Source organism: Arachis hypogaea, chromosome 17 (assembly GCF_003086295.3).
Source record: "Arachis hypogaea cultivar Tifrunner chromosome 17, arahy.Tifrunner.gnm2.J5K5, whole genome shotgun sequence".
In the NCBI taxonomy this organism is placed as follows: domain Eukaryota; kingdom Viridiplantae; phylum Streptophyta; class Magnoliopsida; order Fabales; family Fabaceae; genus Arachis; species Arachis hypogaea.
In genome coordinates, this window is record NC_092052.1 from 15,805,430 (window position 1) to 15,877,518 (window position 72,089).

The 72,089-nt window shown below is 39.3% G+C and overlaps 2 non-coding genes across 2 annotated transcripts; both read left to right on the top strand.

The window, feature by feature from the left end:
* Positions 1-21,229: 21,229 nt before the first annotated feature.
* On the top strand, positions 21,230-21,336 carry LOC112767596 (small nucleolar RNA R71). The gene has a single exon (XR_003185038.1). It is a non-coding gene; the product is annotated as a small nucleolar RNA R71 (small nucleolar RNA).
* An 8,770-nt stretch (positions 21,337-30,106) lies between these two features.
* On the top strand, positions 30,107-30,214 carry LOC112768577 (small nucleolar RNA R71). The gene has a single exon (XR_003185987.1). It is a non-coding gene; the product is annotated as a small nucleolar RNA R71 (small nucleolar RNA).
* The last annotated feature ends 41,875 nt before the right edge of the window (positions 30,215-72,089 follow it).

Genomic DNA, 72,089 nt, shown 5'->3' on the forward strand with positions numbered 1-72,089 from the left:
ATGAACTAAAGTTATATAGAGTATATGTATGTTAGGTGAAAGCTTAGGTTAATTAAAGATTCAATTTATGAAGCTCACTTAGCCATATATATACCTTTACCCTTACCTTAGCCCATTACAACCTTGAAAAAGACCTCATGATGTTTGCATTGGTATATTAAATATTGTTGATTGGTTAGGTGAAGAACAAATTTTAGAAAACATGACTAGAGAAGAATAGAGTGATTGACCCTAGAGAGATTAGAGTGATATACACTACAAGTGAGGGTTCAATGCTTGATTCTATGTTCCCTACTTTCATGAGCTATCTTCTTACAACTTTACATGCTTTTTATTGTATGATTTAAATTAGTGGAATTTGAATTACTTTTGTCTTGAAGAATTTATTTACTCTTGACCAAGTAGGTAGAAACATTTTGCATGTAGTTGCATTCATATAGATAGGTTGCATTCATACATTCTATCATTCCTCTTCATCTCTTTATAGTTTCTCTTGAGCTTAGCATGAGGACATGCTAATGTTTAAGTGTGGGGAGGTTGATAAACCACTATTTTATGGTTTATCTTGTGCTCAATTGAGTGGATTTTATCAACTCTTTACCCACTTGTTCATAATATTTGCATGGTTTTATATTTCCTTCCTGATTTTGTGCTATGATTGAAAACATACTTCTTTGATCTTATATTTGCTTATTATTAATCCTCTCTTATTACCATTAGATGCCTTGATATGTGTGTTAAGTGATTTCAGAGATTACAGGGTAGGAATGGCTTAGAGGATGGAAAGAAAGCATGCAAAAGTGGAAGGAATACAAGAAGTTGGAGAAATTATTAAGCTGTCCAGCCTGACCTCTTTGCACTCAAACGGCTATAACTTTAGCTACAGAGGTCCAAATGACGCAGTTCCAGTTGCTTTGGAAAGCTAATGTCCGGGGCTTCGATTTGATATATAATATGCCATAGTCGCCCTGACGCTAAATGACGCGAACGCGTCATCCACGCGGACGCATCGCAGTGACGGAAATCAGCGTGTTTGAAATCTTCTCCAGCGATTTCTGGGCTGTTTTCGACCCAGTTTGCAGCCCAGAAAACACAGATTAGAGGCTATAAAGTGGGAAAATACATCCATTCATAGGAGGCAATCATAATTCACTTTTCATGTTTTAAATGTAGTTTTAGAGAGAGAGGTTCTCTCCTCTCTCTTTAGGATTAGGATTTAGATTTAGGATTTTTATTCGCTTTCAGGATTATCTCTTTTGATCAGGTTCAATATTCTTTTTTTTTTTACTTTTGCAAGCTACTCTATGAATTCGTCTATATTCCTTTTATTCAAATTAATGTTATTTGAGGTATTTCAGTTTAATATTGATTTCTTTTATTTACATGATTATTGCTTCCCATCTGAAGACATTTTTATTCCAGCAGCTTTAATTTCCTTTCCTTTTGGTCTTGGTTAAGAAATCAGTAACTCAGGAGTTATCCAATTCAACAGCATAATTGTTAATTGTTATCTTGCCAATTGAATTAAACTTCAATATTCCCAATCTTTTCTTAGGAAATAAATAGGATTCAAAGAGCAAACCAATTTGTCCCTTGACCTTCCTTTGCTTAGTAAAGGTTAACAAAGTGGAATTAAGACTCAATTATCATCATCATTGATAAGGATAGCGAGGATAGGATCTCTTATTTCTCACACCTTGCCAAAAGTCATTTACAGTCATTTATTTATTTTATTTGCTATTTAAATTACTTGTTCTTCATTTACTTTAATTGTCATTTAAATCACTTGTTCCTCACTCTCAACCCCGATTCACAATCTTTATAGCCAATAATAAGAACATACTTCCCTGCAATTTTTTGAGAAGACGACCCGAGGTTTAAATACTCGGTTATCAATTTTAAAGGGGTTTGTTACTTGTGACACCCAAAATGTTTGTACGAAGGAATTTTTGTTGGTTTAGATACTATATCTACAACGCGACTGTTTTTATGAAATTCTTTACTAGCAAAAATCCTAACATCATCTATTCCATTGACATGAAAATTACTTGCATAGAATTAAAAAGGGAATAAAAAGAAGACATGATAAACAAAACTGAAAACTAATTAAAGTAAAAATAGTTCTTTGCATTAATAAATCCCAAAATCATAAACATACTTATCCAAACAAGGCTAATGGGAAATAAAAGAGTAAAGGAATAGGAAAACAAACTAGAATAATGAAACTTCAACGGAGGTAGTGACTCTTCTCAATATCCAAAGCAAAAGCATAAAACTAGAAACCTAGAGGAAGTAGCAATTTCTCTCTAAGATTCCAAACTAAAAACTATGCGAATGAAAATGTGTGTTGAGTCTCTGCTTGTCCCCTGGCTCTAGTCTGTGTTTCTGGGCTGAAAATTGGGTCCAAACTCGGCCCAAAATCGCCCCCAGGGTTTTCTGCAATTTCTGCAGGTCGCGCATGTCACATGTACGCGTCAGCCACGCGTGGGCATCATTTGGCGAACTTCCTTGTCACACGTATGCGTCAAGCACGCGTACGCGTCGCCGTGCAAAACTCCAACTCACACGCACGCGTCAGCCATGCGTGCGCGTCGATGCTTGCTAGTTGTCTCCTTTATTTCTTGTATTCCTTCCATTTATTCAAGCTTCCTCTCCATCCTCTAAGCCATTCCTGCCCTATAAAGCCTGAAAACACTGAACACACAGATCACGACATCGAATGGTATAAAGAGGAATTAAAAATATACAATTTAAGGGTTTAGGAAGCAAGTTTTCCATTATAGAACAAAATGAGGAAGGAATTGTAAAATCATGAAAATCATATGAATAAGTGTGCAAAGACTGGATAAAAACCACTCAATTTAGCACAAGATAAACCATCAAATAGTGGTTTATCAAACACCCCACACTTAAACATTAGCATGTCCTCATGCTAAGCTCAAGGAGACAAAGGGAATGAATAGGGGGAAGTAAGACTCATGAAATGCAACCTATATATGAATGCAACTATATGCTAAGATGGTTCTGCATACTTGGTTGAAAATAAACAAGTTCTCCAAGACAAATATAAATTAGATTCCACTAATTCAAATCATACAGTAAAGACAAGAAAACTTGTAAGAAGATAGCTCATGAAAGCAAGGAACATAGAATCAAGCACTAAACCCTCACTGGTAGTGTATATCACTCTAACTCTCAAATGTCTAGGGTTAATCGCTCTACTCTTCTCTAGTCATGCTTTCTAAACTTTGTTCTTTATCTAACCAATCAACAAATATTTAGTATACCAATGCAAACATCATGAGGTCTTTTCAAGGTTGTAATGGGGCTAAGGTAAGGGTGAGGATATATATATGGCCAAGTGAGCTGTAATATGAATATTTAACTAACCTAAACTCTCACCTAACACACACACACTCTATGTAATTCTAAAATCATGCTTAGCTACCCAAAATTCCCACTTTTGTATAATTCCCACTTTTTCTATTTAAGTCTAGTGATGTGGTAAAATATAGAACAAACGGGGATTAAAAGGTTCAAGGTGGCAAACAAAGGTGATTGAAAGGGTAAGCTATTTGGGGTAAGTGAGCTAACAACAAATGATGGCCTCAATCATATGCAATCATGTAAATACACTAAACAATGGACATATAGAATGGAACAAAGTAAAGTCTACAATCATAGTGAAGAAACACACAAGAATAAAATATTATGGTTAAATAATGTAACCATGTAATTAAGCTCGAATCTCACGGGTTGTGTGTTCTTAGCTATAATTCATCTTCCAAATTACAATCTTCAAACAAGTTTAAACACAAATTTAAATTTGAATTAGTGAAATATTATAAAATAGGGTCTTGAAAAGAATTTATCACTCCAACCAAGTAGTGGTAGAAGAACATGCACAAAATCAAACAAACATGCAATCAAACATGCAAATGCAACAACTAATTTAACAAGAAAAATTGAACATTGGTGTTGAAATAGGAAATAACTAACCCACGGAAGTCGGTATCGACCTCCCCACACTTAAAGATTGCACCGTCCTCGGTGTATGCTAAGATGTGCAAGTGGACGGGTTGCTCCAACTGATACTTGTCTCCAAAGGATATGCGTAGGAACTTGTTTGTCGCCCCATGTAAAGGTTTTCTATTTTCCTTCCTCGGTGGCCATCTTGAAAGAAGAGGAAAAAGAAGAAAAGTAACCCAGAAATAAAGATAAGAAAGCAAATAAAGTATGGGTGGGTGAATGCCAAATAATGTGGGTCTCAACTACATGGTAGCTATAACATGCAAGTGAGAAAATAGTAGAAGCAAGTGGCATATCAATAGTGCAAAAATTTCAACCATGGGGGAGAGATAGTAGGTAATGAAAGACAATATAAATTCATGTCAATGCAAAAAGGAATACAGGTATCATAAAAGATTAGCATTGACTTAAATAATATTACCCAACAGTGTAAAACAAGTCACTAAGCACCAAAATAATACCAGAAAAGATACAATAGTTGAATAAGAACATTTAACACCAATGGTAAAATAAGAAACTTAGAAAAGAAAATAAAAAATGCACAAGATGAAAATGCAATGAATGAAAGTATACAAATGTAATAAAGGAAATAGAATGAGAGAGAATAAGGACGAGAAGTTAAAGAGATGAAGAAGAAGAAGGTGAGAAAGGAGGAAGAAAGAAGGAGAAAAGAGAGAAGAAAGGAGAAAGGAATGAAAAACGGGACGTGACGCACGCGCGCAGGGCATGCATACGCATGAAAACTGTATTCGCCGTGCGACGCGTACGCGTCGCCCACGTGTACGCGTGGGTGCTATGAAAGCGAAAGGACGCGCACGCGTCAGGGATAAAAGCAAATAAGCTCTTCAAGGCAAAAATAAATCAGATTCCACTAATTCAAATCATATAATAAAGACAATTAAACTTGTAAGAAGATAGCTCATGAAAGTAGAGAACACAGAATCAAGCATTGAACCCTCACTGGTAGTGTATATGCACTCTAATTCTCTCAAGTGTCTAGGGTTAATTCACTCTACTTTTCCCTAGTCATGCTTTCTAAAACTTTGTTCTTCATCTAACCAATCAATAAAAATTTAGTATAACAACGCAAACATCATGAGGTCTTTTCAGGGTTGTAATGGGGCTAAGGTAAGGGTAAGGATATATGTATGGGCAAGTGAGCTAATATATGAATCTTTGACTAGCCTAAGCTCTCACCTAACACACACACGCACTCTATGTAACTCTAGAATCATGCCTAGCTACCCAAAATTCCCACTTTTGTATTACATACTCATGTACCAACTTTTCTTTACTTTTATCACATATGCATTGATCTTTTATTAAACTTAACATTGGGGTAATTTTGTCCCCTTATTCATTTATTTACTTAATTATTTGAATATTTTTGGTTTTTTTTTATTAAAAATATAAAAGTAAACAAACATATCAATGCACATGAGTTTTCAATTTTTCTGGTCTCACATGAGCATGCACCCAAATTCCCAATACTTTTGTCAAAAAAATACTGTACACTTTCATAAAAAATTGACGTGACGGAAATTGGCCGATTAAGAAATTAATATAAGAAATACGTTGCAAGTACAGTTCTAAACCAGCAAGAATCCGCTTATCAATTTAGAAAGGTTGTCACAAATTTAGAATAAAAATACTGGGAGTAGGAATCCGAGGTCGTCTCCCAACGAGTTGACAAAAACGTGCTATCTTATTAATCAGGAGTTTTCCGAAAGGTTTTAAGAGTTGGAGAACAGAAAAGTAAATGATTATGAATTAAAGCAATGTAAATTAAAAGAGTTTTATGTATTTAGAATAAAAAACCTTGATCGGGGGTATGATTAATTGGAAGTTCTATCCTTGTTGGATTTTCTCAAGTATAGTATCAAGAGGTTGTTATTTTCACTTAGTCAACCCTTACTGAATAAAGGAAAGTCAAGTGATTGAGCTAACTCTTATTTGCAACTCCTAATCCTCTCCCTTGGGAAGGATTAGCGTTAGTAAATAGAGAATTAGCCAACAACTTCCAATTTAACTAATCACTTGAGCATTCCAACTCAAGGGTCTCCTCTTAATCAACCCCCAAGTCAAGTTGGGAGTCTACTCCATTGACATGAAAATTACTTGCATAGAATTAAAAAGAGAATAAAAGGAAGACATGATAAACAATAACTAAAAATTAATTAAAAGTAAAAATAGTTCTTTGCATTAATAAATCCCAAAATCATAAATATACTTATCCAAACAGGGCTAATGGGCAATAAAAGAGTAAAGGAATAGGAAAACAAACTAGAATAATGAAACTTCAACGGAGGTAGTGACTCTTCTCGATATCCAAAGCAAAAGCATAAAACTAGAAATCTATGAATGTAAAGGAAACCTAGAGGAAGTAGCAATTTCTCTCTAAGATTCCAAACTAAAAACTAAAAACTATGAGAATGAGAATGTGTGTTGAGTTTCTGCTTGTCCCCTGGCTCTAGTTTGTGTTTTTGGGCCAAAAATTGGGTCCAAACTCGGCCCAAAATCGCCCCCAGCATTTTCTGCAATTTCTGCAGGTTGCGCATGTCACGCGTACGCCTCAGTCACGCATGCGCGTCGTTTGGCGAACTTCCTTGTCACGCGTACGCGTGCCTGACGCGTACGCGTCGCCGTGCAAAACTCCAATTCACGCGCACGTGTCAGCCATGCGTGCGCGTCGATGCTCGCTGGTTGTCTCCTTTATTTCTTGTGTTCCTTCCATTTATGCAAGCTTCCTCTCCATCTTCTAAGCCATTCCTGCCCTATAAAGCCTGAAAACACTGAACACACAGATCACGACATCGAATGGTATAAAGGAGAATTAAAAATATACAATTTAAGGGTTTAGGAAACTTCCCACACTTAAACATTAGCATGTCCTCATGCTAAGCTCAAGGAGACAAAGGGAATGAATAGGGGGAAGTAAGACTCATGAAATGCAACCTATATATGAATGCAACTATATGCTAAGATGGTTCTGTATACTTGGTTGAAAATAAACAAGTTCTCCAAGACAAATATAAATCAGATTTCACTAATTCAAATCATACAGTAAAGACACGGAAACTTGTAAGAAGATAGCTCATGAAAGCAGGGAACATAGAATCAAGCACTAAATCCTCACTGGTAGTGTATATCACTCTAACTCTCAAGTGTCTAGGGTTAATCGTTCTACTCTTCTCTAGTCATGCTTTCTAAACTTTGTTCTTCATCTAACCAATCAACAAATATTTAGTATACCAATGCAAATATCATGAGGTCTTTTCAAGGTTGTAATGGGGCTAAGGTAAGGGTGAGGATATATGTATGACCAAGTGAGTTATAAATTGAATCTTTGAGTAACCTAAGCTATCACCTAACATACACACACTCTATAAAATTCTAAAATCATGCCTAGCTACCCTTGATCTCACTTTTGTATATATCACATACTCATGTATCGAGTTTTTCTTTAATTTTACCACATATGCATTGATCTTTTATTAAACTTAATATTGGGGTAATTTTTCCCCTATTTATTTATTTATTTATGCTGTAAAATATAATATATAATATTTTTTTTGAACGTTAAAGCAAACATAACATTTCAATGCATATGAGTAGAAACATAACATTTTTGGTTTCACATGAGTATGTACCCAAATTTCTACTATTTAAATAAAGTAAAAATATAACACATTCCTATTAACCTAGGTTTCCCATAATTCCCCATATTTAGTTAATACACAACCTCTATCTTAAGCTAACCAAAGATTCATTTGGCGTAATTAATTATTTTTCCGCTTAGGGCTAGTGATGTGATAAAATATAGAACAAATGGGATTAAAAGGCTCAAAGTAGCAAACAGGGGTAATTGTAAAGGTAGGCTATTTGGGATAAGTGAGCTAATAGCAAATAATGGCCTCAATCATATGCATGCATATAAATACACCAAACAATAGACATATAGAGTGGAACAAAGTAAAGATTGCAATTATAGAGAAGAAAACACACAAGAATAAATATCATGGTTAAATAATGTAACCATATAATTAAGCTCAAAACTCACGGGTTGTGTGTTCTTAGCTATAATTCATGTTCCAAATACAAGCTTCAAACAAGTTTAACATAGAATTTAAATTTGAATTAGTTAAATTTTTTTTAAAAATAGGGTCTTGAAAAGAAACTTATTATTTTTCAACCAAGTAGAACATACATGCAAACACTTATTACTATACAATCTATCCTATTTAACAAAAGAAAAACTAAAAAAAAATAACCTATTGGTGTTAAGAAAAAGCAATTACCTCCAGAAGTCAGGTACTGACCGACCTCCCCACACCTAAAGCTTGGCACCGTCCTCGGTGCCATCAGTCAAATTTAAATAAGTTTGGTGATAAGAATTTCTAGTTTTATTTTGACGAACGGATTTTTGCTAGTAAAGAATTCACGAATAAATTCTCGTTGCAAGTATAGTTTCTAAACTAACAATAATCCTTTCTTATAAAAACTTGTTTGTCACTTAAGCAAACCCAATAAAAATAAACCGAAGTATTTAAACCTCGTGTCGTCTCTCAAGAAATTGCAGGGAGGTGTATTTATTATTGGTTATGGAAAAAGTATCTTTTTGGGGTTTTGAATAAGGAATAAGAAAATAAAAAGGCAAGAAAGTAAATTAATGACTAGAAAAGCTCTTGGCAAGGTATGAGAACTAGACGTCATATCCTAGTTATCCTTATCAATTGTGATCAGAATTGCTCGTTGCTCCCACTTAGTTAACCTCTAACTATGAAGGAAAGTCAAGTGGACCAATCAATTTGATTCCTCAAGTCCTAGTCAACTCTTAAGGAAAGACTAGCTTTAGAGGGATCCAAATCAACCAGCAAATTCCAATTATCAATCAACAAAGGAGTTTGATAACTCAACCAAAGCCAAAAGGAGAGAAATCCAAATTAAATTGAAAGCATCAATAACATAAATTGAAGAAAGCAATCATAAATCTAAATTACCTTAAATTGCATTAAATAGAAAATCAAATCTAACATGAAAAGTTCATAGACCAAATTGGGAACATAAATCAACAAGAGAAGATAAACTAAAGTAGAAGAATAATTAAAAGTAGAAGAGAAGCTAAATTAAAAAAAAAGTAGAAATCTGAAATTGAAAATAACTAAACCTAAGAATCCTAAAACCTAAGAGAGAGGAGAGAGCCTCTCTCTCTAGAAACTACATCTAAAACCTAACTAATGTGAATGAATGTTGTCTGACTGAATCCTTGGATTCCCCCACTCTGTAGCCTCTAATCTGTGTTTTTTAGGCCAAAAACTTGGTCAAAATAGCCCAGAAATTGCACCCAGCGATTTCTGATACGTCCAGCATGTGGCTCTATCACGCGTACGCGTGGATTGAACTTTTGTCAGGTCATGCGTATGCGTGATCCACGCGTGTACGTCGCCTAACAGCATGGCAACTATGGCAAATTGTATATCGTTGCGAAGCCCCAGATAGTAGCTTTCCAACGCAACTAAAACCACCTCATTTGAATCTCTGTAGCTCAAGTTATGGTTGATTTAGTACGAAGAGGTCAGACTAGACAGCTTAGCAATTCCTTCAGTTTCTTGTATTCCTTCCACTTTTGCATGCTTCCTTTCCATTCTCTAAGCCATTCCTGCCCTGTAATCTTTGAAAACACTTAACACACATATCACGACATCGAATGGTATAAAGGGGAATTAAAATATACAATTTAATGGCTTAGGAAGCAAGTTTTCAATCAAAGCACAAAATTAGGAAGGAAAATGTAAAACATGCGAATTCTATGAATAAGTGTGAGTTTAGTAGATAAAATCCACTCAATGAAGTACAAAATATACCACGAAATAGTGGTGCATCAAATCTCCCGACACTTAAATATTAGCATGTCCTCATGCTAAGCCTAAGAGAAGCTATAAAGGAGTGAAGAGGAATGGTAAAACTTATGAAATGCAACCTATCTATATGAATGCAACTAAATGCAAAATGCTTTTACCCACTTGGTTAAAGGTAAATAAATCTTTTAAGAACAAATATGAGCTGGATTTCACTAATTCAAATCATAAAAATGAAGTACAAATAGACTTGCAAGAAGAAGATAGCTCATGAAAGCCGGGAACAAAGAATCGAGCATCGAACCCTCACCGGAAGTGTATATGCACTCTAATCGCTCAGGTGTTTAAGGTTCAATTCTCTCAATTCTCTACTAAGCTTGCTTTCTAAGACTTGCTCTTCATCTAACAATCAACAGAAATTTAATGCACCAATACACATATCAAGAGGTCTTTTAAGGGTTGTAATGGGGTTAGGGTCAAGGTAGGATTGTATTTGGTCAAGTAGACTAAAATATGAATCCTTAATTAACCTAAACTCTCCACCTAACTTAGGACAATCCATGTAATTAAAATGCAAAATCTAACTACCCATTAACTATGTTTTCCACATATTCATGCATCCGAAATTTTGAGTACAACACATATGCATTACTATCACCATTTACCTTGGGGCATTTTGTCCCCTTTTTATTGTTTGCTCTTTTTCTTTTCTTTTTCTCTCCTTTTTTTTCTATTATTTTTTTCTATTTTTTTTCTTTTCTTTTCTTTTGTTTTTCTCAATGCATATGATTAAAGTATTGAATGCATAAACATGTCCTCAATATTCTTTTTCACATTTCCTCAAGAATATACAACACCCAATTCTCAAACCAAATATTTTTAAACCCAACTTCCCCACACTTAAATCATGAGCACTTTCACTAGTTTAAGCTAACCAAGGATTCAAATTAAGGACATTATTGTTTTCCACTTAGAGTTAGTGATGAGCTAAAGTAAAGAACAAAGGGGTAAAATAGGCTCAAAATTGGTTTGCAAAGGATAATGAAAGGTTAAGGCCATATGGGTATGTAAGCTAAGTGAAACAAAGTCCTCAATCATATAAGTGCATGCATACGTCAAATAATGGAAATATAGAATCAAGTAAGACAAAGATCACAATTATAGAGAGAAAAATACAACCAAAACAAAATATTGGTTGATAAAATGCAACCAATCAAATAGGCTCAAAATCTCAGTGGTTTTGTGTGTTCGAGCTCAAAAACTATGTTCCAAAATAAATTTCTTCAAACAAGTCCAATAAAAATTTTAATTCAAATTAGTGAAATACTCTAAAAAGTTTCTTGAAAAAGAGAATATTACTTCAACCAAGCAGTGGTAAAATATGCATAAAATCAAATAGACAGGCAATCAAACATGCAAATGCAACAACTAACAAATTAAACATTGGTGTTGAGAAGAAAATAACTAACCCACGGAAGTCGGTATCGACCTCCCCACACTTAAAGATTGCACCGTCTTCGGTGCATGCTAAGATGTGCAAGTGGACGGGTGGTTCCAACTGATGCTTTTTCTGCTTCATCAACTTTGATGATCCTCTTCACCCGCTTTGTTGGCGGCTGGATGCTTGTAGATGGAGGCGCCTTAGCTGGAGGTCTCTTGGTTCCTCTCCGCGCTAGTGTCTTGTCAGTGGCCTTCTCTTTTCCTTTCGTGGTACCCATGCCTAAGGAGGAAGGAAAGAGGAAGAATGTTAAATATAGAGAACTAAAAACCAGAGGGAGAAAATTTCAAGTGATAATGGATGCCAAAGAAAAGGTAATAGCTTAAATACATGGTAACTACAACATGTAGGTAAGACATCAATTAAGAGCGAGAAAGGCAATTCATAGTAATTAGATGCAAGAGGTTAAAAGCATGCAAGTAATAGGCATGAGAAGCATAGCTCAAACATCAATGATTAAATGTGCCAAATTAAGGAGCACCAGTATACTGACAACTGTGAGTGATAATCTCAAATACATGTGGAGTCCAAGTGTCGTGAAAAAGAGGCGTTAAAGTATAAGAGTAAAATGAAATATGATGCAGAATGCCATAAGAGTTTTTTCACAAACACTTGGTGTGCAAGTTAAAATAGGAGTGAAAATAATGAATCCAAATGTATGAGAGCTAAATTTAAATGTCAATTGTCAAATCACTCTTCATAATTTTCACAAGCTTAATGGTAATAAGGTATTATCCAAATAAAGTTCCAACACCAACATAAGAATGTATAAAAAAGAAACCATAAATAACTAAGATAACATAAAATTGGAAAGAAAGAAAAATAAATAAATGCAATAATTAAAAGAAGGAGGAAAGAGTAGATAGGGGGAAGAAAAGAAACCTGAGGTAGAAAGTAGTAGATAGTAAGAAGAAATAAGGAAGAAAGAGGGAAGAAGAAAGAAGAAAGAATTAGGAATGAAAAAGAATTAGGATTAGGGGATGGGAGAATTGAAATCAAGCGGTGTAGTGATTCAATTGTGCGTCGCACGTAACGCGTACGCGTACATCACGCGTACGCGTGGGTCGCATATTGTTCAAGCGATGCGTAAGCGTCTGGGATGCGTGCGCGTGCCTTTGGTTGTGCGAATCATGCGAGTCCAGGCCCGCGCATGCACAACTCTCTGTTCATTTCGCACAGAGGCCAAAATTGCTTGCGACCCGTGCGCGTCAGGTACGCGCATTGGTGCGCAGAAATCGTGACGATCCATCTTCTTTGGTAACGGCGCTGAAAACTCAATACGCACGTTTATAATCTTAATTCTTTGTCAAAATTTCGCACAACTAACCAGCAAGTGCACTGGGTCATCCAAGTAATAAACCTTACGTGAATAAAGGTCGATCCCACGGAGATTGTCGGTATGAAGCCAAGCTATGGTCATCTTGTAAATCTCAGTCAGGCGGATTCAAATGGTTATGGAGATTTAATAATTAAAATATAAATAAAATGTAAAATAAAGATAGAGATACTTATGTAATTCATTGGTGAGAATTTCAGATAAGCGTATGGAGATGCTTTGTCCCTTCTGTCTCTCTGCTTTCCTACTGTCTTCATCCAATCCTTCTTACTCCTTTCCATGGCAAGCTGTATGTCGGGCATCACCGCTGTCAATGGCTACATCCCGTCCTCTCAGTGAAAATGGTCCAAATGCTCTATCACAGCACGGCTAATCATCTGTCGGTTCTCGATCATACCGGAATAGGATTTACTATCCTTTTGCGTCTGTCACTACGCTCAGTACTCGCGAGTTTGAAGCTCGTCACAGCCATCCCTTCCCAGATCCTACTCGGAATACCACAGACAAGGTTTAGACTTTCCGGATCTCAGGAATGGCCATCCATGGGTTCTAACTTATACCACGAAGACTCTGATCTCACGATCAGGAGGCTAAGAGATACTCATTCAAGCCTTGTTTGCATGTAGAACGGAAGTGGTTGTCAGGCACGCGTTCATAGGTGAGAATGGTGATGAGCGTCACATAATCATCACATTCATCATGTTCTTTGGTGCGAATGAGTATCTTAGAATAGGAATAAGCTGAATTAAATAGAAAATAGTAGTAATTGTATTAATACTTGAGATACAGCAGAGCTCCACACCTTAATCTATGGAGTGTAGAAACTCTACCGTTGAAAATACATAAGAACAAGGTCCAGGCATGGCCGAGAAGCCAGCCCCTAGACGTGATCAATATGATCCAAAGATAAACTCAGAATGCATAAGATGTAAATACAATAGTAAAAAGTTCTATTTATACTAAACTAGTTACTAGGGTTTACAGAAATGAGTAAATGATGTAGAAATCTACTTCCGGGACCCACTTGGTGTGTGCTTGGGCTGAGCATGAGCTTTAAACATGTAGAGACTTTTCTTGGAGTTAAACGCCAGCTTTGGTGCCAGTTTGGGCGTTTAACTCCACTTTGCAACGTGTTTCTGGCGTTTGACTCCAGAATTGGGCAGAGAGCTAGCGTTCAACGCCAGTTTGCATCATCTATACTCGGTCAAAGTATAAACTATTATATATTTCTGGAAAGCCCTGGATGTTTAATTTCCAACGCAATTAAGAGCACGCCATTTGGAGTTCTGTAGCTCTAGAAAATCCATTTCGAGTGCAGGGAGGTCAGAATCCAACAGCATCAGCAGTCCTTTGTCAGCCTCTGAATCAAATTTTTGCTCAGGTCCCTCAATTTCAGCCAGAAAATACCTGAAATCACAGAAAAACACACAAACTCATAGTAAAGTCCAGAAATGTGATTTTTAATTAAAAACTAATAAAAATATAATAAAAACTAACTAAAACATACTAAAAACAATGCCAAAAAGCGCATAAATTATCCGCTCATCACAACACCAAACTTAAATTGTTGCTTGTCCCCAAGCAACTGAAAATCAAATAGGATAAAAAGAAGAGAATATACTATAAACTCCAAACTATCAATGAAACTTAGCTCCAATCAGATGAGCGGGACTAGTAGCTTTTTGCCTCTTGAATAGTTTTGGCATCCCACTTTATCCTTTGAAGTTCAGAATGATTGGCATCTATAGGAACTTAGAATTCAGATAGTGTTATTGATTCTCCTAGTTCAGTATGTTGATTCTTGAACACAGCTACTTTAAGAGTCTTGGCCGTGGCCCAAAGCACTCTGTTTTCCAGTATTACCACCGGATACATACATGCCTGGTAACGCGGAATTGTGATTACACTTTAATTATGTAAAATTCATTGCTCTTTCTTTCCCTGGCAATGGCACCAAAAACATGATTTCAATACCATGGTTCACAACTCCGTGTAACTGACCAGCAAGTGCACTGGGTCGTCCAAGTAATACCTTACGTGAGTAAAGGTCGATCCCACGGAGATTGTTGGTATGAAGCAAGCTATGGTCACCTTGTAAATCTCAGTCAGGCAGATATAAATTGATAATGGAGTTTTTGAATAATAATTAAATAAACATAAAATAAAGGATAGAAACACTTATGTAAATCGTTGGTGAGAGTTTCAGATAAGTGTATAGAGATGCTTTTGTCCCTCTGAATCTCTGCTTTCCTGTTGTCTTCATCCAATCAGTCTTACTCCTTCCTATGGCAAGCTTTATGTAATGCATCACCATTGTCAATGGCTACTTTCGGTCTTCTCTTAGGAAAATGATCCAAATGCCCTGTCACGGCACGGCTAATCGTCTGTCGATTCTCGATCATGCTGGAATAGGATTTACTATCCTTTTGCGTCTGTCACTACGCCCAGTAATCGCAAGTTTGAAGCTCGTCACAGTCATTCAATCATTGAATCCTACTCGGAATACCACAGACAAGGTTTAGACTTTCCGGATTCTCTTGAATGGCCATCCATGGGTTCTAACTTATACCACGAAGATCCTGATTAAGGGATCCAAGAGACACCCATTCAATCGAAGGTAGAACGGAAGTGGTTGTCAGGCACGCGTTCATGGGGAATGATGATGATTGTCACGTTCATCACATTCAGGTTGAAGTGTGAATGAATATCTTAGAAGTGGAATAAGTTGAATTGAATAGAAAAATAGTAGTACTTTACATTAATCTTTGAGGAACAGCAGAGCTCCACACCTTAATCTATGGAGTGTAGAAACTCTACCGTTGAAAATACATAAGTAAAAGGTCCAGGCATGGCCGAGATGGCCAGCCCCCAAAAAGTGATCTAGGATAGCATAAAATTGATCAAAGATGTCTAATACAATAGTAAAAGGTCCTATTTATACTAGACTAGCTACTAGGGTTTACATGAGTAAGTAATTGATGCATAAATCCACTTCCGGGGCCCACTTGGTGTGTGCTTGGGCTGAGCTTGAATGTTACACGTGCAGAGGCCAATTGTGGAGTTGAACGCCAGGTTTTGATCCATTTCTGGCGCTGAACTCTGGTTCTTGATCCATTTCTGGCGCTGGACGCCAGATTTGGGCAGAGAGCTGGCGTTGAACGCCAGTTTACGTCATCTATCCTCGAGCAAAGTATGGAATATTATATATTGCTGGAAAGCCCTGGATGTCTACTTTCCAACGCAATTGGAAGCGCGCCAATTTGAGTTCTGTAGCTCCAGAAAATCCACTTTAAGTGCAGGGAGGTTAGAATCTAACAGCATCTGCAGTCCTTCTTCAACCTCTGAATCTGATTTCTGCTCAAGTCCCTCAATTTCAGCCAGAAAATACCTGAAATCACAGAAAAACACACAAACTCATAGTAAAGTCCAGAAATGTGAATTTAACATAAAAATTAATGAAAACATCCCTAAAAGTAACTAGATTCTACTAAAAACATACTAAAAACAATGCCAAAAAGCGTATAAATTATCCGCTCATCACAACACCAAACTTAAATTGTTGCTTGTCCCCAAGCAACTGAAAATCAAATAGGATAAAAAGAAGAGAATATACTATAAATTCTAAACTATCAAGGAAACATAGCCCAAATTAGATGAGCGGGACTTATAGCTTTTTGCCTCTTGAATAGTTTTGGCATCTCACTCTATCCATTGAAGTTCAGAATGATTGGCATCTATAGGAACTCAGAGTTCAGATAGTGTTATTGATTCTCCTAGTTCAGTATGATGATTTTTGAACACAGCTTCTTTATGAGTCTTGGCCGTGGCCCTAAGCACTTTGTTTTCCAGTATTACCACCGGATACATAAATGCCACAGACACATAATTGGGTGAACCTTTTTAGATTGTGACTCAGCTTTTCTAAAGTCCCCAATTAGAGGTGTCCAGGGTTCTTAAGCACACTCTTTTTTTGCTTTGGACCTTGACTTTAACCGCTCAGTCTCAAGTTTTCACTTGACACCTACACGCCACAAGCACATGGTTAGGGACAGCTTGGTTTAGCCGCTTAGACCGGGATTTGATTCCTTTAGGCCCTCCTAACCACTGATTCTCAAAGCCTTGGGATCCTTTTTATTACCCTTGCCTTTTGGTTTTAAGGGTTATTGGCTTTTTGCTCTTGCCTTTTGGTTTTAAGAGCTTTGGCTTTTTTTGCTTGCTTTTTCTTTTTCTTTCTATTTTTTTTTCGCTATTTTTTTTTTCTGCAAGCTTTGTTCTTTGCTGCTTTTTCTTGCTTTAAGAATCATTTTTATGATTTTTCATATTATCAAATAACATGTCTCCTTGTCATCATTCTTTCAAGAGCCAACATATTTAACATTCTTAAACAACAACTTCAAAAGACATATGCACTGTTTCAAGCATTCATTCAGAAAACAAAAAGTATTGTCACCACATCAATATAATTAAACTAAGTTCAAGGATAAATTCGAAACTCATGTACTTCTTGTTCTTTTGAATTAAAACATTTTTCATTTAAGAGAGGTGATGGATTCATAGGACATTTATAACTTTAAGACAAAGTTTACTAACTACTAATGATCATGTAATAAAGACACAAACATAGATAGGCACATAACATATAAAAACGAAAAACAGAAGAAATAAGAACAAGGAATGAATCCACCTTAGTGATGGTGGCGTTTCCTCCTTGAGGAACCAATGATGTCCTTGAGCTCTTCTATGTCTCTTCTTTGTCTTTGTTGCTCCTCCCTCATTGCTTTTTGATCTTCTCTTATTTCATGAAGCATGATGGAGTGCTCTTGATGTTCCACCCTTAGTTGTCCCATGTTGGAACTTATTTCTTCTAGGGAGGTGTTGATGTTCTCCCCAAAAGTTATTTGGAGGAAAGTGCATTTGAGGCATCTCCGGGATCTCATGGTGATGAGCTCCATACGCCTCTTGAGCTCCATTAATGGGCTCTCTTGCTTGCTCCATCCTTTTCTTGGTGATGGGATTTCCTTCCTCAATGGAAGTGTCACCTTCTATGAAAGCTCCAGCTGAGTAACATAGATGGCAAATTAGATGAGGAAAAGCTAGCCTTGACCCAGGAGAGGGCTTGTCGGCTATTTTTTTAGAGTTCACTGGAGATGACTTCATGAACTTCTACTTCCTCTCCAATCATGATGCTATGAATCATGATGGCCCGATCCACAGTAACTTCAGATCGGTTGCTAGTGGGGATGATGGAGCATTGGATGAATTCCAACTATCCTCTAGCTATAGGCTTGAGGTCCAGTCTTCTTAGTTGAACTGGCTTGCCTTTGGAGTCAATCTTCCATTGAGCTTCTTCCACACATATGTCCACAAGGACTTGGTCCAACCTTTGATCAAAGTTGACCCTTCTAGTGTAGGGGCATGCGTTTTCTTCCATGTTTGGCAAGTTGAACGCCAACCTCACATTCTCCGGACTAAAATCTAAGTAATTCCCCCGAACCATTGTAACATAGTTCTTTGGATCCGGGTTCTTACTTTGATCATGGTTCTTGGTGATCCATGCATTGGCATAGAACTCTTGAACCATTAGGATGCCGACTTGTTGGATGGGGTTTGTTAGAACTTCCCAATCTCTTCTTTGAATCTCATGTCGGATCTCCGGATACTCATTTCTTTTGAGTTTGAAAGGGACCTCGGGGATCACCTTCTTCTTGGCCACAACATCATAGAAGTGGTCTTGATGGGCTTTGGAGATGAACCTTTCCATCTCCCATGACTCGGATGTGGAAGCTTTTGTCTTCCCTTTCCCTCTTCTAGAGGATTCTCCGGTCTTAGGTGCCATCAATGGTAATGGAAAAACAAAAAAGCTATGCTTTTACCACACCAAACTTAGAATATTGCTCGTCCTCGAGCAATAAACGAAAGAATAGAAGAAGAAGAAGAAGAAATGGAGGAGGTGGAGAAGGAGATGTGTGTTTCGGCCAAGAAGGGTATAGAGGGGTGTGTTGTGTGAAAATGAAGAGGAATGGAGAGCTTTATATAGGGAAGGGAGGGGGGGTAAGGTTTCGGCCATATGGGTGGGTTTGGGTGGGAAATTGGTTTTGAATTTCGAAGGTGGGTGGAGTTTATGAGGTAGGTTTATGGGGAAGAGTGGGTAGATGTGAGTGGTGAAGGGTTAATAGGGAAGAGGGATGGAGATGATAGGTGAAGGGTTTTGGGGAAGAGTGATTATAGGATTGTGTGAAAGAGGGGTGAGAAGAGAGTGAGTGGAGGTAGGTGGGGATCCTGTGGGGTCCACAGATCCTGAGATGATCCTGTGGGGTCCACAGATCCTGAGATGATCCTATGGGATCCACAGATCTTGAGATGATCCTGTGGAGTCCACAGATCTTGAGGTGTTCAAGGATTTACAACCTTGCACCAAATTGGGCATGTAAAATGCCTTTGCATCCAACTCTGGGCGTTCAGCGCCAAGTTGGTGCCTATTTTGGGCGTTCAACGCCCATTTGTAGTCCATTTCTGGCGTTGAACGCCAGAACCATGCTTGTTCTGGGCGTTCAGCGCCAGCTCTTCTCCAGGGTGCAATTCTGGCGTTCAGCGCCAGATTGGTGTCCATTTTGGGCGTTCAGCGCCCAGACACTACCCATTTTGGGCGTTCAGCGCCAGAACTATACTCTGTTCTGGCGTTGAACGCCAGACAGGTGCTTCCTCCTGGGTGTGATTTTTCTTCTGCTGTTTTTATTTTTTCTGTTTATTTTGTGACTCCACATGATCATGAACCTATAAAGACATATAACCAATAAAAATATAATTAGATAAACATTGGTTTGCCTCCCAACAAGCACTTCTTTAATGTCAATAGCTTGACAGTGGGCTCTCATGGAGCCTCACAGATGTTCAGAGCTTTGTTGAGACTCCCCAACACCAAACTTAGAGTTTGACTGTGGGGGCTCTAGCTGACTCTGTAGTGAGAGAAGCTTTTCATGCTTCCTCTCCATGGTTGCAGAGAGAGATCCTTGAGTTTTAAACACAAGGTTGTCCTTATTTAATTGAAGGACTAATTCACCTCTGTCAACATCAATCACAGCTCTTGCTGTGGCTAGGAAGGGTCTTCCAAGGATGATGGATTCATCCTCATCCTTCCCAGTGTCTAGGATTATAAAATCAGCAGGGATGTAAAGGCCTTCAACCTTTACTAACATGTCCTCTACTTGTCCATAAGCCTCTTTTCTTGAGCTGTCTGCCATCTCTAATGAGATTCTAGCAGCTTGCACCTCAAATATTCCCAGCTTCTCCATTACAGAGAGTGGCATGAGGTTTATCCCTGACCCAAGGTCACATAGAGCCTTCTCAAAGGTCATGGTGCCTATGGTACAAGGTATGGGGAACTTTCCTGGATCCTCTTTCTTCTGAGGTAGTCTCAGTAATTCCAATGCATTTAGTTCATCAGTGAACAGGGGAGGTTCATCTCCCCAAGTCATTTTACCAAATAAGTTGGCATTCAGCTTCATGATTGCACCAAGGAACTTGGCAACTTGCTCTTCAGTGACATCCTCATTCTCTTCAGAAGAGGAATACTCATCAGAGCTCATGAAGGGTGTAAGGAGATTCAAAGGAATCTCTATGGTCTCTAGATGAGCCTCAGAGTCCGTTGGTTCCTCAAAGGGAAACTCCTTATTGATCACTGGACGTCCCAGGAGGTCTTCCTCACTGGGATTCACGTCCTCTCCTTCCTCTCTAGGTTCGGCCGTGTTGACTATATCAATGGCCTTGCACTCTCCTTTTGGATTTTCTTCTGTATTGCTTGGGAGAGTACTAGGAGGGATTTCAGTGATCCTTTTACTCAGCTGGCCCACTTGTGCCTCCAAATTTCTGATGGAGGACCTTGTTTCATTCATGAAACTTAAAGTGGCCTTAGATAGATCAGAGACTAGATTTGATAAATTAAAAGTATTTTGTTCAGAGTTCTCTGTCTGTTGCTGAGTAGATGATGGAAAAGGTTTACTATTGTTAAACCTATTTCTTCCACCATTATTAAAGCCTTGTTGTGGCTTTTGTTGATCCTTCCATGAGAAATTTGGATGATTTCTCCATGATGAGTTATAGGTGTTTCCATAAGGTTCACCTAAATAATTTACCTCTGCTATTGCAGGGTTCTCAGGATCATAGGCCTCTTATTCAGAAGGCGCCTCTTGAGTACTGTTGGATGCAGCTTGCAATCCATTCAGACTCTGAGAAATCATATTGACCTGTTGGGTCAATAATTTGTTCTGAGCCAATATGGCATTCAGAGTATCAATCTCAAGAACTCCCTTCTTTTGAGGCGTCCCATTGCTTATAGGATTTCTCTCAGAAGTGTACATGAACTGGTTGTTAGCAACCATGTCAATAAGTTCTTGAGCTTCTGCAGGCGTTTTCTTTAGGTGTATGGATCCACCTGCAGAAGTATCTAATGACATTTTAGCTAAGTCAGACAAACCATCATAGAAGATATCCAGGATGGTCCATTCTGAAAGCATGTCAGTAGGACACTTTTTGGTCAGTCCTTTGTATCTCTCCCAAGCTTCATAGAGGGATTCACCTTCTTTCTGTCTGAAGGTCTGAACGTCCACTCTAATCTTACTAAGCTTTTGAGGAGGAAAGAACTTGGCTAGGAAAGCCTTGACCAGCTTATCCCATGAGTTCAGGCTATCCTTAGGTTGAGAATCCAACCAGAGTCTAGCTCTGTCTCTTACAGTAAAGGAAAAAGCATGAGCCTGTAGACTTCAGGATCTACTCCATTATTCTTTACAGTATCACATATCTGCAAGAATTCAGTTAAGAACTGAAAGGGATCTTCAGATGTAAGTCCATGAAACTTGCAATTTTGTTGCATTAGAGAAACTAGCTGAGGTTTCAGCTCAAAATTGTTTGCTCCAATGGTTGGGATGGAGATGCTTCTTCCATGTAAATTGGAATTTGGTGCAGTAAAGTCACCAAGCATTCTCCTTGCATTGTTGTTGGGTTCGGCTGCCATCTCCTTTACTTGTTCGAAATTTTCAATCAAGTTGTCTCTGGATTGTTGTAATTTAGCTTCTCTTAGTTTCCTCTTCAGAGTCCTTTCAGGTTCTGGATCAGCTTCAACAAGAATGCTTTTTTTCTTGTTCCTGCTCATAAGAAAGAGAAGAGAACAAGAAAAGAAGAGGAATCCTCTATGTCACAGTAAAGAGGTTCCTTATTGTTAGTAGAAGAAAAGAAGAAGAGAAAAATCTGAACTCAGAGAAAGAGAGAGGGTTCGGATTTTTGGTGGGTGAAGGAGAGATGTTAGTAGATGAATAAATAAACAGAAGGAGATGAGAGAGAAGAAGAATTTTTCGAAAATAATTTTTAAAAAAGAGTTAGTGATTTTCGAAAATAAAAATTAAAAAGTAAAATGATTTAGTTAATTAAAAAGAAATTTTTGAAAAAGGGGGAGATATTTTCGAAAATTAGAGAGAGAGAGTTAGTTAGGTAGTTTTGAAAAAGATAAGAAACAAACAAAAAGTTAGTTAGTTAGTTGAAACAAATTTTGAAAATCAATTTTGAAGAGATAAGAAGATAAGAGGTTAGAAAAGATATTTTGAAATCAAATTTTTGAGAGAGGTAAGATAAGAAGATATTTTTGAAAAGATATGATTGAAATTAGTTTTGAAAAAGATTTGATTTTTAAAATCACAATTAATGACTTGATTCACAAGAAATCATAAAATATGATTCTAGAACTTAAAGTTTGAATCTTTCTTAACAAGTAACAAACTTCAAAATTTTTTTGAATCAAAACATTAATTGTTAATATTATTTTCGAAAATTATGTGATAAAGATAAGAAAAAGATTTTTGAAAAATATTTTGAAAAAGATTTTTGAAATTTTCGAAAATAATGAAAAAGATATGATTTTTGAAAAAGATTTTGAAAAAGATAAGATTTTCAAATTGAAAATTTGATTTGACTCATAAGAAACAACTTGATTTTTAAAAAATTTTGAAAAAGTCAACTCAAATTTTCGAATTTGATGAGAGAAAAAGGGAAAGATATTTTTTTTTTATTTTTGAAACTTTTATGAAAAACATGAAAATGATGCAATGCATGAAAATTTTTGGATCAAAACAATTAATGCATGCAAGAATGCTATGAATGTCAAGATGAACACCAAGAACACTTTGAAGATCATGATGAACATCAAGAACATATTTTTGAAAATCTTTTTATGCAAAGAAAACATGTAAGACACCAAACTTTAGAAATCTTTCATGTTTAGACTCTAACAAACGAAAAATGCATATGAAAAACAACAAAAGATGCAAAACAAGAAAAACATCAAGATCAAACAAGAAGACTTACCAAGAACAACTTGAAGATCATGAAGAACACTATGAATGCATGAATTTTCGAAAAATGCAAGATGCATATGCAATTGACACCAAACTTATGATATGACTCAAGACTCAAACAAGAAACACAAAAAATATTTTTGATTTTTATGATTTTCTAATTTTTTTGGTATTTTTCAAAAATTATATGAAAAAGAAAAATAAGGATTCCAAAATTTTTAATATGAATTCCAAGAATCTTGCATTCTTAGTCTAAAGCTTCAGTCCAGGAATTAGACATGGCTCACTAGCCAGCCAAGCTTTCAATGAAAACTCCGGTCCAAAACACTAGACATGGCCAATGGCCAGCCAAGCTTTAGCATGTAACTCAGACATGACATGCCTGACATACCCTACAGTCGTATAACAGCTGATGGTTGGAAGCCTCAGTCCAAAAGAATTTAGACATGGCTTTACAGCCAGCCAGGCTTCACATGCTTCATGAAACACTAGAATTCATTCTTAAAAATTCTGAATCTAAAAAAAAAAATTTTTCGAAAACAGATGAGAAATTTTTGAAAGATTTTTGAAAAATTTTTGAAAAGAAAACGAAAAGAAAATTACCTAATCTGAGCAACAAGATGAGCCGTCAGTTGTCCAAACTCAAGCAATCCCCGGCAACGGCGCCAAAAACTTGGTAACGCGGAATCGTGATTACACTTTAATTATGTAAAATTCATTGCTCTTTCTTTCCCTGGCAATGGCGCCAAAAACATGATGCCAATACCATGGTTCACAACTCCGTGTAATTGACCAGCAAGTGCACTGGGTCGTCCAAGTAATACCTTACGTGAGTAAGGGTCGATCCCACGGAGATTGTTGGTATGAAGCAAGCTATGGTCACCTTGTAAATCTCAGTCAGGCAGATATAAATTGATAATGGAATTTTCGAATAATAATTAAATAAACATAAAATAAAGGATAGAAACACTTATGTAAATCGTTGGTGAAAGTTTCAGATAAGTGTATAGAGATGCTTTTGTCCCTCTGAATATCTGCTTTCCTGCTGTCTTCATCCAATCAGTCTTACTCCTTCCTATGGCAAGCTTTATGTAATGCATCACCATTGTCAATGGCTACTTTCGGTCTTCTCTCGGAAAAATGATCCAAATGCCCTGTCACGGCACGGCTAATCGTCTGTCGGTTCTCGATCATGCTGGAATAGGATTTACTATCCTTTTGCGTCTGTCACTACGCCCAGCAATCGTGAGTTTGAAGCTCGTCACAGTCATTCAATCATTGAATCCTACTCGGAATACCACAGACAAGGTTTAGACTTTCCGGATTCTCTTGAATGGCCATCCATTGGTTCTAACTTATACCACGAAGATCCTGATTAAGGGATCCAAGAGACACCCATTCAATCGAAGGTAGAACGGAAGTGGTTGTCAGGCACGCGTTCATGGGGAATGATGATGATTGTCACGTTCATCACATTCAGGTTGAAGTGCGAATGAATATCTTAGAAGCGGAATAAGTTGAATTGAATAGAAAAACAGTAGTACTTTGCATTAATCTTTGAGGAACAGCAGAGCTCCACACCTTAATCTATGGAGTGTAGAAACTCTACCGTTGAAAATACATAAGTAAAAGGTCCAGGCATGGCCGAGATGGCCAGCCCCCAAAATGTGATCTAGGATAGCATAAAACTGATCAAAGATGTCTAATACAATAGTAAAAGGTCCTATTTATACTAGACTAGCTACTAGGGTTTACATGAGTAAGTAATTGATGCATAAATCCACTTCTGGGGCCCACTTGGTGTGTGCTTGGGCTGAGCTTGAATGTTACACGTGCAGAGGCCATTTGTGGAGTTGAATGCCAGGTTTTGATCCATTTCTGGCGCTGAACTCTGGTTCTTGATCCATTTCTGGCGCTGGACGCCAGATTTGGGCAGAGAGCTGGCGTTGAACGCCAGTTTACGTCGTCTATCCTCGAGCAAAGTATGGACTATTATATATTGCTGGAAAGCCCTAGATTTCTAATTTCCAACGCAATTGGAAGCGCGCCATTTGGAGTTCTGTAGCTCCAGAAAATCCACTTTGAGTGCAGGGAGGTCAGAATCTAACAGCATCTGCAGTCCTTCTTCAACCTCTGAATCTGATTTCTGCTCAAGTCCCTCAATTTCAGCCAGAAAATACCTGAAATCATAAAAAAACACACAAACTCATAGTAAAGTCCAGAAATGTGAATTTAACATAAAAACTAATGAAAACGTCCTGAAAAAGTAACTAGATTCTACTAAAAACATACTATAAACAATGCCAAAAAGCGTATAATTTATCCGCTCATCAATGCCACAGACACATAACTGGGTGAACCTTTTCAGATTGTGACTCAGCTTTGCTAAAGTTCCCAATTAGAGGTGTCCAGGGTTCTTAAGCACACTCTTTTTTCTTTGGATCACGACTTTAACCGCTCAGTCTCAAGCTTTTCACTTGACACCTTTACGCCACAAGCACATGGTTAGGGACAACTTAGTTTAGCCACTTAGGCCAGGATTTGATTCCTTTAGGCCCTCCTATCCACTGATGCTCAAAGCCTTGGATCCTTTTTATTACCCTTGCCTTTTGGTTTTAAGGGCTATTGGCTTTTTCTGCTTGCTTTTTTTTCTGCAAGCTTTTGTATTCACTACTTTTTCTTGCTTCAAGAATCATTTTTATGATTTTTCAGATCATCAAATAACATTTCTCATTTTTCATCATTCTTCAAGAGCCAACATATTTAACATTCATGAACGACAAATTCAAAAGACATATGCACTGTTCAAGGATTCATTCAGAAAACAAAAAGTATTGTCACCACATCAAAATAATTAAACTAATTTCAAGGATGAGTTTGAAATCATGTACTTCTTGTTCTTTTGTAATTAAAACATTTTTCATTTAAGAAAGGTGATGGATTCATAGGACATTCATAACTTTAAGGCATAGTTACTAGACACTAATGATCATATAGTAAAGACACAAACATAAATAAAACATAAAGCATAGTAAATGAAAAACGGGTAAATAAGAACAAGGAGATTAAGGAACGGGTCCACCTTAGTGAGGGTGGCGTCTTCCTCTTCTTGAAGAGCCAATGGTGCTCTTAAGCTCCTCTATGTCTCTTCCTTGTCTTTATTGTTCCTCCCTCGTAGCTTTTTGATCTTCTCTAATCTCATGGAGGATGATGGAATGCTCTTGGTGCTCCATCCTTAGTTGTTCCATGTTGGAACTTAATTCTCCTAGGGAGGTGTTGATTTGCTCCCAATAGTTTTGTGGAGGGAAGTGCATCTCTTGAGGCATCTCAGGGATTTCTTGATGATGAGCTTCCTCATGCGTCTCTTGAACTCCATGAATAGGCTCTCTTGTTTGCTCCATCCTCTTCTTGGTGATGGGCTTATCCTCATAAATGAGGATATCTCCCTCTATGTCAATCCCAGCCGAATTGCAGAGGTGGCAAATGAGGTGAGAAAAGGCTAACCTTGCCAAAGTGGAAGGCTTGTCAGCCACCTTGTAGAGTTCTTGAGGTATAATCTCATGAACTTCAACTTCCTCCCCAATCATGATACTATGGATCATGATGGCCCGGTCTACAGTAACTTTAGACCGGTTGCTAGTAGGAATGATTGAGCGTTGAATGAACTCCAACCATCCTCTAGTTACAAGCTTTAGGTCCAGTCTTCTCAGTTGAACCGGTTTGCCTTTTGAGTCAATCTTCCATTGAGCTCCTTCCACACATATGTCCATGAGGACTTGGTCCAACCTTTGATCAAAGTTGACCCTTCTAGTGTAGGGGCGTGCGTTTTCCTCCATCATTGGCAAGTTGAATGCCAACCTTACACTTTTTGGACTGAAATCTAAGTATTTCCCCCGAACCAAGGTAAGCCAATTCTTGGGATTCAGGTTCATACTTTGATCATGGTTCCTAGTGATCCATGCGTTCGCATAGAACTCTTGAACCATTAGGATCCCGACTTGTTGAATGGGGTTGGTGAGGACTTCCCAACCTCTTCTTTGAATTTCAAGTCGGATCTCCGGATACTCATTCTTCTTGAGCTTGAAAGGAACCTCAGGGATCACTTTCTTCTTGGCCACAACTTCATAGAAGTGGTCTTGATGGACTTTTGAGATGAATCTCTCCATCTCCCATGACTCAGAGGTGGAAGCAATTGCCTTCCCTTTCCTCTTTCTTGAGGTTTCTCTGGCCTTAGGTGCCATCAATGGTTATGGAAAAACAAAAAAGCTATGCTTTTACCACACCAAACTTAGAATGTTTGCTCGTCCTCGAGCAAAAGAAGAGGAGAAATAGTAGAAGAAGAAGAAGAAGAATAGAGGAGAAGGAGAGATGGGTATATTCGGCCAAGGGGAAGAATAAAGGGTTGTGTTATGTAAAAATAAAGAAGTAGTGAGGGGTTTATATAGTGGAGGGGGGATTTTTTGGGTTCGGCCATTTAGGGTGGGTTTGGGTGGGAAAGTGTGGATGGATATGAGTGGTGAAGAGGTGATGGGGAAGAGAGATTGAGGTGATTGGTGAATAGGTGTTTGGGGAAGAGGGTTATTGGATTGTGTGAGGAAGAAGAGAGAAGGTGAGTTGAGGTAGGTGGGGATCCTGTGGGGTCCACAGATCCTGAGGTGATCCTATGGGGTCCAAAGATCCTGAGGTGATCCTGTGGGGTCCACAGATCTTGAGGTGTCAAGGAATTCACATCCCTGCACCTTTTAGGCATGTAAAACGCCCTATGTATGCAATCCTGGCGTTTAACACTAGACTGCTGGCCATTTCTGGCGTTAAACGCCACTTTCATGCCCATTTCTGGCGTTAAACGCCAGTTCCATGCTTGTTTTTGGCGTTTAACGCCAGCTTTCCTCACTGTGCAATCCTGGCATTTAAACGCCAGACTGCTGCTTGTTTCTGGCGTTTAACGCCAGTTTCATGCTCTGTTATGGCGTTAAACGCCAGTAAGCTCTTCCTCCAGGGTGAGCTGTTTTTCATTCTGTTTTTCATTCTGTTCTTCCTCCAGACTGGTGCCCATTTCTGGCATTAAACGCCCAAAATGGTGCTAGACTGGGCGTTTAATGCCCATTCTGCTAGCCTTACTGGCGTCTAAACGCCAGTAAGCTCTTCTTCCAGGGTGAGCTATTTTTCATTATGTTTTTCATTCTGTTTTTGATTTTTCAGTAATTTTTGTGACTTCACATGATCATCAACCTACAGAAAACATAAAATAGCAATGGAAAATAAATAAACATAAGTAAATAACATTGGGTTGCCTCCCAACAAGCGCTTCTTTAATGTCAATAGCTTGACGGTGAGCTCCCATGGAGCCTCACAGATGTTCAGAGCATTGTTGATACCTCCCAACACCAAACTTAGAGTTTGGATATGGGGGTACAACACCAAACTTAGAGTTTGGTTGTGGCCTCCCAACACCAAACTTAGAGTTTGACTGTGGGGGCTCTGGTTGACTCTACAGTGAGAGAAGCTTTTCATGCTTCCTCTCCATGGTTATAGAAGGAGATTCTTGAGTTTTAAACACAAGGTTGCCCTCATTCAGTTGAAGGATCAATTCTCCTCTGTCCACATCAATCACAGCTTTTGCTGTGGCTAGGAAGGGTCTTCCAAGGATGATAGATTCATCCTCATCCTTCCCAGTGTCTAGGATTATGAAATCAGCAGGGATGTAAAGGCCTTCAACCCTTACTAACACGTCCTCTACTTGTCCATAAGCCTCTTTTCTTGAGTTGTCTACCATCTCTAATGAGATTCTGGCAGCTTGCACCTCAAAGATCCCAAGTTTCTCCATTACAGAGAGTGACATTAAGTTTATGCTTGATCCCAGGTCACACAGAGCCTTCTTAAAGGTCATGGTGCCTATGTTACAGGGAATTAGGAATTTACTAGGATCTTGTTTCTTTTGAGGTAGAGTTTGCTAAACCAAGGCATTTAGTTCCTTGATAAGCAATGGAGGTTCATCCTCCCAAGTCTTATTACCAAACAATTTGGCATTCAGCTTCATGATTGCTCCTAAATATTGAACAACTTGCTCTTCAACAATGTCTTTATCTTCTTCAGAAGATGAATAGTCATCAGAGCTCATGAATGGTAAAAAGAGATTCAATGGAATCTCTATGGTCTCTAGATGAGCCTCAGATTCCTCTGGTTCCTCAAAGGGAAACTCCTTATTGGTCATTGAACGTCCCAGGAGGTCTTCCTCACTAGGATTCACGTCCTCCTCCTCCTCTATGGGTTCGGCCACACTAAGCAAAGTTATGGCCTTGCACTCTCCTTTTGGATTTTCTTCTGTATTGCTTGGGAGAGTACTAGGAGGAGTTTCAATGACTCTTTTACTCAGTTGGCCCACTTGTGCCTCCAAGTTTCTAATGGAGGACCTTGTTTCATTCATGAAACTCAAAGTGGCCTTAGATAGATCAAAGACTAAATTGGCTAAGCCAGATGGATTCTGCTCAGACTTCTCTGTCTGTTGCTGAGTGGATGATGGAAAAGGCTTGTTATTGCTAAATCTGTTTCTTCCACCATTGTTAAAGCCTTGTTAAGGCTTTTGTTGATCCTTCAATGAGAAATTTGGATGATTTCTCCATGAGGGATTATAGGTGTTTCCATAGGTTTCACCCATGTAATTCACCTCTGCTATTACAGGATTCTCAGGATCATAAGCCTCTTCTTTAGAAGATGCCTCTTGAGTACTGTTGGTTGCAGCTTGCAATCCATTCAGACTCTGAGAAATCATATTGACTTGCTGAGTCAATAATTTGTTCTGAGCTAATATGGCATTCAGAGCATCAATTTCAAGAACTCCCTTCCTCTAAGGCGTCCCATTATTCACAGGATTCCTTTCAGAAGTGTACATAAAATGGTTATTTGCAACCATGTCTATGAGTTCCTGAGCTTCTGCAGGTATTTTCTTTAGGTGAATGGATCCACCTACAGAAGTGTCCAATGACATCTTAGCTAATTCAGACAGACCATCATAGAATATATCCAGGATGGTCCATTCTGAAAGCATGTCAGAAGGACACTTTTTGGTCAGTTCCTTGTATCTCTCCCAAGCTTCATAGAGGGATTCACCTTCTTTTTGTCTGAAGGTTTGAACATCCACTCTAAGCTTACTAAGCTTTTGAGGAGGAAAGAACTTGGCTAAGAAAGTCGTGACCAGCTTATCCCAAGAGTTCAGGCTATCCTTAGGTTGAGAATCCAACCATATTTTAGCTCTGTCTCTTACAGCAAATGGGAAAAGCATAAGCCTGTAGACCTCGGGATCAACCCCATTGGTCTTAACAGTATCACAAATCTGCAAGAATTCAGTTAAGAACTGAAAAGGATCTTCTGATGGAAGTCCATGAAACTTGCAGTTCTGTTGCATCAGAAAAACTAATTGAGATTTAAGCTCAAAATTGTTTACTCCAATGGTAGGGATTGAGATGCTTCTTCCATGTAAATTGGAATTTGGTGCAGTGAAGTCACCAAGCATCTTCCTTACATTGTTATTATTTTCGGCTGCCATCTCCTTTTTCTTTTCGAAAATTTCTGTAAGGTTGTCTCTGGATTGTTGTATTTTAGCTTCTCTTAGTTTCCTCTTTAGAGTCCTTTCAGGTTCAGGATCTGCTTCAACAAGAATGTTCTTGTCCTTGCTCCTGCTCATATGAAAAAGAAAAGAACACAAAAGAAAATATGAAATCCTCTATATCACAGTATAGAGATTCCTTATGCAAGTATAAGAAGAAAAGAATATAAGAAGGAGAAGAGAAGAACTCGAACACAGAGAGGAAGATGGTGTTCGAATTTTTGGGTGGAAGAGAAGTGTTAATAGATGAATAAATAAATAGAAGGAGATGAGGAAGAGAAGAATTCGAAAATTCAATAAAAATAAAAATTAAAGTTAAAATTCGAAAATAAAAATTGAAACTAAATTAAATTAAAATTTAAAACAATTAGTTAATTAGAATTGAATTTTGAAAAAGAGGGAAGGGATTTTCGAAAATTAGAAAGAAAAAATTAGTTAGGTAGTTTTGAAAAAGATAAGAATTAAACAAAAAGATAAGATGAATTTAAAAAGATTTGAAAATCAATTTTGAAAAGATAGGAAGTTAGAAAAGATTTTGAAATTGAATTTGAAAAAGATGTGATTGAAATTTATTTTGAAAAAGATTTGAAAAAGAATTTTGAAAAGATTTGATTTTGAAAATTAAAGTTGATTACTTGACTAGCAAGAAACAAAAAGATATGATTTTGAAAATTAAAGATTGAATCTTTCTTACTAGGCAAGTAACAAACTTAATATTTTTGAATCAATCACATTAATTGTTAGCATTAAAAAGATTTTGAAAATAAATTTTGAAATTTTCAAAATTAAGAAAGGAAATAATGAAAAAGATTTGATTTTTGAAAAAGGTTTAGAAAAGATAGAATTTTTAAATTGAAAATTTGATTTGACTCATAAGAAACAACTAGATTTTAAAAATTTTTTAAAAAGTCAACTCAAATTTTTGAAAATTATGAGATAAAAAAGGGAAAGATATATATAATTTTTTTTTATTTTTGAATTTTTAATGAAGAAAGAGAAAAACAATAAAAAGACTCAAACATGAAAATTATGAATCAAAATACAAGATGCATGCAAGAACACTATGAATGTCAAGATGAACACCAAGAACACTTTGAAGATCAAGATGAACATCAAGACTTATTTTTGAAAATTTTCAAAAAAAGAAAAACATGCAAGACACCAAACTTAGAAATTTTCAAACTTTAGACACTAACAAATTAAAAATGCATATGAAAAACAACAAAAGACACAAATCATAAAAATGCAAAGATCAAACAAAGAAGAACATCAAGAACAACTTGAAGATCATGAAGAACACCATGCATGTATTTTTCGAAAATTTAAAGCAAAACTAAAAAGATGCAATAGACACCAAACTTAAAAATTGACACTAGACTTAAACAAGAAACATCAAATTTTTTGTTTTTATGATTTTATTAAAATTTTTTTTTGATTTTTCGAAAATTACTTTGTGAAAAACGAAAAAGAATTTTTTTTTGTATTTTTCAAAAATAAGAAATAAAAAGCTTAAAAATAAAATAAAATTACCTAATCTGAGCAACAAGATAAACCGTCAGTTGTCCAAACTCGAACAATCCCCGGCAACGGCGCCAAAAACTTGGTGCGCAGAAATCGTGACGGTCCATCTTCTTTGGTAATGGTGCTGAAAACTCAATACGCACGTTTATAATCTTAATTCTTTGTCACAATTTCGCACAACTAACCAGCAAGTGCACTGGGTCGTCCAAGTAATAAACCTTACGTGAGTAAGGGTCGATCCCACGGAGATTGTCGGTATGAAGCAAGCTATGGTCATCTTGTAAATCTCAGTCAGGCGGATTCAAATGGTTATGGAGATTTAATAATTAAAATATAAATAAAACGTAAAATAAAGATAGAGATACTTATGTAATTCATTGGTGAGAATTTCAGATAAGCGTATGGAGATGCTTTGTCCTTTCTGTCTCTCTGCTTTCCTACTGTCTTCATCCAATCCTTCTTACTCCTTTCCATGGCAAGCTGTATGTCGGGCATCACCGTTGTTAATGGCTACATCCCGTCCTCTCAGTGAAAATGGTCCAAATGCTCTGTCACAGCACGGCTAATCATCTGTCGGTTCTGGATCATACCGGAATAGGATTTACTATCCTTTTGCGTCTGTCACTACGCCCAGTACTTGCGAGTTTGAAGCTCATCACAACCATCCCTTCCCAGATCCTACTCGGAATACCACAGACAAGGTTTAGACTTTCTGGATCTCGGGAATGGCCATCCATGGGTTCTAACTTATACCACGAAGACTCTGATCTCACGATCAGGAGGCTAAGAGATACTCATTCAAGCCTTGTTTGCATGTAGAACGGAAGTGGTTGTCAGGCACGCGTTCATAGGTGAGAATGGTGATGAGCATCACATAATCATCACATTCATCATGTTCTTGGGTGCGAATGAGTATCTTAGAATAGGAATAAGCTGAATTGAATAGAAAATAGTAGTAATTGCATTAATACTCGAGGTACAGCAGAGCTCCACACCTTAATCTAAGGAGTGTAGAAACTCTACCGTTGAAAATACGTAAGAACAAGGTCCAGGCATGGCTGAGAGGCCAGTCCCTAGACGTGATCAATATGATCTAAAGATAAACACAGAATGCATAAGATGTAAATACAATAGTAAAAAGTTCTATTTATACTAAACTAGTTACTAGGGTTTACAGAAATGAGTAAATGATGTAGAAATCCACTTCCGGGGCCCACTTGGTGTGTGCTTGGGCTGAGCATGAGCTTTAAACATGTAGAGACTTTTCTTGGAGTTAAACGCCAGCTTTGGTGCTAGTTTGGGCGTTTAACTCCACTTTGCAACGTGTTTTTGGCGTTTGACTCCATAATTGGGTAGAGAGCTGACGTTCAACGCCAGTTCGCATCGTCTAAACTCGAGCAAAGTATGAACTATTATATATTGCTGGAAAGCCCTGGATGTCTAATTTTCAACGCAATTAAGAGCGCGCCATTTGGAGTTCTGTAGCTCCAGAAAATCCATTTCGAGTGCAGGGAGGTCAGAATCCAACAGCATCAGCAGTCCTTTGTCAGCCTCTGAATCAGATTTTTGCTCAGGTCCCTCAATTTCAGCCAGAAAATACCTGAAATCATAGAAAAACACACAAACTCATAGTAAAGTCTAGAAATGTGATTTTTAATTAAAAACTAATAAAAATATAATAAAAACTAACTAAAACATACTAAAAACATACTAAAAACAATGCCAAAAAGCGTATAAATTATCCGCTCATCACGCATGCGTGGATGACCAAATGGTGAACGTGACGCGTACGCGTCAGGGACGCGTACGCGTGGGTGAATTTGTGCTTCTAACACGATACCAGTGCCAAGCCATCACAACTCTCTGCCAAAACACATAATTACGCCGAATTTCAGAATCACGCGCATACGTCAGGGACGCTTACGCGTGGTCTGGCAGAACCGCAAGCAACGCACACGCGTCAGGGACGCTTGCGCATCGTCCACCATTTTTTTTAATGCAAAATGCAGAATGCAGAATGCAGATGACTATGCAAAAATTATGAATGAATGCTGATAAAAACAAAATAAAATAAAGCTAAGAATGAAAAGGAACGATCATACCATGGTGGGTTATCTCCCACCTAGCACTTTTAGTTAAAATCCTTAAGTTGGACGTTTGGTGAGACCCTTGTCATGGTGGCTTGTGCTTGAACTCATCCAGGAATCCCACCAATGTTTGTAATTCCAATAGCCTCCGGGGTCCCAAATTAGGCACATAAAGCCTTTAAGCAAGTTAAAGCAAGTGACAAGGCCCCAAGAGTGTTGATTGTGGGAATGAATTCCGGGGTCCCAAACCTTGCTTTTACACCCATCTTCTTGTTGATCATCATTTTTCCACTTGGGTGGTGAGTAATCGAAATTCTCACTGAGGCATCCAAACAACCTCCTAGACCCATTCAATTGAGACTTATACCAATCCTTGCACTTCAACTTGGAGCGTGCAACCATATTGAACCTTGCAGGAAAACTCCTACCAGTACCCATCTCCCTCTTACTCTTAATGCCACAAAGAGCTCTAAGTTGATCATCTGTCTCAAGTAAACCATATTCAAGTTGGAAAGTAAAGGTCCAGGATAAGAATTTTACCCACTTGAATGTTGTATTGGATGGTAATGGCTTTGGGAGAGGTGTTTCCAATGATCTTGCAAGTTCCACTCCCTTGTGCTCTTCTTTGAATTCTTCCACCTCCTTGCAAGCCTCTTTAACTTCAACCTTTTCCTCTTGGTAGTTTTCTTCCAATTCAATATCTGCTTCATTGCTTACCAAGGGCATGGGAGGTTGTGTCTTTTCTTCTTTAATCTCCATTTCTTGATCAACCTCTTCAAAGACTTCAACCATGATATGCCTTGGAGGTTGTACACCCTCCTCAACATCAACATCAGATATCTTGGAAGGAGGCTCTATAACTGGACTTTCCCATGGAGGTTCCGCATCTCTCAAGTCTTCAACCACTTCCTCTTCTGTGATAAACTCAGCTTTCTCCACTTGTTCTAAGACAAAATCAGACTTCTCCTTGATGTCTTCCTTCACTAATTCTTCAACCACTCCTTCGCCTTCAAGGATATCTACTACGTCCACCTTTAGGGCCTCCTCTAGCTTCTTATGAAGTATGAATTCGTGAAGACGATCCCTTCTCTCTTGTTCCGGGTCAGTAGCATCATTGGGATCATGTTGCTCTTGGATTGATGGATATAGGTATTCTTGCACGGAGGGTGGTGGTGCACTAAAGCTTGAAGGTTGAATATTGGAGGTAGAGGGTTGGTCCTTACGGGATATAAGATATTAGAGTTTAGAGGTGAGACCAATGAGAGTAGAGATAAGTGTGTTGTTATCCAATGGAGGTTGCGGTGGATAGAAGGGTTCATTTGTTGGGAGAAAGTGCTCATAATATGGAGGTGGTTCTTCTTGATAAGGATATGGAGATGGGGTATATGGAAGTGGTGGTTCTTGGGAGTAATTGGGTAGAAATTGGAGTGGATCTATGTATGGCTCATAGGATGGTCGATATAGTGGATAAGGGTTAGGCTCAGATGAGGGTGTTCGGTAGTAGGAGGCTTGTGAGTGTGGTGGTTCAGAGTTATGTTGAGGAGGCGGTTCATAAGTATATGGTGGGGCTTGTTGGTAACTACAAGGGGGTCCACCATATTCATCATCTTGGTATGCTTCATAGAATGGTTGTTGGTTATAGCGCATTGGAGGGGGTTGTTGCCAAGAGGGTTGATCAAATCCTTGTGGCTCCTCCCATCTTTGATTGTCCCAACCTTGATGCATGTTCTCATTATAGCTTCTGTTCCGAGGGTTACCTGAAACTGGAGGTCGATCTCGGAGGAGATCTTCTGTACTGGTCGGAGATGACGTGTCCGGCTGGCTGGTGGCGGCCGGAGCTGTTGTGTCCGACTTGTTGGACTTGCTGCACTGCTGATCCTTGACCACCGGAGGGTGGGGGGTACCTGCAAGAGACTCTGATGCTTAAGTTAGCACAGGTATTAAGCAGGTTTTATGTAGAATTAGAGTATGAGTTATACATGGGTGCTCCAGTGTATTTATAATGGTGAGATGTGACCTTTTGGATAAGATAAGTTAGTTATCTTATCTTATCTTTATCTTTTGAGTTGGGGTCAGCGTATCTTCAATGGAACCGCCCTTCTCTCTGTAGGCTTGGGCTGCCTTTGGATTTGGGTTGTGTTCCTTCGTTTGGGCCCTTTACTGGGCTTTCCTGTCGATTTGGCCGAGTTCTTCGTAAAGAAGTCGGTCCGCTTGACCTGAACAGGTCGGTCGTTTTGCTACTGAACATCCCGGTTCGGACAGCTCGACCCAAGGTATGAACAGTGCCCCTGCTTGAGCTCGGTCTTCTTTCTGAGGTCGAGTTCTTGACTTCGGTCCTTCTTTAGTGAAGCCGAACTCAAGCATCTTGTCGGTTTCTTTGTAGGAGTTTTTGAATGTAGAACGTTTTCCTCTAAAAGCGCGCGCTTTTATATCGGCGCTTTGGGAACGTGCAGGGGTTTAATGCTTTCATTAATTTTATCATTAATTGCCCCGTTTCCCTTTTGGCTCTTTATTTTGAAAAAACACAGAGATAGTTTCTCTCCTTCGCCCTTTTCGTAACTTCTTTCCCATTTTCTTCCTTTATTCTCTCACTTTTAGCTTTTCTCTATGTTGCGGCATTGTTTAATTTTTTCTGAAGCCTCCGCCTGAAGTTTTGCAGTTTCGCGTTTCTTCCTGCGATGTTGCTTTTGCTCGTGCCCTTTCTTTTACTGGTGAGAGAGCGATTTCAGATTTCGCCTTCCATCTTCAATTCTCTTGAAGCTTGCTATTTTTCCAGGTTGGTACTATTTTGCTTCTTTCGTGGTTTCGTCTTTAGATTTTTGGTGAAGCTCTGATTTTGCATGTTTGAAAGTTTGAATCTTTTCGTGATCTTGCATTTGCTTGTCACTGTAAATGTGTTTTTCCTGGCTTTCCTTTGTGTACTCTTTTTGGCATTTCCCTCGAGGCTTTCTGTAGTTTTGTGGTTATTTGTTGTTACTGTTCTGATATCGCTATCCGCATCTGTTCCTTGCTTTATTTGACGGTTGCTTTGCCTGACTCTGAAAAAGTTCGCACCTTTGATGGTTTCTTCTTGGCGTACTTGATTTTGGGAATGTTTTTGCTGATAGATTTTGATGATTTTTTCTTTTGACACTACTTGCTGTTTAAAGTCATTTTCTTGTTTGAAAGATGCTGGGGTGGGAGCTGTAAATTCTCTTGCTTTGTTACTGCCTCCAAAGGATGCCCCAAGATTTTGGTTTGAGTCTTGGGGTTTTCCTTTTCTGTGTGTTCACCTGCATCGTATTGAGTTGTTTTCTCCCTTGTCCGAGATGTTTTCGTAATCCCATCTTCTTTTCTTACTTGTAGGATTAGTTGGCCTCATGTCTTCTCGCAATAACATTGTAGAGATGTCTTCCAAAGTTCCCGAAGGGATGTCCGATTGGCTGGACTCCCTTGTTTTGTTGTGTGTTTCTATTGTGGATGCTGAATTTTGCACAGAGCTGAGGAAGCGCCACAGGATTTGTAATAACAGTGCCCGTGAGGGTGATTATGAACTTGTTGCTCCTGATTCCGATGAGAGAGTTTGTTTTCCGACTTCCGTCGAGGGGGAACGTCCCTCTTTCTATGCTTATGAATACTTTTTCAGCCAAGTAAACGTTACTTTCCCTTTTACTGCTTTTGAAACTGACTTGTTGTGGTCCTGCAATATTGCTCCGTCCCAGCTTCATCCCAACTCCTGGGGTTTTATCAAAATATTTCAGCTTCTGTGTCAGAAGTTGGGCATAACCCCTTCTGAAACTCTTTTCCTTTATCTTTTTGTCTCGGCCAAGCCTGGAGGTTCCTCCAAAAAGAAAGCTTCCTGGGTTTCTTTCAGGTCGGCCCAGGGGCATAAAGTTTTTGCCATGTATGATGAGTCGTTTAAAGATTTTAAGAACTATTTCTTTCGAGTCCGTGCCATTGAGGGGGTTTGCCCCTTTTTTCTTGATGAAAATGATGAGCCTGCTTTTCCTCTGGAGTGGCAAAAGAATATAAGAGTGCCACGTTACACGTGGGAAATGCTTAGTGAGGTTGAGCGGGCCTTTGTAGTTGTTCTTGAGGATTTGTGGGGGAAGCCTCCCCATCTGGACACGAAGAAATTTTGGGTGATCCATCTTTGGTTCAAGCTGCTTTGGATACTGTTCCGATTTGTTTTTATACGCGTTCCCGAGCTTTGTTTTTCCTGCGTTGTGACTTGTTTTTGATTTTTTGTGTTTTTCAGAGATGTCGAAGAATAATGATTCTATGAGGGCCTATAAGAAGGCGTTGAAGGCGACCGCTGCTTTGAACCTCTCGGCCAAGGCGGCCGGAGAGGGATCTTCTCAGCCTCTAGTTAAACCTCCTATTTCGAGTTCTCCCGGGCCGAGGAAAGCGATTCCTACTCCTCGGGTCCGTCTGGTCGATCCTTCTTCTGTTGCGGCTTTGGGTGCCCCTCCTAGTAAAAAGCAAAAAACAATTGAGACTTTCAATCTTGATGCTCCTGACTTTGATGCGGTTGAGTTTGTAGATCAACAAATCGGCCCTTATGGTGCTCTTTCTATGGATGACGTGTCGCTTCTTCATCACTTTGATTATGTCACCCGGAGTGGCATCAAGTTGGCACACCTGGGGGCGGTCTTATACCGAACTGCTCAAAGTCTTCCTCTTCATGCCACTAAAGCTTTTATGGAGGAAGCCAAACAGGAGTTTGATCGGATGAAGGGCTTGAAAGAGGAGCTTGAAGTAAAGGTGGCCAAGTTGGAAAAAGACTTTGAGAATGAAAAGGCTAGTTCCGCTTCTCTGGCGGCCTCTCTGAGACTGGCTGAGGACACGGCTATGAGACATAAGGATAGTTATGTGACGTCTTATCGGGAGGTGTTGCGTCTGAGAGAAGAGTTGGAGACTGCCCGGGCTAATTATTCCGAACTTCAGGGTCATCTTGTTGGTAGTGTAACTGCGGCCTATGAGAACCTGAAGGAACAAGTTCGGGTTATTGCTCCCGAGGCCGACCTGACCCTCTTTAGCTTGGATAATGTTGTCAAGGATGGCAAGATTATCCCTGATGACGAGGATGAGGATGATGTTGATCCTCCCCCTGTAGCCTCTGCCAAGGTGTCGACTTCTGCCGTTCCTGCCGAGGTGGGTCCTCCCGCTTCTGATCCTGACTGCCAGATCTTGAACCGGGATGACGGTACTGTAGAAGCCGTTCCTCTCCAGACTCGCCCTCCGTCTCCTCGGCCTGATGCTGCTAAGAAATCTTCTGAATCTTAGTTTTTTATTCTGGACATGTAGTTGGCCCGGCTTGTGGGCTTTATTAACTCTTTGTGTTTGGTTAACCGTTGACATTTTCTTGTTGCTAGCCTAGCAACTTTTGTTTTTTTTGAAAAAACAAAAGGTAACTTGTTTTTGGCCTCTGAGGCATTTATAACCTCGTGGATTATATCATGCTTTTTGCGCCTGACCTGGTATTTCTTTTCTGTGAATATTGGAATCTTACAGCTCAACCTTTTTTGGATTTGCTTTGTACTTTGTGTCCTTTGTGGTTGCGACTAGGCAGGTCTAACTTGATTTTTGGTTCGTTCTCGCTCCGTCTTGTATTTCTGATGATTTGTAACCGATTTCTTCAAGTTGGTCCTCCGAGTTGTTTTTTGCAATCCTTTTATAAGTTATTTTGTAATCCCTTTCCTAGATATCTTTTAGGGATTATTTTCATAACTTGTTTAGTAGTAGGAGTCCGATTTCGTTATATCGGTCTCCTTTTGTATTCTTCTTTCTTGGATCTTTGTCAGATCTATTTTAGGAACTTTTTTGATAACTTCTAGGTGGTAGGAGTCCGACGTGGTTATATCGGTCTCCTTTAAGTTATTTGTAGTCCTCTTTCTTGGATCTTTGTCAGATCTCTTTCAGGGACTACTTTGATAACTTTTAAGTAGTAGGAGTCCGACTTGGTTATATCGGTCTCCTTTAAGTTATTTGTAGTCCTCTTTCTTGGATCTTTGTCAGATCTCTTTCAGGGACTACTTTGATAACTTTTAAGTAGTAGGAGTCCGACTTGGTTATATCGGTCTCCTTTAAGTTATTTGTAGTCCTCTTTCTTGGATCTTTCTCAGATCTCTTTCAGGGACTACTTTGATAACTTTTAAGTAGTAGGAGTTCGACTTGGTTATATCGGTCTCCTTTAAGTTATTTGTAGTCCTCTTTCTTGGATCTTTGTCAGATCTCTTTCAGGGACTACTTTGATAACTTTTCCTTTTGGGCTGACTTTATCATGTCGAGCCCTTCTAAGTTAAAGTAATCCTCTTTAATAGGGTTGGCCAGACCTCTTTCCAGGGTTTACTTATAACTTGGGTTGACTTGGTCCGATTTTTCAACGTCGGCCAGTCTTTAAGTTATTATTTTAGCGATCCGTAAGACCTCGTCAGGTTCTTTTTTTAGATCACTTTCGATAACTTCTTACATTATTTTGTGTTGGCATATCTATATCGTCCTTTGGGTGAATCGCGTTTTCACCTTTATCGGATGATTTATCTTTATCATGATCGTGCAGTGAAATTGCTTTTCACTTTCTGCCGATCTGTTGCTTTATAATCGGACAATGAATGCTTCAGATTCATGCGTCTTAAAATCTTTGTAGAATATCTTAAAATGCATTTTATTTAAAGAAAAAAGTGCAAATATATACATATAGGGTGGTATGAGTCTCAACTTGGTGCCTCATTAAAAAACCTTTTCAGGAAAAAGAGTGCATCCAAGGATGAGATCTTTTATTTCTTCTAACTGTAGTACCTTCTGAGGTTGCAGGCGTGCCATGACCTGGGAAGCTCTCGTCCGTCGAGTTCAGACAGTCTGTAGTAGCCCTTTCCAAGTACTTCAATAACTCGGTAGGGTCTTTTCCAGTTTGCTGCCAGTTTTCCCTCTCCTGGTCGAGTTGTTCCGATATCATTTCGGATTAGGATGAGATCATTTTCTGCAAAACTTCTCGGCACTACCTTTTGATTATATCTGGAAGCCATTCGGCGTTTTAGAGCTTCTTCTTTGATCCGAGCTCTTTCTTGGATTTCGGGTAGTAAGTCGAGCTCTTTTCTTTGGAGCTGGGAGTTGGCTCCCTCATTGTAGTGAACCACTCTGGACGATCCTTCCTCAATCTCTACTGGAATCATCGCCTCTATTTCATATGCTAATCGATAGGGGGATTCCTTCGTGGTGGAATGTGGCGTTGTTCGATATGCCCACAGGACCTGTGGGAGCTCTTCTGCCCAAGCTCCCTTTGCACCTTGTAACCTCCATTTTAATCCGGCCAGTATGACTTTATTAGCAGCTTCGGCCTGCCCATTGGCTTGTGGATGTTCGACGGAGGTGTACTGGTGCTTTATATTCAAGTCGGCTACCAGTTTTCTGAAGCCTGCGTCTGTGAATTGTGTGCCATTGTCCGTAGTTATTGAATATGGAACCCCGAACCTTGTTACAATGTTTCTATATAAGAATTTCCGACTTCTTTGAGCAGTGGCATTGGCCAGAGGCTCTGCCTCGATCCACTTTGTAAAGTAGTCTACTCCTACTATGAGGAATTTAACCTGTCCTGATCCCTGTGGGAAGGGGCCGAGAAGATCGAGTCCCCATTTTGCAAATGGCCAAGGCGAAGTTACGCTGATGAGCTCTTCTGGCGGGGCGATGTGAAAGTTGGCATGTTTCTGACATGGTGGACATGTCTTTACAAATTCTGTAGCTTCTTTTTGTAGAGTTGGCCAGTAGAATCCCGCTCGAAGTACTTTTTTGGCGAGAGCTCGGGCTCCGAGATGATTGCCACAAATGCCGCCGTGTATCTCTTCTAGCACTTCTTTTGTGTTAGCGGTTGGTACGCATTTTAATAAAGGTACTGAAATTCCTCTTTTGTAAAGGATGTTGTTTATGATGGTGTAGTACTGTGCCTCCCTTTTTAACCTCTTTGCCTCCTTTCCTTCTGTAGGGAGTGCTCCTGTTTTAAGGTAGTTGATTATGGGGGTCATCCGTCCTTGGTCCTGACTTGTTATAGTCAGGATTTTTTCCTCTTCTGAGATTGATGGGTTCTGCAATATTTCCTGGATGAGGCTTCTATTGTTGCCCCCTGGTTTGGTGCTGGCTAGTTTTGAGAGTGCATCAGCTCGGGCGTTTTGTTCGCGGGGTATGTGGCAAATCTTATACTCCCCAACTTGTCCGAGCTGTTCTTTAGTTTTTTCCAAGTAATTTTTCATGGTGGGGTCTTTTGCCTGGTAGCTCCCTATTATCTGTGATGTGATTACTTGTGAGTCACTGTAAATATTGAGTTTTTGAGCTCCGACTTCTTTAGCCAGCTTCAAGCCAGCTAATAGTGCTTCATATTCTGCTTGGTTGTTGGAGGCTGGAAACCCGAACTTGAGGGAGAGCTCGACTTGAGTTCCTTGGTTGCTTTCTATTATCACGCCTGCGCCGCTTCCAGTTTTATTGGAAGAACCGTCCACATAGAGATTCCACTCTGTGAGGGTTTCCGGGATGTCTGTGAATTCGGCGATGAAGTCGGCCAGGTATTGTGATTTGATGGCCGTCCGAGTTTCGTATTGGAGGTCAAATTCTGACAGTTCGACTGCCCATTGTAGAATTCTGCCTGCTAAATCTGTCTTTTGCAATATTCCCTTTAAGGGCTGGTTAGTTCGGATTTTGATGGTGTGGGCCTGGAAGTAGGGGCGGAGTCGTCGGGACGTTAAGATGAGAGTGTATGCAACTTTTTCTATTTTCTGATAGTTCAGCTTGGATCCCTGTAGTGCTTTGTTAATGAAGTAGATGGGTTGTTGTCCATTTTTGTCTTCTCTGACTAGTGCGGATGCTACCGCCCTGCTTCCTACTGCGAGATATAATATGAGCGGTTCTCCTACTCGTGGTTGGGATAGGATAAGTGGCTGTCCTAAGAACTTCTTGAAGTCTTGGAAGGCTTGTTCGCACTCTTTTGTCCATTCGAACTGTTTTCCCTTTCTTAAAGTAGCATAGAAAGGGAGAGATCTTATCGCGGCCCCTGCCAAGAATTGGGATAAAGCGGCCAATCTTCCATTAAGCTGTTGTACTTCTTTGACACAGGTTGGGCTCTTCATGTTGAGTATAGTTTGGCACTTGTCTGGATTTGCTTCAATTCCCCTTTGCGTGAGCATGAAACCCAAGAATTTTCCTGCTTCGACTGCGAAGGTGCATTTTACAGGGTTGAGTCGCATGTTATGCTTCCTTATCGTGTCGAACACTTGAGCCAGATCGGATAATAATGTATCTTCACTTTTTGTCTTTATCAACATGTCGTCCACATAGACTTCCATAATTTCTCCGATGTAATCCGAGAAGACTTTGTTCATTAGCCTTTGATAAGTGGCCCCCGCATTCTTGAGACCGAAAGGCATCACGATGTAGCAATAGTTTGCCTTTGGTGTTAAGAACGTGGTCTTTTCTTGATCTGGGGGATACATGGGGATTTGATTGTATCCCGAGTAAGCGTCCATGAACGAGAGGTATCTATATCCGGAGGAAGCATCTACCAGAGCGTCAATACTTGGGAGTGGGTATGGATCTTTTGGGCAGGCTTTGTTGAGATTGGTGTAATCGGTGCACATGCGCCATTTCCCATTTGATTTTTTCACCAAGACGACGTTGGCTAGCCATAGCGGGTATTTGACTTCTCTTATGAATCCTGCCTCCAGTAACGTTCGTACCTGTTCTTCCACAGCTTGGGATCGTTCTGGCCCGAGTTTTCTGCGCTTTTGCTGTACCGGCCGAGATCCTGGATAGACCGCGAACTTGTGGCATATTAGCTTAGGGTCTATGCCTGGCATGTCTGCGACTTTCCATGCGAAGAGGTCGACATTTTCTCGTAAGAATTGTATCAGTAATTCTCTTGAGTCTCCTCTCAGGACCGTACCGATGTTAGTTGTTTTGTCCGAGGTGTCTCCAATCTGGACCTTCTCTACCTCACCCTCTGGGTGCGGGCGGAGTTCTTCTTGTCGCTGAGCTCTACCAAGCTCAATTGTATGAAACTCTTCTCCCCTGCCTTTGAGGTTTAAGCTCTCGTTATAACAGTGACGTGCCATTTTTTGATCTGCTTTTATCGTGGCTATCCCCTCTGTAGTTGAGAATTTCATGCATAGGTGCGGAGTTGAGACTATTGCGCCGAGCTGATTGAGTGTTGTCCGACCTATGAGAGCATTGTAGGCTGAACTTACGTCGACCACAATGTAGTCTATTTTGAGGGTCCTAGATTGGTTCCCTTTTCCAAAAGTAGTGTGTAGCGATATGTATCCCAGTGGTTGTATCGGAGTGTCTCCTAGTCCGAACAGGTTGTTTGGGTACGCTTTAAGCTCCTTTTCATCTAGTCCGAGTTTGTCGAAGGCTGTCTTGAATAAGATGTTGGCGGAACTCCCCTGGTCTACTAGTGTGCGGTGTAAATTGGCATTTGCTAGTATGATAGTGATGACCATGGGATCATCGTGTCCCGAGATGATGCCGGATGCGTGCTCTTTAGTGAATGTTATTGCTGGAATGTCGGGTACTTCCTCCTTTCCTTCAACATGATATACTTCTTTGAGATATCTCTTTCGGGATGATTTGGAGATCCCGCCTCCTGCAAATCCGCCATGTATCATGTGGACATGTCTTTCTGGTGTCCGAGGTGATCGTTCAGCTCGACCATCGTATTCTTCTCTCCGTCTTTTTCTTTGGTCATCATCCCGGGTAGCCAGGAATCGATCTAATTTTCCTTCTCTTACCAATTTTTCTATGATGTTCTTCAAGTCGAAGCACTCATTGGTGGAGTGCCCTCGAATTCGATGGTATTCACAATATTCTTTTCGGTTTCTTCCTCCCCTTTTGCCTTTGAGTGGTCGTGCCGGGGGGATTTTTTCTGTATGACAGACTTCTTTGTACACGTCGACCAGGGATACTTTGAGAGGAGTGTAGTTGTGGTATTTTTTGATTTTCTCACCTTGTCGCTCTTCTTTCCTCTTGAAGTCCTTGTCTTTGTCTTGGTAGGAGGCCCCAGATTTTGAGTTTTCTCCCAGCCGAGCATTCTCTTCCATGTTGATGTATTTTTCTGCTCGCTCCTGTACTTCGTCTAAGGAAGTAGGATACTTTTTTGATATAGATTGGCTAAAAGGTCCCTCTCGTAAGCCATTGATGAGTCCCATGATGGCGGCCTCTGTTGGTAAACTTTGTATGTCCATGCATGTTTTGTTGAATCTTTCCATGTAGTTGCGGAGGCTCTCCCGATCTCCTTGTTTGATCCCTAGTAAGCTGGGTGCGTGCTTGGCTTTATCTTTTTGGATGGAGAATCTGGCCAGGAACTTTTTGGCCAGGTCGTCGAAGTTTGAGATGGACTTCGGAGGAAAGTTGTCAAACCATCTAATCGCCGTTTTTGTGAGAGTTGTTGGAAAAGCTTTGCAGTGAACGGCATCTGAGGCATCGGTAAGGTACATTCTGCTTCTGAAATTGCTGAGATGATGGTTTGGATCTGTGGTGCCATCATATAAAACCATATCCGGGAGTTTGAAGTCTTTTGGAATTTTAGTCTTCATGATTTCCCTGCTGAATGGATCCTGTTCTTTGCGTGAATTTTCCCCTGGAGTGGTTCGAGGAGCCTTTGATTTGAGGTCGGTCTCTATTTGCTGTAGTTTTTCTTCCAATTCCCGACGTCACCGTACTTCCCTTTGCAGATCTTTTCCGACATCTCGTTGTTGCTGGGTTTCTTTCTCAAGTTTCTTTAAGCGATCTTGAAGTGCTTCTATTATTCCTGGATGTGATGAGTTTTTGTCCCCGTTTGGATCCGGAGTGTCTTTTGGTGTAGTGTCCGCGTTTTTGTGCGGTGTTCTGTCTTCAAGATCTGAATCATGGTCGTTGTCATGGCCGTCCGCCATGGTTTTGGGATGACTTCCAGGTTCCCTGGCAACGGCGCCAATGTTCCGAGGGTTACCTGAAACTGGAGGTCGATCTCGGAGGAGATCTTCCGTACTGGTCGGAGATGACGTGTCCGGCTGGCTGGTGGCAGCCGGAGCTGTTGTGTCTGACTTGTTGGACTTGCTGCACTGCTGATCCTTGACCACCGGAGGGTGGGGGGGTACCTGCAAGAGACTCCGATGCTTCAGTTAGCACGGGTATTAAGCAGGTTTTATGTAGAATTAGAGTATGAGTTATACCTGGGTGCTCCAGTGTATTTATAATGGTGAGATGTGACCTTTTGGATAAGATAAGTTAGTTATCTTATCTTATCTTTATCTTTTGAGTTGAGGTCAGCGTATCTTCAATGGAATCGCCCTTCTCTCTGTAGGCTTGGGCTGCCTTTGGATTTGGGTTGTGTTCCTTCATTTGGGCCCTTTACTGGGCTTTCCTGTCGATTTGGCCGAGTTCTTCGTAAAGAAGTCGGTCCGCTTGACCTGAACAGGTCGGTCGTTTTGCTACTGAACATCTCGGTTCGGACAGCTCGACCCAAGGTTTGAACAGCTTCCATTCCCTACAACATAATTGGAACCAAACTCATAGCGACAGGGGTGAAAATTCATAGTAGCTAATAAAAATTAAAAGCAAAAACAAACAAACAAGCAAGAAAAACAAATATTTACAATAACCAATAATAAGGCACACGTTTGTAACTCCCTGGAAACGGCGCAAAAAATTGACGTGACAGAAATTGGCCGATTAAGAAATTAATATAAGAAATACGTTGCAAGTACAGTTCTTAACCAGCAAGAATCCGCTTATCAATTTAGAAAGGTTGTCACAAATTTAGAATAAAAGTACTGGGAGTAGGAATCCCAGGTCGTCTCCCAACGAGTTGACAAAAGAATTTATAAACCATTTTGATGAACGGATTTTTGTCGGTAAAGAATTCACAAATAAGTTCTCGCTGTAGTATAGTTTCTAAACCAACAAAGAATCCTTTCATACAAAAGTTTGGTTGTCGCAAGTAACAAACCCCTTAAAAATAATAACCGAAATATTCAAACCTCGGGTCGTCTCTCAAGGAATTGCAGGGAAGTGTTCTTGTTATTAGTTATGTAAAGGTATATTTTGGGGTTTTTGAAATAAGAAGCAAGAAAAGTAAATTGCAAAGGAATTTAAATGATAAAACAGTCTTGGCAAGGTTTGGTGGTCAAGGATCTCTATCCTTATCACTAACCACAACATAAGAATTGGCAAGAATCAATCCTATTAAATCATCCTCTAACTAGTGGTAAAGGAAAGTTAAATGAGCTATATCAATCCAAGTCCATAAGTCCTAGCTCTCCACCAATTCAATTAGTGAGGACTAGAGTTAATGGCTCCAATCATCAATTACTTGGATATTAGTAACTCAAGAGTTCCTAAGTTACCATCCCAAGCCAAGAACATAAAAGTCTACTCTAACATCCTTCCAAGCATTTTATCAAAAACTTGGAGGGCATAACATAAAAGCATAGAAAAGCAATAAGAGGTAATAAATTCCAAGAAACCAATTGAAGGCACCAATAACATAAATTAAAGAAAGCAACAATAACCATTAAAAACATAAATTGCATTAATATGGAAAATGAGTCTAACATCAATAATTCATAAACCAAATTGGAAAAGAAGGGAATCAACAAGAGGAATAGATAAACCAAAGTGCTAAAGTAAATAAGAGTATAAGAGAACTAAATTAAAGGAACATTGAACCTGGAATTGAGAAAAAATAAACCTAAAACTAAGAGAAATCCTAAAACCTAGAGAGAGGAGAGAGCCTCTATCTCTCTAGAAACTACATCTAAAACCTAAAATTATGTGAATGAGAAGTTGTATGAATGAATGAATTCCCCCACTCTGTAGCCTCTAGGCTGTATTTTATGGGCCGAAAACTGGGTCAAAAACAGCCTAGAAATCACCCCCAGCGATTTCTGATACGTCCAGCACGTGGCTCTATCACGCGTACGCGTCGTTTGCCCCCCTTTTTTGTGCAGGATGCAGAATGCAAAATGCAAATGATCATGTAAAAATTATGAATGAATGCTGATAAAAATAAAATAAAATAAAACTAAGAACGAAAAGGAACGATCATACCATGGTGGGTTGTCTCCCACCTAGCACTTTTAGTTAAAGTCCTTAAGTTGGACATTTGGTGAGCTCCTTGTCATGGTGGCTTGCGCTTGAACTCGTCCTGAAACTTCCACCAACGCTTGGATTTCCAACAATCTCTATCAATACCAAGTAAATTCTCCAAGCTTTGATGGAGTTCTTCACAAGCTTTGAGCTCCCAAAATTGATCCTCATATATTTCTGGATCCCAAATCTTGTTTCTACACCCAGCTTCAAGTGGATCATAATGATTCCATCCGGGGGGTTCAGCCTTGGAATTCTCATTTAGGCACCCAAACATCCTCCTAGACCTAATTAATTAAGAATTATACCAACCCTTGCATTTAGATTTTGAGCTCCCAACCACAACGAACCTAGGATTGTGTTGCCAACCACTAACCATCTCCCTCTTACTCTTAAAGCCACAAAGAGCTCTAAGCTGACCATCTGTCTCAAGTAAGCCATATTCAAATGGGAAAGCAAAGGTCAAGGATAAGATTTTTACCCACTTGAATGTTGTATTGGATGGTAATGGCTTTGGGGGAGAGGTCTCCAACAGCTTTGGCAAGGTGATTTCAAGCTCCATTCCCTTGTGCTCTCCCTTGGAAATTTCCACCTCTTTGCGACCTTCTTCAGTTTCAACCTCTTCCTCTTGGTAGCTTTCTTCCAATTCAAACTCTTCTTCATGGCTTACCAAGGGCATGGGGGGTTGTGCTTCTTCTTCTTTAATCTCCATCTCTTGATCAACCTCTTCAAAGTCTTCAACTATGATATGCCTTGGAGGTTGTACACCCTCCTCAACATCAACATCAAACACCTTGGAAGGAGGCTCTATGACTGGACTTTCCCATGGAGGTTCCGCATCTCCTAAGTCTTCAACCACTTCCTCTTCTGTGATAATTTTGGCTTTTGAAGAACTGAAGATTGAGGGTTTAGTGGTTATAGCAAACTCTCGTTGTAAGTATAGTTACTAAACCAAGCAATCAACCTTTCTTACAAAGTTTTGGGTGTCACAAGTAACAAACCCCTTTAAAAATTGTTAACCGAGTATTCAAACCTCGGGTCGTCTTCTCAAGGAACTGCAAGGAAGTATGTTCTTATTATTGGTTATGGAGATTGTAGAATTGGGGTTTCAAGAATGAGGAATGAGTATTTTAATAACGAGTAAATTAAATGGCAATTAAAATAAATAAATGGCAAGTAAAATAAAATAAATAAATAACTGTAAAGCAACTTTTGGCAAGGTAAGGGAAATTAGAAGTCCAACTTAGTTATCCCTCTCAACAATAATGAAAGTTGTATCTTAACTCCACCTAGTTAACCTTTAAGGTAAAGGAAAGTCAAGGGACTAATTAGTTTGACCTTCGAATCCTATTTATTTCCTAAGAAAAAGTTGGGATTATTGAAGTTCAGATCAATTAGCAAGATAACGATTATCAATTATGCTGAGTTTGATAATGTTGAGTTACTGATTTCTTAACCAAGACCAAAAAGGGAAAAAGTAAAATGCTGGAATAAAAATGTCCTTAGATGGAAGCCAATAATAACATAAATAAAAAGGGGGCAATCACAAACTGAAAATACCTCAATTATCATTAATTCAAATAGAAATCTGTAACATGGAATAATTCATAAATTAAATTATAATAATCAATTCAAATGCTGGAATAAATAAATAAAAGTAAAAGGGAAACTTAAAATAAAGAAACATTAAACCTGGATCGAGAGTCACTCTTAAAGGCTAAGAGAAGTCCTAGATCCTAAATCCTAATCCTAATCCTAAGAGAGAGAGGAGAGAACCTCTCTCCAAACTAAATCTAAATCATTGGAAATAACTAAATTGGTGAGCTCTCTTGGATGGATGCATTCCTCCACTTTATAACCTTCAGTCTATGCTGTCTGTACTTGGATCTGGGCCAACAGGGCTTCAGAATATGTTGCAAACATTTTTTGCAATTTCTGGTGCGTGGCATCTGTCACGCGTCTGCGTGGGTCACGCGGTCGTGTCATTCTGAGCTTTTCCTTGCCACGCGGTCGCGTCGGTCACGCGTCCGCGTCATATGCGTTCTGCTTAAGGCGCACGGTCGCATCAGTCATGCGGCCGCGTCGCTGCTTCTTCGCTTCTGGCACGCGATCGCGTCGTCCATGCAATCGCGTGGATGCCAGTTTCATCAAAACTCTGTTTTGCGCTTTCCTTCCATTTTTATTGTTTCCTTTTCCATCCTTTAAGTCATTCTGCCTTAGAAAATCTGAAATTACTCAACACACTAATCACAGCATCGAATGAAAATAAAGGTAATTAAAATAATTAGTTTTAAAGCTTAGGAAACATGTGTTTCACCTACATCACATAATAAGGGAGGGAAAGTAAAACCATGCAATTAATATGAATAAGTGGGTGAAGGATTGAATAAATCACTCAAATTAAGCACAAAATAACTCATAAAATATGGGTTTATCAGCTTTCTCCACTTGCTCTAATACAAAATTAAACTCCTCCTTGATTTCTTCCTTCACTAATTCTTCAACCACTCCTTCGCCTTCAAGGGTCTCTACTACCTCCACCTTTAGGGCCTCTCTAGCTTCTTATGAAGTATGAATTCACGAAGACGATCCCTTCTCTCTTGTTCCATGTCAATAGCATAATTGGAATCATCTTGCTCTTGGATTGATGGATGTGGGTTCTCTTCTATGGAGGGTGGTGATGGGATGGAAATATCATTATGTGGTTGAAAAGGAAGTGCACTAGAGCTTGAGGGTTGATTGTTGGGGGTATTCAATGATCCAATTTGTGAGGCGAGAGCTTGTAAAGCAGAGGTCAGACCGTTTAAGGTAGAGTTAAGTGTGTTCTCCATGGTCTTTTGTCTGTGGTGAATGACCCTAAGAGTGTTGTTATCCAATGGAGGTTGGGGTGGGTAGGAGGGTTCATTTGTTGGAAATGGCTCATAATACGGAGGTGGTTCTTCTTAATAAGGATATGGAGATGTGTATATTGAGGTGGTAGTTTTAAGTATGGCTCATGAGGCTCTTGGTATGGTGGGTAAGGATTAGGGTCATATGGGGGTGTTTGGTGGTAAGAGATTTGTGAGTATGGTGGTTCAGAGTTATGTTGAGGAGGTGGTTCATAAGCATATGGTGGGGCTTGTTGGTAACTACAAGGAGGTCCACCATATTCATCATCTTGGTACGCACCCTGGAATGGCTCTTGACCATAGTGATTTGGTGGAGGTTGGTTGTCACGAAAAGGTCCACCATAACTATTGTCTTGGGATGCATCGTAGAATGGTTATTGGTTATAGTGCATTGGAGGGGGTTGTTGCCAAGAGGGTTGATCAAATCCTTGTGACTCCTCCCATCCTTGGTTGTTCCAACCCTGATGCATATTCTCATTATAGCTTCCATTTCCTACAACATAATTGGAACCAAACTCATAGCGACAGGGGTGAGAATTCATAGTAGCTAATAAAAATTAAAAGAAAACAAAAACAAATAAACAAGCAAAAAGCAAATATTTACAATAACCAATAACAAGGCACACATTTGCAATTCCCCGGCAACAGCGCCAAAAATTGGCGTGACGGAAATTGGCCGATTAAGAAATTAATATAAGAAATACATTGCAAGTACAGTTCTTAACCAGCAAGAATCCGCATATCAATTTAGAAAGGTTGTCACAAATTTAGAATAAAAATACTGGGAATAGGAATCCTAGGTCGTCTCCCAACGAGTTGACAAAAGAGTGCTATCTTATTAATCAGGAGTTTTTCGAAAGGTTTTAAGAGTTGGAGAACAGAAAAGTAAATGATTATGAATTAAAGCAATGTAAATTAAAAGAGTTTTATATATTTAGAATAAAAAGCCTTGACCAGAGGAATGATTAATTGGAAGTTCTGTTTTTGTTGGATTTTCTCAAGTATAGTATCAAGAGGTTGTTATTTTCACTTAGTTAACCCTTACTGAATAAAGGAAAGTCAAGTGATTGAGCTAACTCTTATTCGCAAGTCCTAATCCTCTCCCTTGGGAAGGATTAGCATTAGTAAATAGAGAATTAGCCAACAACTTCCAATTTAACTAATCACTTGAGCATTCCAACTCAAGGGTCTCCTCTTAATCAACCCCCAAGTCAAGTTGGGAGTCTATTCCATTGACATGAAAATTACTTGCATAGAATTAAAAAGGGAATAAAAGGAAGACATGATAAACAAATTGAAAATTAATTAAAAGTAAAAATAGTTCTTTGCATTAATAAATCCCAAAATCACAAACATACTTATCCAACCAGGGCCAATGGGCAATAAAAGATTAAAGGAATAGGAAAACAAACTAGAATCATGAAACTTCAATGGAGGTAGTGACTCTTCTCAATATCCAAAGCAACAGCATAAACCTAGAAATCTATGAATGTAAAGGAAACCTAGAGGAAGTAGCAATTTCTCTCTAAGATTCCAAATTAAACACTAAAAACTATGCGAATGAGAATGTGTGTTGAGTCTCTGCTTGTCCCCTGGCTCTAGTCTGTATTTTTGGGCCGAAAACTGGGTCCAAACTCGGCCCAAAATCGCCCCCAGCATTTTCTGTGATTTCTGCAGGTCGCGCATGTTACGCGTACGCGTCAGTCACACGTGCGCGTCGTTTGGCGAACTTCTTTGTCACGCGTACGCATCGCCGTGCAAAACTCCAATTCACGTGCACGCGTCAACCATGCGTGCGCGTCAATGCTCGGTGGTTGTCTCCTTTATTTCTTGTGTTCCTTCCATTTATGCAAGCTTCCTCTCCATCCTCTAAGCCATTCCTGCTCTATAAAGCCTGAAAACACTGAACACACAGATCACGGCATCGAATGGTATAAAGGGGAATTAAAAATATACAATTTAAGGGTTTAGGAAGCAAGTTTTCCATTATAGAACAAAATGAGGAAGGAATTGTAAAATCATGAAAATCATATGAATAAGTGTGCATAGACTGGATAAAACCCACTCAAATTAGCACAAGATAAACCATCAAAAAGTGGTTTATCAGAGTACGATAAGTTGTATGGGCACTCTACAAATGATTATTACGACCTAAAAAATGTGATTGAAAAACTGATCAGGGAAGGTCGGTTAGATAGATATCTCATGGAAAGGTCAAACGTTCATGGGAAGAGGAAGAGAGATGACGAAGACGTCGGCTGATGACGTCAGCCACCACAAACTCCAGAACAACATGTTCAGATGATAGCAAGATGTTTTGCTGGTGGAGTTGTGACCAAGTCGTCTCAGAAAAGGTACTTGAATGAGGTATACCACGTCGGAGAAGAGATTCCTTATCTCCCTACCATCTCTTTTACAAAAGAGGACACATAGGGAGTTGCAGCAGGGCACGATAATCCTGTGGTAATTACCATGATACTCGCTAATGCAAACTTGCATAGGACCTTGGTGGACCAAGGAAGCTCAGCCGACATATTGTTCAAGCCTGCATTCGACAAACTAGGGCTGGAGGAAAAAGAATTAAAATCATACCCGGATACTCTTTTCAGGTTAAGAGATACTCCAATTAAGCCATTACGATTCATTTCCCTATATACTACTTTTCGAAAGGGATTGAAATCAAAAACCCTAAGTATTGATTATATTATTGTAGATGTGGCATCAGCCTACAATGCCCTAATTGGCAGGACAACGTTAAATCAGCTGGGAGCCGTTATTTCTACTCCTCACCTTTGCATGAAATTCCCAACACAGGAAGGAATTACCACCATCAAAGGAGATAAAAAATTATCAAGAAAATGTTATAATGAAAGCTCGAACCTGCGAAGTAAAGGTAAAAAAGTCAATGCCATTGAGCTCGGAGGAATCTGAGGAAGAGAAAAGCTACGACCACAACTTGAAGGAGAGACAGAAGAAGTCCAAATCGGAGAAGAAGTCGGAAAAAATACCAACAAAGGAGTCAATATGAGAGCAGATATGACGAAGGAGCTCGTAAAACTCCTACAAGAAAATTCTGAACTCTTCGCTTGGAAGGTGGTCCCGTTCTCTTAATTCCCTTGCCTAAGTCATTTTTTCTGTTTTCCATGTATTTTGTTTTATTGTCTGTTTCTAGTGCATGATCATCTTTATTCATGTCTTAAAGCTATGAAATATTTCATATATCTCTCACCTTGCTAGAAAGAAAATTTTATTTGAAAAAGAATAGGGAGATACTTGAATTTCGAGTTATATCATAAGAATAGTTCAATTATTTTGATGTGGTGGCATTGCTTTTACTTTCTGAATGCATGAATGAACAGTGCATGTTTGATGTTGGAGTTAAGAATGTTGGCTCTTGAAAGAATGATGAAAAAGGAGAAGCATTATTGGTAATCTAAAAAATCCAAAAATTGATTCTTGAAGCAAGAAAAAGTAGTAAAAAGAAAGAAAAAGAAAGAAGTGAAAAAAAAAAGAGAGAAGCAAAAGACAAAGAAAAAGCCAATAGCTCTTTAAACTAAAAGGCAAGAGCAAGGATCTAAGGCTTTGAGCATCAATGGTTAGGAGGGCCTAAAAGAAACAAAATCTTGGCTTAACAGTTCAAATGAGCTCCTCCCCTAACTAAATGCTTGTGGTGTGAAGGTGTCAAGTGAAAAGCTTGAGACTGAATAGTTAAAGCCGTGATCCAAAGCAAAAGAGTGTGCTTAAGAACTCTGGACACCACTGGCTGGGGATTCTAGCAAAGCTAAATCATAATCCAATTGGATTCACCCAGCTAAGTGTCTGTGGCATTTATGTATCCAGTGGTAATACTAAAAAACAAAGCGCCTAGGGTTATGGCCAAGACGTAGAAGAAGCTGTGTTCAAGAATAAAAAATAGCTAAACTAGGAGAGTCAATAATACCATATGGATTCTAAGTTCCTAAAGATGCCAACACTTCTGAGCTTCAAAGGATAGTGAGATGCCAAAACTATTCAGAAGTGAATAGCCACTAGTCCCGCTCATCTAATTGAAACTGAGCATCATTGAAAACTCTGAGATTTATTGTATCCTTCTCTTCTTTTAATCCTACTTTGTTTTTTGTTGCTTGGGGACAAGCAAAAGTTTAAGTTTGGTGTTCTGATAACCAGATATTTTATACGCTTTTTGACATCATTTTCATATAGTTTTTGTTATATTTTGTTTAAGTTTTATTATATTTTCATAGGTTTTAGTGAAAAATCTATATTTTTGGATTCTACTTTGAGTTTGTGTATTTTATAATGATTTTAGGTATTTTCTAGCTGAAATTGAAGAGTTTTGGCAAAGGTCCAAATGACGCGTTCTTAACGGCGTTGGAAAGCTAAATTCTAGAGCTTTCTGGCAATATATAATGGTTTATTCTTTTCTTCGAAGAAGTCTGCCCATTCTGGGCATTGAATGCTAAGGAGCTACCCCCTAGCTGGCGTTCAACGCCCCAAAGGAGCCCCAAAGCTAGTGTTGAATGCCAACCACCCCCTAGTAGGTGTTCAACGCCCAACACAAGCACAAGGCAGCGCCAATCACTCCCCTTATGAGCTTTCAACGCCCATTCCTCCAAGTGGATGCCAAGCTTAGCCCAAGTACTCATCGCTCCTCTAGTCTGTTTTATCATATTTTTTGTACTTCTTAGTTATTATATTAGTATATATAGGAGAAGATCAACCATGTTTAGGATCTTCTTCCCCCACTTTTACTTTCGAACATTATTGTACAGTATGAGCAACTGAACCTCCTAGGTTAAGGTTAGGAACTCTGCTGATTCTTATGGATTAATAATATCATTGTTCTATTTCAATCTATGCTTGATTCCATTCTAAGATGTATCTTCGTTCATCATCCTAATGAATTGGGAGTGTAACTTGACCGTCATCCCTATTCTACATGGGTTCTTGCGAGTCCTTGATGGGATAGTATTGAACGACAAGCTTGATTATACATCTCTTAAACGGCTAATCCATGACTTCGTTAGGGACTTGGAGACATCAGTTCAGCCGAGGTACGGGATAATTAGGGCCTTTGTGGTATAGGCTAGAATCATGAGGCAGCATTCTCTGATCCGGAAGATCCGCCCTTGTCTGTGGCGTTTTGAGTAGGATCACCAAGGGAATGGACTGCAGGAGCTTCACCCCCATTCAGATTGAATGATTACTGACCTGGCATTTGATCTGAAGTAGAGGAGATTAATGACCACTGACCTGGCATTAATCATTTATAGCCTGCCATGGAATGAATCATCATAAGTTGAAGTAGACAGTGAGAAAAGTTGATCCATAAGGAGGAAGCATCCCCGAAGCCTCAACCGTTCTTATATCATTGATTTCACACCTATTCTGTAACACTTTATTTATTCTGTTTTTATGCGTTTTTCACAACAACTATCTTTTTTAATCGCCTGACTAAGATCTACAAGGTAGCCATTGCTTGCTCAATCCGACAATCTCCGTGGGATTCGACCCTCACACACCTGAGGTATTACTTGGACGACTCGGTGCACTTGCCGGTCTATCTGTGCGAAACTTGCGGAGTTCAATTTCGCACACCAAGTTTTTGGCGCCGTTACCTGGGATCGTTCGAGTTTGACAAACGACCGGACTATCTTGTTGCTTAGATTAGGTACTTTTTAAGGTTTAGGAGCTCTTTAATCGTGTTTTTTTTTTCAAAAACTTTTTCAAAATCCATCTTTTCTTTGTCTTTTGGTTGAGTCTAGTGTCAATTTTTAAGTTTGGTGTCCCTTATGTGTTTATCTTTTCTTTAAAATTTTTGAAAATTGCTCTTGAGTGTTCTTCTTGATATTCAAGTTATTCTTGTTTCTTTTCTTTGTTTGATCTTAAAATTTTTAAGTTTGGAATCTTTTGGTATTTTTCTTTCTAATTTTCGAAAAACTAGTGTTTTTGATCTAAAAATTTTAACTTTGGTTTCTTTTGGTTGTTTTTCTCTTTCTTCATTAATTTAAAAAAAAATAAAAAATATTTCTTTATCTTTCTTTAATTTTCTAAAATCTTGTTTCTTTTCTTATCTTGATTTAAAAATTTTTTAAGTTTGGTGTTTTCCTGTTAGTAAAGTTAAATTTTAAATTTCAAATCCTATCTTTTCAAAACTTTACAAATCTTATCATATCTTTCTTTTAATTTGATTCTTTCATATCTTATCTTTCTTTTAAATCTTTACTATATTTTCAAAATTGATTTTCAAATCTTTTTAATTTAAAACTCATCTCTCTTATTTCTTTTTAAATCTTCATCCTATCTTTATCTTTTAATTTTAAAACATACCTAACTTACTTTCTTTTTAAAATTTAAAACTTTTTCAATTTCAAACACTTATTTCTTCTTTTTCGAAAATCACATTTTAATTTTCAAATCCTTTTAGTTAATTAGCTTTTAATTTCCCCCTTGTTTTTCGAATTCAATAAATAAATAAAATAAAAACAAAAGTATTTTAATTCTAATTTCCCTTTTTACTTCCTAATATTCGAATTCTTCTTCTCATGCCTCTACCCTCATTCTTCTTTTCTTTTTCATATCTCACAAGGAGTTCTCTATATTCTGACATAGAAACTCCCACTCTCTTTCTTTCGTGTTTTTCTTTTTCTTATTTATGAGCAGGAACAGAGATAAAGAACCTCTCTTTGATCCTAACCCTGAACCTGAGAGGACTCTTAGGAGGCGTTTACAACAAGTTAAAGTACAACACTCTGGAGGAAACCTCACAGAACTTTTCAAACAAGAAGCTGAAAGTACAAACATGGCAGCCAATCCGAATGATGGAGGAGACGCAAGGAAGGTTCTTGGTGACTGCACCTACTTCTGATTTCTATGGAAGAAGCATCTCTATACCTACCTGTTCCCAGGGTTACCTGAAACTGAAGGTCGATCTCGGATGAGATCTGCTGTGGTGGCCGGAGCTGTCGTGTCTGACTTGGTGGAACTGGTGGAGCTGGAAATGCTGCTGATCCTTCGTCACCGGAGGGTAGTGGTACCTGCAAGAGACTCTGATGCTTAAGTTAGCATGGGCTTTAAGCAGGTTTTTAGTAGAATCAGAGTATGAGTTATACCTGGGTGCTCCAGTGTATTTATAATAGTGTCGAGTGACCTTTCTAGAGATAAGATAGTTATCTTATCTTATCTTGAGTGAAGTCATCTTATCTCTAAGGGGAACCGCCCTTATCTTTCTAGGCTTTAGCTGCCTTTAGATTGGGCTGTATCCCTTCGTTTGGGCCTGTTTGGGCCTCTCGCGGTAGTTTGGCCGACCTCTTTTGAGAAGAGGTCGGGGTGACCCATCTAAAGAGGTCGGTTACTTTGTCTTCAATTAGCCTAGGTCGGATAGCTCGACCTAGGGTATGAACAGTGCCCCTGCTAGAGCTTAATCTTTACTTTTTAGGATCGTATTTACAGTTTTCATCCCTTTTTTTGAAAAAGTTGAGCTCGAGCATTATATAACTTTGTTGGGTTCTCCTGAATGCGAAGCATTTTTCTCTTCTTTTTAATTGTAGCGCGCATTGCGCTTTCTTTGGGAACGTGCGAGGATTAAATGCTCATTAACCCATTTTGCCGTTTCCCTCTGTTTCATTTTGAACTCTTTATGCCCTTTTTCAGTTTTTCTTCCCCTTTCTTTCCGTTCTTCTCTTACTCACGACGTTTTCACTCCCTTTGTGCCCTTCTGTTTTCACATCTCTCTTCGAAGAAGTTTGTTTGGCGTGAGTCTGTTTGTCGTCTCTTTCTGATCTTCTTCGACCATCCTTGAAACATTCATTGCTTTCTTCTTCTTCCTCAGGTTGGTATTTTCTTTCTCCATTTTTCATTTTGATGACTCGTTTTGGTGTTTTATGTTTGCGAAGAATCCGTTTTGAAAGGCGGGATCCTTTTTGCTAAAGGTTGCATTTTCTAATTAGTGATGTACTTTCCTTGACTTGCCCCTAACTCTTTGCTTGCTGCTGTGCTTTGTATTTTCACTTTTTCAAGCCATTCATCTTTCCTGTCTTGAAGCGACTGTTTGGTGTGGACTTTACGTCGTTCTTCGTTACTACTTTCTTCCCTGCAGGTTAGCTTTTTCTATCTTTTCTCTTTTTCGCTTTTGACAACTGTGCATGCTTTTGATGTGGGGCTTTGACTTTGTATCTTGCTTTTGTTCTTTGAAAAATTTTGATTCTTCTGTGAAAAGATTGTCTCTTTTTGTGTCTTGATCCACGACTTGTGATTTTTCCTTGTTGCTTGCTTTTTGCGAAGAATGTACGCCTTCTGATGATTTTGTTTAGGGCTATCGCTGCTGTTCTTGTATCGTTGTCTTTGGCTTTTGTTTCTAGCTTACACTCTTTTGATGATGAACTATTAGTAGGAGAATTTGTGACTTTTGATGCTTTTTGTTGGTGATGATGATTTTTGCTTCGAAATGTTTAGGGCGTCGATTTCCTTTTTCCTGGTTCTTGCCTTGTTATTGCCTCCAAAGGGTGCCCCTGGGCTTTTGCTGTGGGTCCTGGGGTTTCTCTTTTACTGACTTCTTAATTCTTATATGTTATTGTCCGAGTTGTTTCCCTATTTGTCCGAGTTGTCTGGTAGTAACCCCTTTTATTTTTTCTTACTGTAGGAATAGTTGACCCATGTCACATCGCAAAAACATTATTGCAATGTCTTCTAAGATCCTGGATGGCATGTCAGATTGGCTAGATTCCATTGTTCTGATGTGTGTTACGGTTGCTGACTCTGAGTATTGCGTGCGGCTTACGAGACACCATAGGATTTGTAGTGATAGGGATTAAGAGAAGAACTATGAGTTAGTGTCACCTGACCCTGAGGAGAGGGTTTTCTTTCCCTCTTTAACTCGAGGAGAACGCCCTTTTTTCTATGCTTATGACTATTTCTTTAGTCAGTTGAATATTACCATTCCCTTTACCCCTTTTGAGACCGAGTTGATGTGGTCTTGCAATGTAGCTCCTTCTCAGCTTCACCCGAACTCCTGGAGTTTTATAAAAATCTTTCAATTGTTATGTCAGGAACTGGATATCCGACCTACCCAAACTCTTTTTCTTTATCTTTTTGTGTTGACGAAACCTGGGGCAGCTAAGAAGAAAGCCTTCTGGGTTTCTTTCTGATCTGCTCAAGGGAAGAAGGTTTTTTCTATGTACGACGAGTCCTTTAGGGACTTTAAGAACTATTATTTCAAGGTCTGAGCTGTTGAGGGAGCTCAGCCATTCTTTTTAGATGAAAATGATGAGCCTACTTTCCCTTTGTGCTGGCAGAAGAATATAATAGTAGCTAGGTATTCCTGGGAGAGTCTTGATGAGGTTGAACAGGCCTTTGTAAATGTGTTGGAGGAAGTTTGGGGAGAGCCTCCCCATCTTGACACAAAGAAGTTTTTAGGAGACCCTTCTCTTCTTTAGACTGAATTGGTTAGTTGTCGACTTTATTTGCAGCTTACCCTGTTTGTTTGTTTGCCAATCTTGTCCTTTCTTAATTATGATTTGTTTTTCTATTTCAAAGATAGTGAAGTCCGTAGATTCCATGAAGGCCTATCGTCGAGCTAAGAAGGCGACAGCTGCCTCTAACATCTCGGCCAGGACTGCGGAGGGCGAGTCTTCTCAGGTTCTTCCCAAGAAATCGGTGTCGAGTGCTTCTGGGCCGAGGAAGGTTATTCCAATCCCTTAGGTCCAAATTATTCCTTCTGACCCAGTTCAACCCTCTACTGGTGCTGCCTCTTCTCCTACTGCTGGCCCCCTCCTAAAAAATAGAAAACTGTGGACAAACAAAAAATTGTGGATCCTTTTGACTTGGATGCCCCTGATTTTAATGTTGTGGGGTTTGTTGACAATCAAATCGCTCCCTTTGGTCGACTCCCAATGGACGATGTGTCCCTCCTTCAACATCTAAATTTCATCACTAGTAACAGTATCCGGAAGGCCCATATGTGTGCGGCCTTATACCGTACTGTCCAGGGTTCCCCGGTCCATGCCACAAAAGCTTTTCTTGAGGATCCTAAGTCGGAATTCAATAGAGTTAAGGGGTTGAAGGATGAGCTTGACGCTAGGGTGGCCAAACTGGAGCTCGATTTGGAGAAGGAGAAGTCACAGGCTGTCGAGGATGAGGCGACTGCAAAATTGGCGGAGGAAATGACGAAGAAGCACAAAGAAAGTTACACTCGCACTTACACCGAGGTGTTGGAGCTAAGGGAGTGGCTTGAATCTGCTCTTGAGAACTACGCCGATCTTCAGGGCCATCTGGTAGATTCGGTGACTGGTGCTTATGAGAATCTAAAGGCTCAGGTCCGAGTTCTTGCTCCTGAACTTGACCTGACGCTCTTTAGCCTGGACAATGTAGTGGAAGATGGTAAAATAGTGCCTGCTCCAGACGATGAAGATGACGAGCCTCTTCCTGCCCCGTCAGCCAAAGCTTCTGCTGCCACGACTTCTTCAAACCCTTCTGCTCAGGTCGACCCTTCCCAGCCTGATCCGGATTGTGAAATTCTTAACCGTAAAGATGGGACCGTGGATGCCGTCCCTGTGAATATCATTCCTCCTTTCTCTGCCACTGATGCTGCTACTGGGGAAACCTTGCACCCCTTATGATTTATGTGTCTTTATCTCCATAGCCCGACTTGTGGGCTTTTGAACTCTAGTTTTTGTATCTTTGACTATAACTTGGTTCCTTTGACTGTTAGTTGCTTCTATGCAACTTGGTAGATAAACAAAGTACTTTTAAACTCGTGAGGTTCTCTTTCTAGGTTGCCTCCTGAGTCTTTTTTATGATTGCTGTATTTCTTTTGGTATGCTGTTTGACCTTTTGCAACCTTTGCCAAAAATATATCTTTATAGAGTGTTGGTATTCTGCTACCCGACCTCTTTTTAGATTATTGTTTTATCTGTCCTTTGGTTGGGCGAGATGACCCCTAGGGGCTGACATGTTCAATAACCTTTTGGTGTTCTGGTAGAACCCTTTCGGTTGATCTTTGAGCGATCTTAATAGCCTTGTTGTGGAGTCGTGGCTTTTTGAGTAAAGCGCCTTTCTTTTAGTGAAGGCTTTGAGTGGTCGACTTTGTTGGCTTCAGATACCGCTTTCATTGGTCGACTTCTCTTAAGTTATTTTTAGTAATACATTTTTAGTAAGACCTTGTCAGGCTACTTTTTTATGAATTACTTTTTATAACTTTGAGCATTTGATGGATTGGACTTGACTTCTTCTTGTCGACTCCTCTTGAGTTATTTTTAGTAATCCATTTTTGCTCGGGCCTTGCCAGGCCTCTTTCTATGAATTTACTTTTTATAACTTGTTGAGTTGGTTGGCTTGGTCCGACTTCTCTTTTGTCGGTCCTTCTCAAGTTATTTTTAGTAATCCATTTTTAGTAAGACCTCGTCAGGCCACTTTTCATGGATTGCTTTTTATAACTTTTGTTGATTGCCTTCTCCGGCTTCTTTGTCGGTATCTCTTAAGATATTTCTACTAGTCCATTTTTAGCCAGGCCTCGTCAGGCGACTTTTTATGCATTACTTTTTATAACTTCCTGTATTAATCTATTTTTTATGGCTTCCACCTTGCCGACTTTCTTGTAATCGGGCGATGAGTTTGGTTCTCATCTTGCCGACTTTGTCGTGATCAGACGATGAATTTAGTTCTCATCTTATCGACCTTGTCGTATTTGGGTGGTGAATTTTTTGCACTCAGATTAATGTGTCTTGGTAGATGGACTTTTATGGAATCTGAAAAGCTTTTATTCAAGTAGAAAATATAAAATGGACAAGTGTATATACATATAAGTGCTTACCCTTCTAGTCCGGGCAATTGTATAGATCTTGGCTTGGCGCCTCATTAAAAAATCTTTTCAGGAAAAAGAGTGCACCTTGACCTAAGATTTTTATCACTTTCTAACTATAGTACCTTCTCAGGTTACATGCATGCCATGACCTTGGTAGCTCTCGCCCTTCCAGGTCGGACACCTTGTAGTAACCTTTTTCTAGTACCTCTACAACTCGGTAAGGTCCTTTCCAGTTAGCTGCTAGCTTCCCTTCTCCTGACCGACCCGCTCCGATGTCGTTTCGGATTAAGATGAGATCATTGTTGATAAAGCTTTGCTGGACCACTCTCTGATTATACCTTGAAGCCATTCAGCATTTTAGCGCTTCCTCTTTATTCCGAACTCTTTCTCGGACTTCTGGAAGTAGGTCGAGCTCTTCCCTTTGAGTTTGGGAATTGGTATTTTCGTTGTAGAGGATTATTCTGGGAGATCCTTCCTCTATCTATACTGGGATCATTGCCTCCATTCCGTAAGCAAGTCGGAAGGGTGATTCTCCTGTGGTGGAGTGTGGAGTTGTTCGATATGCCCATAGGACTTGTGGGAGCTCTTCAGCCCAAGCTCCCTTTACACCTTGTAGTCTTCGTTTTAACCCGACTAGTATGACTTTGTTGGCAGCTTCTGCCTGTCCATTAGCTTGTGGGTGTTCTACAGATGTGAATTGGTACTTTATTTTTAAGTCGGCTACCAAGTTTCTGAAACCTGCATCAGTGAATTGAGTGCCATTGTCTGTGGTGATGGAGTAAGGGACTCCAAACCTTGTAATAATATTCCTATATAGAAATTTTTGACTTCTTTGAGCAGTGGTATTGGCTAGGGACTCTACCTCAATCCATTTTGTAAAATAGTCCACCCCTACAATGAGAAATTTTACTTGTCCCGATCCTTGGGGGAAGGGTCCGAGGAGGTCTGGTCCCCATTTTGCGAACGACCAGGGTGACGTTACACTAATGAGCTCTTCTGTTGAGGCGATGTGGGAATTAGCATGATTTTGACATGGTGGACATGTCTTGACAAACTTTGTTGCTTTTTTTTGTAAGGTCGGCCAGAAGAATCCAGCTCAGAGTACCTTTTTGGAAAGGGCTCATGCCCCCAAGTGGTTACCACACATGCCACTGTGTACTTCTTCCAGGACCTCTTTTGTATTGGATGTCAGTACGCACTTTAGGAGTGGTGTTGAGAACCCTCTCCTATATAAGATGTCACCCACCATGGTGTAGTATTGTGTTTCTCGTATTAGACGCTTTGCCTCTTTTTTGTCTATGAGGAGTGTTTCTGTTTTGAGGTATTTGATTATGGGGTCATCCACCTCTGATCCTGACCTGATATGGGTAGAATCTTTTCTTCCTCTAAGATCAATGGCCTTTGCAATGTTTCCTGGACAAGGCTTCTATTATTGCCCCCTGGTTTGGTGCTGGCTAACTTTGAGAGTGCATCAGCTCGAACATTATGTTCTCGAGGTATATGTTAGATCTCATATTCCCCGAGTTGTCCGAGATGTTCTTTTGTCTTATCCAGATATTTCTTCATGGTAGGATATTTAGCTTGGTACTTCCCTTCTATTTGTGAGGTAACTATTTGAGAATCACTGAAGATGGTGAGTTTTTGAGCTCCTACCTCCTTAGCCAGCCTCAAACCAGCTAGTAATGCTTCGTATTCAGCTTGATTATTTGAAGCAGGGAATTCAAACTTTAACGAGAGTTTGATTTGGGTTCCCTGATCACTTTCTATGATCACACCTACTCCACTCTCGGTTTTGTTTGAGGATCTGTCCACATAAAGATTCCACTTTATGGGAGTTCCCGGGGTATTAGTGTATTCGGCAATGAAGTCGGCCAAATATTGTGATTTGATTGCTGTCCGAGCTTTATATTTCAAATCAAATTTGGACAACTCAACTGCCCACTGCAGTATTCTTCCAGCTAAGTCTGTCTTCTGTAGAATACTTTTTATGGGCTGGCTGGTCCAAACCTTGATGGTGTGTGCTTGAAAGTATGGGCGAAGCCGTTGGGAGGCGAGTATGAGGGCGTAGGAGAATTTCTCTATCTTTTGATAGTTTAACTTGGCCCTTTGTAGGGCTTTGCTGATGAAGTAGATAGGTTGTTGTCTGCTTTCATCCTCTCTAACTAGTGCTGAGGCTATTGCCCGATTTCCTACTGCCAGGTATAGTACGAGTGCTTCTCCCTCCCGTGGCCGGGTAAGAATGAGTGGTTGCCCCAAGAAATTTTTGAAATCTTGGAAGGCTTTTTCGCACTCTTCCGTCCATTCAAACCTCTTTCCCTTCCTTAGTGTGGCGTAAAAGGGAAAGGATCTTATGGCCGAACCAGCTAAGAACCTGGACAGAGCTGCCAGCTCCCATTGAGCTGTTGTACTTCTTTAACATAGGTCCGACTTTTCGTGTTGAGTATAGCCTGGCATTTATCTGGGTTCGCGTCAATTCCTCTCTGTGTGAGCATGAAACCTAGGAATTTGCCAGCTTCTACCGCGAAAGTACATTTAGCAGGGTTAAGCCGCATACCATGCTTTCTGATGGTGTCGAACACTTTTGTGAGGTCGGTCAACAAGGATTCCTCGCTTTATGTTTTTACCAGCATATCATCGACGTAGATGATAGATGAGTTTTGAGTGTCGGTCTAAATTTCCTTCTTATAGAAATAAGAACTACTTCGTTGTAAGCACAGCTCTAAACCAACAAACAATACTCACATAAAAAATATTGGTTGTCACTAGTACAAATCCAATGAAAAATAATCGAAGTATTTGGACTCTGGGTTATCTCACAAGGAATTGCAATGAAGTGAATGATTATTGTCTATGGAGTGACAAGGGGGTTTGATTTGATATTTGGCAAGGAAATGTAAAAGCAAGAAAGTAAATAATAAGAACTAATGAAATAAAAGGAAAACAACTCTTGGCTAAGCATAGGAATTGAGATCACCATCCTTGTCAACAAAGCAAATATTGATAATTATGAGATGCCAATCCATTAGGTCTACTTCCCAAAAGTTTTAAGTACGTAAGGTCTACTCCTAAGCTTGAAGTACGTCAAATAGATTTGATCACATCAACCCACAAGTCCCAACCTATCTACTAATTAACTTAGTAGTGGGTTAGTGTCAATGGGTATCAAATTGATTACCAAGGGTTCTCAAATCACCAATCCCTTATACCAAATGACTCAAGTTTACCCAATCCCCTTAGCCTAGGCCAAGAGTCAAGAAAACTACTCAAAAACTAAAGAAAACATTTCATCAAACATGTAGAGTGCAATAAAAGTAAACATCATAAATTGCAAGAATAATAAAATCTAACAACTACTAATTACAAGGAAAGTAAGATCACAACTCAAATCAACATTAAAAGAACATCAAACATTACTTTGCATTAAAGAAAAGATCCAAATCCAACAAGAGTTCATCGTCACAAAAGAGACATAAAAGGGAAATTAACATGAAGACTAAGAGGAATCAAGAATAGAAACATGAAATTGCAAATAAAATAAGATGAGAACAATAATCAAAACCTAGATCTAAGATGGAACTAAACCTAAGGACCCTAATTCTAGAGAGAAGAGGGAGCTTCTCTCTCTAGAAACTAACCTACACGATGCTAATCCTACAACTAATTGCTCCCCTTTTGCTTGGACTTCAATTCTGCATGAAATACACTCAGAAACAAGTTCGAATTGGGCCTGGTGAGCTCAGAAATCGCACCCAGCATTTTGCCTTTAAGTGAGTCACGTGCGAGTATCGGCGCCTACGCGCCATGTGTGCGTGCGCGTCGATTGACTATTTCTTCATCAGTGCGGATGCGTCATGTATGCTTGCGCGTCGCTGTGCAAAATTACTGCTGCGCGCGCGTCTTGTACGCGTGTGCGTCCATTGATGCATTTCCAACTCTTGTTTTCCTCATGCATTCTCCACTTTGTATGCTTCTTTCCTCATTACATCCATCCAATACTTGCCTTATGAACTTGAAGTCACTCAACAAAGACATCAAGGCATCGAATGGAATTAAGGTGAATTAATATCACCAATTTAAGGGCCTAAAAAGCATGTTTTTACATTTAAGCAAAAATCAAGGGAGAATTGCAGAACCATGCTATTTCATTGAATAAATATGGGAAAAGGTGATAAAACCCCCTAAAATAAGCACAAGATAAACCACAAAATTGGGGTTTATCAAATCTCCCCACACTTAAACTAAGCATGTCCTCATGCTAAAATCAAGAAAGAAGCAAAGGAGTATCAACATTTATTCAATGCAAACTAACTAAAATGCAATCTATCTATGTGAAATCTATCTACATGAATGCAATGGCTTAGTCAAAATAAATCAATTTCCAAGACTACACATGCAAGCACAAGGGCTAAAGCAATAGCAATCAATGCAAACCCACAATTGAATTGAATCATTGAAAGACTTTACAAACTTGCAAGAAAAGATGATCATGGGTAGAAACATGTAATTGAGCGATCGAACCCTCACCGGATGTGTATCCGCTCTAGGCACTCAAGTGTATGGGGTTGATTCATTCGATTCCCCCCAAATCATGCTTTCCAAGAATTGTTTTTTATCTAACAATCAACAATTACGTTATGCATGCATACAAATATCATGAGGACTTTCCCATAGGTTGTAATGGGGCTAGGATCAAGGTAGGATGCATATGGTCAAGTGAGCTTGAAATTCGAATCTTTGATTAACTTAAACTTCCCACCTAACCTATGACAACCTATACAATTCTAAACAAACCTAACTACCCATTCTTCACTTTTTTACATACTCATGCATTCTCCTTTGATCACCACACATATGCATTGATTTTTATTGAACAATGAACTTTGGGGCATTTTGTCCTCTTCTTATTGCAATTCTTTTTCTTCCTTTTCTATTTTATTTATTTTTTTTCTTTTATATATATATATTTTTTTTCTTTTTGTTTTTCTCATCATTTTTTTAAAACTAAAATATATACAAGAACATCAATGCATATGGTTTACACATGATTAATACATGAGTATGTACCCAATTCCCATGATTTTCCAACACAAAAGACAAACACACTTTTATCTCTACCTTATGTTTCCAACTCTCCCAAAATCACATGATAAACACTCTCACTAGCCTAAGCTAATCAAAGATCCAAATTAAGGATTTTTATTATTTTTCACTTAGGCTTGTAATGTGCTACAATTAATAATAAATGGGTTAAGCATAGGCTCAAAATTGGCTAACAATAGAAGGTAAAAGGATAGGCTATTTGAGTAAGTGAGCTATTTGAACAATGGCTTCAATCATATAAATGCATGTATACACAAAATAATGGACATAAAGAATCAAACAAATCAAATATTACACTCATAGGAAGAGAATAATGCACACAAGAATGAAAATAAGTGGTTATGTGATGTAACCACACAATTAGGCTCAAACCTCACATGCTCGTGTTCTTAGCTCAAAAATCATGTTCCACAAAGTATATAATTCAAGCAAGTTCTAAAAAAAAATTTTTTTCAATCAATAGGGGTGCCCTATAGATAAAATCCTTGGAAAATATCATGATTTTGACTAAGCTTAATATATACATATGCAAAATAAGAAAATGCAACTAAGAATTCTAAAATGAAATGCAAAAGTGTTGGGATTAGAAACTTGTCACCTAAAAATGCCGAGTGGTCGGATGACCTCCCCACACTTAAAAGTTTGCACCGTCCTCGGTGCACTAAATGAGCAAGGGGGTACGGCGACTCTCCGAGTTGCCACCTTCATCTGGTAGGTCAACCGGTTGCTGCGTATTCTTCCTCCCGCTTCCATTTTTGCTTATGGTGCATCAATCATGAAAAATAAAATAAACACCGTAAGATGAAAACATATAAAAGCTAGGAAGCGTGAATTGTTGGAATGAGGTGAATCACTAGAATTGAGTGGGTGAATTGGTGTGACATTAATGAGAGATAGGTGTCTGGGTTCTAAAATTGTGCACGGTTTAGAATACACACACACTAGTACAAAAAGTTATGTCACAATTACACAAAAGAAAACATGCACTTCACTCATTCTGGTGTGTTTGAGATACTTTAAAAGACTTGTTGGCTAAAACAACCCAACAAGTAGTGAAGAAGCATAAAAGCATTCAAGCAAAAATCAAGAAATTGTGAAATTGGATATTACATGGACATTGATTGATGTGTAAGTGAACTTAATGAACATAATGGTATATGAAACTTACACCACAATCAACGGCACCTATTGAAGTTGTTGCAACACCTAAGTGACATAGAAGTGGAAGACATGGATGCTATGGAACTTAGGAAAAAGAATATAGAAGTCAAAATCAATCACATAGCAAGCATGGTCCACAAAGCCTTACAAGCTCAAAAATATGTCACCAGGTAAGCTTTCGATCCAAATTCACAACTCTACAATCTCAATGCATGGAATAAGTGATGTGAATAAGGGTAAACCATAAACAAGCATCACCTAAAAAAATGCAATGATAATATACAATTACCTAGCAATGGATGATGAATGCATGGTGACCAAAACATGCAATTCAAAAGAGTTAAGAAGCTTAAAGGCAATGTAACATGTACTTGATATTTAAAAACATTAAGCATGAAAAGTTCCAAACCAAGTAACCAAATATAACCTCAACAAGGAATATAAACAAAATTGATGTTAAGATAACATCCTATTAGTAATAAGCAGCAGTAAACAGTAAACAAGATTAGTAATCCAACACTTATAACGGAAAACAAAAATTAAACTAACTAAAAGAAATGGTGTTACGTGACGTTTGGTAGTGTTGGATGATGTTTGAAGGGTGGAAAGAAAAGAAGAGAAGAGAGAAGAAGGAAAGAAATGGAAAGAGGAGAAGAAAAGAAGGTGAGTGAAATAGGGCAATCCACGCGTGCGCGTCATGTACGCGTAAGCGTGGATTGATGAAATGGCAGTGACGCGTACGCGTGCGGTACGCGTACGTGTGGGTGGGTTATTTGGGGCAATGACGCGTGCGTGTGCTTGACGCGTACGCGTGAGTCGCCTAGCTCAAAATTGGCACGAAGTGGGCACAACTCTCGGGAAAATGTATGGAGGGTGAAACTTTCAATCCATGCGTACGCGTACATGACGCTTGCGCGTGGATGGTCGAAATCGCTTAGGGCACGCGTACGCGTGTGTAGCACGTACGCGTGGGTTGGTGCTCTGTTTTTCAAAATTTTTCATGTTTTTGCACCAAACCAAGCATTCCATACCTCCAAACAACTACCAAAACATCATAAAACCTTATTTAACATACTAAACTCCCAATTAAACATATCTAACCAAACAAAACATAAAACTAAACTAATTATTAGCAATATTTACAAAAAGGAAAAAGGAAAGATGTTACCATGGTTGGGTGCCTCCCACCTAGAACTTTTGTTTATTGTCCTTAAGTTTGACTTATAGGGAGCTCCTATCAAGGTGGCTTGTGCTTGAATCCATCCTTGAACATCCACCAATGCTTGAATTTCCATTGTGCTTCATCATTCAAAGTTAATAACTCCAAGCTTTGATGGAGTTCTTCACAAACCATGGGCTCCCAAAGTTGATCCTTCTCTTGCAAGCCGGGATCCCACACCTTGTTCTCATACCCATCTTTAAGTTGATCATGGTGAGTTCCTCCGGGTAGCAAGCAAAATGAGTTCTCACCAAGGCACCAAACTATCCTCCTAGACCCATCCAATTGAGCACTAGTCCAACCTTTGCTCCTTGAAGCTTCAACCATAATGAGCCTAGACTTACAATGCCAACCACCAAACATCCTCCTCTTACGCTCAATTCCACAAAGCGCCCTAAGTTGGCCATCCGTCTCAAGCAAACCAAATTCAAATGGGATAATAAAGCTAAGAGTTAGAAGTTTTACCCACTCAAATGAAGGATTAGAGGACAACCTAGGTGGAGGAGTTCCCAACGATCTTGACAATGCACACTCCATTCCCATCCATCCTTTTCGGAAGGCTTCCACCACTTGGCAAGGTTCTTCAAGCTCTACCTCTTGCCAAGCTCCCTCAAGTTCACATTCTTCTTCACCAATGTCCTCTAGCTCTTCCCTATCACTCAAATCATAAATAGGAGGTTGAGTAAAATCTACCTCATCATCAATTCCAAGTAGAGTGGGGAAGGGTTCTTCAAACTCAAAAGGATCATATGTTGATGCAGAATCATCATAGATAGGCGAACATATTTCTTGGGTCACTTCTTCCAATTCTTCCATCACATTGTGCCTTAGAGGTTGTGCACTCTCCTCCTCAATATCAACTTCAAACTCCATGGAAGAAGGCTCTTCAATTTGTGATTCCTCTATATACTCAACATATCCTAAGGTTCCAACCACTACTTTCTTTGGTTCAATCATCTCTACCTTCTTCTCTTGTTGCACTTCTTGCTTTAACTCCTCTTCTCCACCTTGAAGCTTTAAGTCCATTACCTCACTAAGATCCTTGGGTGCTTCTCCACATTCAACAATGGGAGTGCCTTGATCGTATAGGCTTAGGCGGGATGAGACTATATTCCCAATGGCTTCTACCATGATAGCCATTTTCGCTCTTAACTCCTCAAAATTCTTTTCATCCTCTTCATGTCGCCTTAAGATATGAGATTCAAGATCTCTCAACTCTAGCATGGGGGCTTCATCGGGAGGTGATGGTGGAAGAGAAGGTTCATTGTTTGAGGGAAGGTTGTTGTAATTGGAAGGTGGTTCATATTGGTGAAATTCTTGAGGTGGTGTGTGCGGACTTTGTGGCTCATGAGAGTATTGGTATTGGAAAGGTGGTGGTTTTAGATATGGTTCATATGGTGGTTGGTATGGTGGGTATGGGTTAGGGTCATATGGGGGTAGATGGTGGTATGAGGCTTGTGAGTATGGTGGAGGGCTATGTTGAGGAGTGGGATCATATGCATATGATGATTGTGGTTGACAACCACAACGAGGATCATCACACACATTATGCATC